Source organism: Fundulus heteroclitus, chromosome 12, assembly GCF_011125445.2.
Source record: "Fundulus heteroclitus isolate FHET01 chromosome 12, MU-UCD_Fhet_4.1, whole genome shotgun sequence".
Classification (NCBI taxonomy): Eukaryota; Metazoa; Chordata; class Actinopteri; order Cyprinodontiformes; family Fundulidae; genus Fundulus; species Fundulus heteroclitus.
Window position 1 is genome coordinate 38,804,285 of NC_046372.1, and position 51,967 is coordinate 38,856,251.

The 51,967-nt window shown below is 44.0% G+C and overlaps 2 protein-coding genes across 4 annotated transcripts; both read left to right on the plus strand.

Annotated features, from left to right (window-relative positions):
* The first annotated feature begins 1,196 nt into the window (after window positions 1-1,196).
* On the plus strand, window positions 1,197-42,175 carry si:ch73-138n13.1 (protein PRRC2C). Of its 3 annotated transcripts, none has more exons than XM_036144585.1 (13): window positions 1,197-1,475; window positions 7,247-7,342; window positions 10,600-11,872; window positions 11,978-12,062; window positions 13,010-15,982; window positions 18,986-19,111; window positions 34,056-34,165; window positions 38,413-38,581; window positions 38,717-38,879; window positions 39,208-39,341; window positions 40,198-40,340; window positions 40,442-40,529; window positions 40,616-42,175. In XM_036144585.1, the coding sequence occupies exons 3-12, from the start codon at window positions 10,602-10,604 to the stop codon at window positions 40,515-40,517; spliced, it is 5,250 nt and encodes a 1,749-aa protein (XP_036000478.1). In that variant the 5' UTR covers window positions 1,197-1,475; window positions 7,247-7,342; window positions 10,600-10,601; the 3' UTR covers window positions 40,518-40,529; window positions 40,616-42,175. The 3 variants fall into 3 exon arrangements, with proteins under 3 accessions (XP_036000478.1, XP_036000479.1, XP_021166017.2); XM_036144586.1 differs by having other exon boundaries at window positions 38,416-38,581; XM_021310342.2 differs by lacking the exon at window positions 7,247-7,342.
* Window positions 42,176-44,649: 2,474 nt separating this feature from the next.
* On the plus strand, window positions 44,650-46,359 carry LOC105917335 (beta-crystallin B3). Its single transcript, XM_012852115.3, has 5 exons — window positions 44,650-44,757; window positions 44,986-45,104; window positions 45,211-45,343; window positions 45,418-45,560; window positions 45,963-46,359. The coding sequence occupies exons 1-5, from the start codon at window positions 44,683-44,685 to the stop codon at window positions 46,210-46,212; spliced, it is 720 nt and encodes a 239-aa protein (XP_012707569.3). The 5' UTR covers window positions 44,650-44,682; the 3' UTR covers window positions 46,213-46,359.
* The last annotated feature ends 5,608 nt before the right edge of the window (window positions 46,360-51,967 follow it).

A 51,967-nucleotide genomic window follows, 5' to 3' on the forward strand; every position in this document is an offset into this window, starting at 1 on the left:
TCACTAAAATTGACATTTAAGGTGTTTAGAATTAAAGAAATGCACAAATGTTTATTATGGTGACGTCATAAAAAGATATATTTCTAAGGGAGTCTGGCTAAGATCATTTTGTGACCCTAATTGTTAAAGTCAGACATAATGCACCAATGAACTAAAAACTACTTGCAAAACTTTTCTGGAAAAACGATAAAACTCACGTGAAACATAGTTTGTCACCTGTAAAAGTTTTAGTTTTTCAAATCTGTGACAACTGATCGGAACTCTTTAGAGTACTTCTGTGTTTTTTCGTGTTTCCTCCTCTATTCACGTTTCTAATGAACTTCTTCCCTCAGAGGTGTTTACTTGTATTCTGCACTCCTTTAGCAAAACCTTTGAGCCCTAGATGTGAACCCTGCATGCATGCATACATTTCAGGAAAATCAAGTAATAAAAATGTGAAAGCAGTTTGTGAAGATAGACTGGAATGGCCAGTTTTTATTAGCAAAGATTCTTGGTGATAATTTCCTGTCAAACTTGTGAAAGCTATGGTCTGGTCATTGTGTTTGATGAAGATGGGTTTTAAAATCCACGTGTTTCTAACAGTACTGCTGCATCTTGCTCTATTTCAGACAGAGTTGCCAGATTTAATCATCTCAATCCTTCCAGTAGCCTCAGATTATCTGGCTTCATAATCTGGGTCACCCCCAACACCAGTGGCTACAAAAAGAATACATTTAAAGCTCATCAAGCCGAAAGAAAAATATTGTTGGAGTAAAAAGGAAATAAGTGGACTGGCAAATCTCATCAGTATTTCTACGAACAGAATATGACGTTTACCTATTTTTACAAGCATAAAAATGCAATGAAGCCAAACTGATCAGATAGAAAACCCCGAACAAGGCAATAAACATGTTTTTGCTGGATAAAGAATCCTTTAGAACCGGCTAGCTTGCACGCGAGTCGTTTTTTTCTGCCTCTTGTGACGTCATCAACCCAGCGGCGTGGGAGGTTTTCCTTTTTCCCCTCCTCGCTTGCGCCTTAAAACCATATGATTTTACAAAAAGTTGAATGAACGCACATTTGCCCAGTGACGTCTTTAGGGTCAAGGCACACTTGCAGGTGAAAACAATATACCGCTGGATAGTCTCTTTAATATCCCCGCGCCGTGATTTATTTTGGAGGTGTCAGCCGGAACACCGGAAGTCCGTGGGCCAGCTTGACGCTGCCTTGTGGCTAACCAGTCAGGCGGCTTGCTGGCTGCTCAGCGCTCGCCTGCTCGCTCGGTCCTGTCAACAACACCGCAACCTGAGACGGGATAGCCACTCTGCTGGCTAGCGGAGGAAAAGCAGCTAAAGTAGCCACGGCGCTAGCCTCCGGATGAACTAACTCCGGAGGTGCCCTAGAAAGTTGGCTGGATATACCGGGGTCCGGAGTCGATTCGACGGTGGCAGAGTGGAGAGGTGGTGGAGGGGAAAAACTCCAGACTTCTCCGTTTGGTAAGTTGTCTCCAGTATGGATGAGACAGAAAGACGGACAGGTTCACTCGGCGAGTTTCCATTTTGTAAGTTCAGGTTGTTGAGTTGTTAGCCGGCGGCTGCTAGCGAGCAGCGCGCTGATGCGCTTTTATCCCTCCTGCGGCTTTAAGTCTCCGGCGGTGGGGTCTGGGTACGCGGTCCGAGCTCCCCGCTGCACGGGGACCGAGTTTTCCTGGCGCCTGGTTCGGCTCAGGGGCCAAACTTTCCCCCCTCCGCGGACCGGACCCGGACACTGTCCGCCGATCCAGGTAGTCGGGACGAGCCTGGGAGGAAACGAGGAAGAGAAAACACTTGTTGAAGGGTGAAGACTACAGCAGCGTTGGCTCACATACACAATGTTGCTGCGGAGGAAAAGAATGAAACGAGCTGAAAAAGTGTAGAGTTTTATAAAGAATAAATCTAAATTAGAATCTAAATTGATTTACTTTTGCTGAGAGATGCACCAATCGGGCATTTTCCCGGCGGCTGCCGATTTCCTTTAGTTTCTTTTAAGAGGTGTTGGTGCTGATCTGCCTTCTCAGGTTATTTACTCATAGTAAATAAGATGATTTCTAAACTACGGTGTGTTGAGAAATGACATTTTTGGAAATGCAATATTTGTGACTGCCCTTTTTATTGTACATGTTTTTAATGTGGACCCCGGAGGAAGACTAGCTGTTTGCTGTGGCAACAGCTAATAGGTATCCTTAATAAAAAAAATAAAAAAATTACAACACCATTCTTATTTAGTTTTCAAAACATATGGTCCCTACCCATCCCTGTGATTTTAATGTTTTTTTATTTTTATTTTTTTTAACGAGGGCATCAAAATGCGTCTTTAGTCTTTTTTTTACTAGCAGTACAATATGTAATGAACAGGAAGAAGCTGAACTAAACAGATAACATTTTCTGAAGTGATCATTTACCACACTGGCATATTCACAAGTGGGGCTGGACGATAATTCAATACCAATAAATATCGATTAATAGACGTTTATCGTTGATAGATAAAAAAGGTCAATAAAAAGTCCAATAGAAAAACAGTTTTCCTTCCTTTTGCATTCTAGCCATGTAGGTTAATATTACATAATTACATCCTCCCAACCAATCACAATGCAGACCCAGGAACCAAGCCCCGCCCCCTTCAAAGAGTCCAGAGAGCACACGTTCTTTTTATTTTATAAAAACTTGCAGTTTTGGTAAAAAGTTGGTTGAATAAAGGGTTGTGTTTGAATTCAGTGTTTGTGTCTGTATCTAAAAAATAGGTCGCTAAGCAACAGCATAAAATGGCCAGGGCTGCAGTTAAAATATATGTTTTGAATTTGTTGATAATTATCAATCAATATGATTTCTATTTTATCAAAATGCTTTTTTTTCCCTATGTCGTCCAGCCTTATTCACAAGTATTTTATTCATTTTTTTTCCCAAGGATGTGATTTATTTTTTTTTCTTAAATATGCTGAAGTGTGGGCCCGATTAGTTGGGTTGCACCAATCAGGGATAGGAATCAACAGAATAGTTTTCACTTGATTGGCTCTTTGATCACCAGGACCAAAATGTAAATAATAATAAAAAAAAACAGGATTGATTTTCCTTCTTGTTCAATACAAACTAAGAGCTCCCACCGTTTTCAGAAGAGATGAGGATTGGCTCTGTGCAGCTAGCTGAATTCTTGCGGTATCTGTGCGTTCACAAACACAACAATCCGTCTTGTCCCGCTCCCGCCTTAACCGTTTAACCTGACTCTCTCTAGATGGATCTCATTCAGCAGATCTCCGCACATCCATCTGGGATTGCTGCACTGGAGATGTATTTCAGAAGGAGGGGCCTTACATAAAAAAACACTTATCTGTCATCTTTACTGACGCGCTACAAGCTCTGGTCAAACCCGGTCGGGAGAAGGGTGAAAACATGGTTTCCACTAACAAAAGCCTTCAAAGTCGTTCTGTGGCATTCTTTTAAATAACTAATATTCAGTAGATTGGACAACACTGATGAAATAGGAGCCTCAATGTTACCGCTTGCTTCCTTGCTGCGAGCCGCCATTGTTGTCTGAATCCAAACAGTCTCTTCTCTGATACGTCACAACTTCAAAAATCCCGCCCGGCGATCCTGATTGGCTCGTCCATTTTATGTGGTATTGAAATCCCTCCCAATGGCAGCGAGTCCAGATGGATGTGTGGAGCTCTGCGGAACTACAGAGTGGTAAGGGTTATTAACCGTTCGGCTCAAACCAAAAGAACTGTTTGGGCCAATCACATTGCAGTACTGTGGTTTAAGGCGGGATGTAAGAGCTGTAACAAAAGCAAGAGCCACAAACATGGCAGCGCAGGAGGACGCGTGGTTAGGGGCTGCTATCGCGTGCGTTTTATCAGAATCCACCACTTCGTCTTTGAAAGTAGAACAGCAAGACGCGCCTTGACCAGCGGAACTTGTTGTGGTTTCTCATGACGCCTGCTGCTTACATTGTTATTTGATACCGTGATTGGCTAATACCAACCGTAGGTAGGCGGGCACTAGGTGTCGCTTCGTCCAATCAGCTCAGAAAGTGCTGCTGAATGTCCTTCCTTTCCCTGAACAGACGTGATGGGAGCAGACCCAGTTTGCTAATGCGCAGAACAAAGAGCGCTACACGTTATCATCTGGCTGGCCAGCTTACAAGTTTGAAACACAGACAAGGGATTTGACTTTGGTTCCACTTTGCTCATAAGTTTAAACATTTATATTCACAAAAATGGAAACAACAAGAACACAGTTGTTGTTGTAAATATGTGTATGTATAGTGATTTTTACAAACGATGAAGACAAGATTAGACTCTTGGGCCAAACCCAGGTTTTGGCTCATTCCTTTAGTTATTTAGTAGAGATCCGATAAAGGTTTTTAAAGAACCTATGCACAGATCAGGCTTCATCTAGGCCGTACCCATTTCTGGTTTTCTTTAAGGACCGAGCCTTCAATTCTACAGCAGGGGTCTGCAAACATTAAGATACATTCTAAGTCTGGCTCATTAAAGCTCGTTTAGAGTCACAAAGGTTGCCTGATCTTTTGAACCACTCTTTTATTTCAGTTTAAAAACATAAAGGTTTTTCAAAAAGAGGACGGTCACACTTTCTTCTATGGGATGTTAATGTTTGTGGAACAGTATGTCTATAAAAAAAAAAACACACACATAGCTTCCAACCTAAAGACAGGGAAAATGGATCTAAAAATACAATACTGGTACCTCTAGTGTCATTCTGTTGCGGAAGTTAAATTATTCCAAGAAAAAAAAAAACTGAAAAATTGCTAAAACCTGCCTTTTTATCACATTTATGTTTAAAAACATTATTTGGTTCTGCATAATTTTTAGCCAAAGTTGTGAAGGGGCCACTTCACAGGCTGAGGACCCCTGCAGTACAGGTTCCTTGGTAGAGTTGGTAGTTTGGACTCCTAAGAAGTACAAGATTATCAGCATTTATGAATCAAAACACGTGCCGAACTTATTATATTTTAGTTCAATTTGAAAAAAAAAAGTGCATCAAACTAAAGGCTGCTAGTTGTTGTTTAACTAAAAATTGCAAACAATCCCAGTTTTAATGAATATGAAAAAAAATCCAGACACCTCCCCCTCCCATCCTCCTCCCCCCCCCCTCCCCCAAATAAGGGAAATTTGGCCGATTTACCGCTATATTGTTTTATGTTATGGGGTGTCTTAACTTTAAATGACACGATTGGCCTGTATCTGCTGGATTATGACCACGTTCGCTGTGATGCAACCACTAAATCACTCACTGATCAGTCGTTCATTGAAGTCATTGAAGGCTGCCCCCAAAAATGCTTATTTTAAAAATAGTTGTCAGGTAATCGACTTGCAGTAGTAATTTAATTCACCCAAAAGGTGACATGTGCTACTGCACAAGTATGTACACATTTAAAAAAAAAAATGGTGCCATAATCAGATGCCGATTAGGGTCATAGGTAGTGATGTTGAAACTGGGGAGGTTTCGAACTTTTTTTTTTAACTTATAAACGTTGTTGCGTTTAATTTGTGAAATAAAACAGTTTTACAGAGTTTAGTTTCTATGCAGGGTGAAAAAGGAGCGATCAGCAGCTCAAACCTCCAAGAAAAGCTGAATCGGTACTGGCCTGTAAAAGCCTGATCAGTGCATTTCCACAGTTTACCGTCGTCCTGATCTCAGTTTGCTCAATATTACCGTTACAAAGAACTGCTCAGATTGCAGTAAATATTAGCTAAAGCTATAGAAATGCCCTGCCTTTAAAACCTCTAACCCTGTAGACTTAAGTATTAGATTTATTATCGTTCCTGAAACACCGGGCAGCTTTAGCGCATGTCACTGGATATTACGCAGGTTTAGGATGCCATCTTTAGTAGCGCTTTATATTTAATTACCAAAGGTAATGCTTTGGCAGCTTTCATTTTTATGCGCTATTTTGGAACTCTTGACTTAAAGCTGGAAGGGAGATTCTCGTGTGTAACTTTCTGAATAACCGGCTGAGCCAGGTTCCTGACTTGATATCCTTTGGTGTCAAAACAAAAACGTCCTCCCTACAGGTTTACCCGGCGGCCCCCTGTCCCACACCAACCGGCTGCTAAACATCAAACTGTGACTTTCCTAAAGCTTTCTGCCAGAAGCAACAGATTAAAGTCGCGCTCTTTGCTCTGGCTTTATGAAAAATCAATGCTTTCAGTCACGAATCGTGTGCGGGACGCTTCCTGGTGTCTCAGCCCGCATCCAGACAGAGAGCGTCCTGATCCCTGCGGAGCTGCCCGACCCACCGTCAGAGTAAATGTTTAGCATTCCATCTCAGCCAAGGCGTTTCCTGCCAACACCAAAAGGTCACTTTTTTTTTGTTTTTTTCCTGACTCGCTGGTGTCTTTCCGGCCCGATTTCTCAGCAACGTTTCTCTTTCCTCGTTTCTTTTGTGCTACAAAGTAAAGAACCAGGAAAGGATCAGTGAACAGCACTGCAAAAACGGATCTAAAAATAAGTAAAATGTTCTTAAAGTTGGTGTATTTGTCCTTGATTTGAGCAGGTAAATAAGATTATCTGCCAATGGAATGAGATTTTTGACCCCTAAAATAAGATAATTAGACATCCTGCACTTGAAATTAAGATGATGGAGATGAATTGTTCCTATTTTAAGTGCAAAAATTTGCACCATTGGCAAATCATCTTATTTACCTGCTCAAATCAAGGACAAATACACTAATTTGAAGAACATTTTACTTATTTTTAGATCAGTTTTTGCAGTGAGGAGTGTTAGTTGCGCCTCTGAAGGCCACAGATTGATTTTTTTTTTTTTTTTTTTTTTTTGCATGGACACACACGGGCGTAGTAAAAGAGCGCGAGGTTTTATGAGCAGCGACCAAGGACCTGATGCAAATACGCAAACTGCGAAAAAAAAAGTCAACAGAGAGAAGTGCAGAGTTCACGTATTTCCTGGAGCGTTTTGCCGTATCTCACATCTGAATAGATGCCAGAGTCGACTCCGACGCGCGGGCGGGGCTCTATTTACTCAAGACTGTGTGAGTGTGCATATTATCGTCTGTTTGCTTTAGTAAGCAAGGCGTGAGAACGCCGCGGTGACGCCACAGCGGGACAACCCTTTTTGTGGCTCTGCAGGGATTTTTGTTTTCACTCACTCACTTATTAATTAATTTATTTATTTCCTGACTTATTCTCAAACTCTGCTGTCTGGACGAACTGAAAGCTTGTGTGCGTCGTTGACACGGAGTGTGTTTCCCTCGCAGGCACCATCATCTGGGTCCCCCCTCCTGTGCTATGACAGCGAGGCTTGGCTCCAACAAAGGCCCAAGCTCCTCGGCAGACGGTTGACATCTGGTCAGGTACGGCGCTTCGCTGGGATTACTCTAAAAGAATTAGTTAAGCCCGCGTTAAAAGTCAGTGAGCACAGGAACATGTGGAAAGCATTATGGGACGCCGGAGAGCTCTCTTAAAGGGCCAGTAGACTGCTGCTTATGTTTGTATTTTGCTTTAAGGTATCACTATGGTGACGGTAGGTGAATTGAGTCGAGTTGCTTCTTCGGCACTTTAAATGTTCAAAGTGCTGCTAAAAGCCGGAGCTGGTTCTTTAGTAGAGGTGTGCTGAAGGTTTGCCGTGGATCCCCCCCATTCAGCGTTGAAGGCAGACATGCCTGAGCTACGAGGAAGGTAAACAGTGACATAATGCTGTTGTCCAGCCCAGTCCTGCCCGTCCCAGCATTCACCTCAGAAGTATGCGGTCGTGATTCATGATCGTTGCTTCGCCAGCAGTTCCTGCTAGTGCTTCATGTCTTTTGGATTGCTTTGATTTTTATGTATTTTTTTTTAATCAAACTACAATAAAACCCTCTTTTTGTAAACAAAATAAGAGATGTGATCCCGGGTGTAGCGGTACCGGTACCAAACAGGTTCAGGTGACACACGTGCCGTCAGACAAAGAAATTCTCCGCTTCCGGGGGATTTTTTTTATTCACCCCACGGTCGGGCAGAGCGTTTTTTAACTTGTAGGGTTTAATTTCAGTTTTAAGGAAATGCCAGAGAGAAAGTCTTTGCTCACAGCCATCACTTCTACGTCCGTCTCTCTTCAACACGGCGTTGAAGCTGTGTGTGAATAAAACTCAGGGACTCGTTTTAGTGCAACAGTTTCAGAGAAGGCAAAAGAACTGCGTTAAAAGCTAAAGTTTTATTCGGCTTTGTAAATCAGGGCGGGCTACGTTTGCAGTGAGGGAACAGAGAGGCTCTCCTCTCTGCTCTCTCTGCTCTGACTACAGGCGGGTTTCAGGACGAAGCAGCAGCTGTCTGTCTGATTGTCTGTGAGACGGCGCTTGGAGGAGTGGGAACGGGCTCACATGTACACTCATCGCTCTCTGAGGACAAACTCCAGAATGATTGTTGCTTTCACGGGAAGTCACCAATAACAGAAAAGTAGTTTTTTTTTTTTTTGTTTTTTGTTTTAAAAAGGTCACAGGATGGGTCTGAACAGTGGCTAAACATGGAGAGAAATTCACTAAATTAGCAGCGGTGACCAGGTGCTTCCTTAGGTCGGAAGTATTCCCGCCGCTGGCTTTGCACCGAGGGTCACAGATATTGCAGCGAGTGTAATCTGCAGCGCGTTTTGGACCGTGGAGCCGTACTCTCCTCCACTTTCTGTCAGCTTGTTGCTTTGTTAGACACGCGGTTACAGACGTTGTCACGCTCTGGTGCGTGCAATGCTGTGTTCATGTCCGGCATGGAAAAATCACTCACTCTTCCACTCCGTCAGTGTCACAATGATGTGTTCAGGTACCGAAACACGGTACCGTTTCATTTTATGTGAATTGGTACCCGGTAGTACCGACTGGATTCAGTCGGTGCCTCGAAAAGTATCAGATTCAGGTACCCATCCCTAACTGTCCAGTCAGCAGGCTTCCCCATGATTGTGTCGCCTAAAGAACTAGACTGAGGCCGTTTAAAGGTCTCTTTAGATGTTTTAAGTTAATTAGCTGATTAGTGGCACCAGGTGTCTTCAGTATTGGACCTTTTCACATTTTCTGAGATACTGAATTTGGGTTTTTATTAATTGTCAGTTATAATCCTCAAAATTAAAAGAAATAAACACTTGAAATATATCAGTCTGTGTGTAATGAATGAATATAATATACAAGTTTCGGTTTTTGAATGGAATTACTGATAAAAAGGTAAACTTTCTTGATATTCTAATTATATGACCTACACCTGTCTTGCTAGTTAGAAAAACAGTGGCGTCGAGTCATGATAAATGAACTATTTATTAATGATTTCATTTAACAAAGCGAAAACAGCAAAAGTCACAACCACACTGTAGTTTTATTTTTCAAGGTTTGAAAACATTTCAGGTTTATCATTGTTGCTCTCTCGCTATCGGCGCTGGTTTATTTTTCTTTCTCCATTACTGAGAGTTAGTTTCTTTAATGCTCTTTATCATCCCTGCACCAAACTGTCACTGAACAACAAAGCCGCATACTGATCAGATTTGTATTTATTCATCTTTTTTTCTCTTCTGAGTTACAGTGTTAGTCGTTCATTTTAATGCTACCAACGATAACAGCCAAGCTGATTAACAACAGAGCCGACGCTTCAACAAGGTCCTTTGAGATATCCCATAAGTCATTGCAGAAAGGGCAGAAATACGACTCCACATCATTCATTCTTTGTATGTAGTTTGTCCAGCTGTTGACTCTTTGTGGGCCTCACGTTCAGTGAAGCTGAGCAAAAGTCATCAGGTCAACCTGCGCATTTAGAGCTTTGATTGGTCTCAGTGGGGAAGTGTGTGTTGTAGACGACATTAATGCCGCCTGCAGAGAGTCATTCCAGGGAGTGTGTGATAGTCACCTTTTTTTTTTTATTAAATAAAAATGCGTTGGTTTAATCAAATTAAGCCGACATCTAAAGCAGACGTGAGCTGCTTAAGGCAAGGCATGTTTGTTTATTTAGCGCTTTTCAGTAACAAGATGGTTCAAAGTGCTGTAGAGGGAAATATTACATAGAAAAACTTTACATTAACAAAGGAATGAGCTAAAGAAATCCTTGATTAGACTTCTTTCATACATTAACAAATGTACAGAAAGCATAAAATCCCAGTACTTAAAAGCATGTGCCTCTGTCTTTCCTGTTTTTAGTGCAGTTTAGAGAAAAGGGAACGCGTAAAGTCACATTTTGATCCCTAGAAAAGTCATAGCGTACTTATTAAAAGTTACTAGATTGTCTTATCTTCAGAAAAACCCGGTATAAATTCTTCAGTTGCATTCCATTTGCTTGATTTGTTAGGGGTGCTTATAAGCGTGACCGCAGGGAGTTAGATAAAAGCGTTTTTTTTCTCTATAATATTCAATTTCAACATGTTACTGCAATAAAAGAGGAACATTTTATTTTCCAGGCTTTTTAAACGTCTTAACCCGACTCTTTGTGGCAGTAACTGTGGACGACGCTGTGGCGTATGTAGCTAAAACTGAAGCTGTTCTAAGGCAGATGATGAGAGGTACTCCTAAGAGAGCCTGATAGCGTTTGAAATGTAAATCTGAGAATGATATTGTGATTTAGAGCTGCTGTTTTTAAAGAAGCTGTTTCTTGTTTTTGTTGACAGGGATGGCTGCTCAGGTGGAGGTTCAGAGCGGTGAGGTTGGGAGGACAGGGGCAGGAGGACTGCTCCACCTGAGCCCCCTGGGCGACTCCAGCAACAAGAGCGTGATTGAGATCCCGTCTATGGGCGAGCCTCACATCCTCGGATCAGAAGCCAACAAGCCCGCCCCGAATCCCAAGCCTCGGCTCACTCCTAAGCCGTTCGCTGTGGAGAAAAACCCCACCATTAAGCCCATTCTCGCCCCCAAGCCCCAAGCCAAACCCCGCCCGGAGTCCACGCGCACTGCTGCGTCCAAACCGGATCTGCCGCACACACCGAAACCAGCGGTGAGGCCGGTGTCCAGCAACCCCAACCGCCCCGCTTCCACTTCCTTTAGGACACCTAGTAAGTTCAAGACTGGCCAGACGAGCAAGCCTGTAGTCCAGCCTTTCAAACCGGCCCCTCCCCTTGATCCCGGGGAGCCCAGTAAATCAAGCCGCCCGGTGCCGACCGGGAGGCATAAACCTGCTGCCTCCAACTTGGCCTATTCCAAGAGTCTTAAAACGTATTCAGCAGCTGAGTGGCCGGGGAGCCCTTCAAACAAGCATGAGAGTGGGCCCATTAAAGAAGGGCCCATTACCAGAGCTAAGTCCATGGACTTTCTCGCTGCAGTAGGGCAGGACGAGGAGGAAAAGAACAAAGCTCAGCCTGCAGAGGCCGTGCAAATGCGAGCTAAGCCCAGAAACCCCAGGCCCAGACCAGTTTCAACCATTTTCCCTGCCGCGCCGGCCAAAACGGAGACGCCGGTTCCTGTTCCTCGCTTGGCAGCGCGGCGACCGCTGTCAGCTGATCTCACTTCAAAGTTCGAGTCCATTGGCCTGTCTCTGCACCGTAAAAGCCCCAAAGCAAACACTCCAACAGAGCAGGCGCCGCCACCGGACAAAGAGCAAGATAAAACCCCTCCCAGCGGCACGCCGGCAGGTGCCGATGGCGCCGCCGATCGGGCCGACTCGGACCAAAACGACGATAAGGCAGAAGAACCTCCGGCGAGGGACGCTCAGGAGGCTAAGCCCGTGACTAGCATCAAGTCTCGGATCAGTCTCCTCCTGGATTCATCGTGCCCTCCGGGTGCAGCGGCCGATCTGCCCTCTCCGGTGCAGCCGGTACCAGAGGCAGAAACCTCCGTGGGCGTGAAACAGCTCATCAAGCAGCTGACCGAGGACACGACGCCGACGCCGCCCCCGGCTGTGAAGCCGGTGCCGAAGCCCCGCCCGCTGCCCCTCGACCTTACCAAAAAGTAAGAGCCGCGCTCGGGTCTCTGCGTGTGTTCTCGTTCAGTGTTTTCTGTGCACGAGCTCCATTGTCATGCGTGCTTCTGTCTTGTGTGATGTACAACCATCAGGTTTTCCTCCGAGCGCTCGCCAGACCCCGTTTCAGTGTCGGAGGCGGCAGACGGACACGACATCAGCAAAGATCCTCAGAGAGGGGTAAGAAAGGGGCCGAGCTCTGCAGCGTCGGGTCGCTGCTCGGCTCCGACAAGAGGAGAGGTGGTTCACCAGCTCAGTGCTGGGAAACACTTCTGAGGCCTGTTGTGTGAAGAATGGAAAGGAATGCAGGAAATGACAGGTTAGAGTTGGAAGGGTCTGCGCTGAGGCCTCTGCTCTTTGTCCCGGGTTAAATTAACTTTAAAGGCTGTAGCTGGAGCATCCTGCCTCAGAGGGGTTTATTGTGAAAAGACGTTCCTTCCACTTTGGCTCTATTCCTTCATTAACACCTATAGGACCGTTCAGAAGTGAAGAACCAGTAACCATTGGCATTAGAATATGTTTCGCAACACCAGAGGTCTTTTGAGTTTTACCAATCAGACCTCTCTGCTCAGCACTTTAAGGATAAGAAACCTTTAAATAGGTCATCAAGTAATATTAAACCGGCTGGTATAGATTTGCACATAGATGCCAGAGAGCTTTCTACCACCTGACGGATTTGAACCGTTTCCTTGGCTTGCTGTGTCCCTGTGCACATCCTGTCCTTCACCTGTTCAGCACTTTTTCTCTGTGTCACCCTGATGTGTACTTCTGATTTAACCTATGGATTAATCAGATTTTTATTCAGGTTATAGTGTTCATAGAAATTAAGACAGAAAACAAAACAAGGTCATAAATGGACCAATTGATCAGAAACTGAAGATATTCTACATTTAATTATTCCCTTTAGCTGTCAGTGGTGGAAGGTTGTTTTAAGGCTTAGTTACCATTTCAGCACCTTTAACCGCTCTTAAAAAAAGTAAAAACGAGCGTCAGAAGCTTGACGTCTTGTGTTGTTGGCGGTTCTGTCACATTTGCTTTATTGTCTTGTTTGATTGTTGTAAAAAGAGCCGCTGCTTCCATTCGTAAGCGTTAACTTTTGCTCTGTGGCTCTGCTCTCATTTCCCCAGACCGAGGAGCCGACAAGCACTCCCAGTGAGCAGAAGATGTTTCTGGATCTAAAAGATTCCCCTGCGGAGTTCAGAAAGGCCTTCACCCCCGACGGGACCGAGGCAGGACAGGAAAGCGGTTCTGGCGCCGAACCGCACACGGTGAAAGCGTCTTTGTTTGACAACATCGTGGAGAGGCAAAGTGTGCTCATGATGGACCAGGACGACTCTGCAAGCGCAGCCCAGGATTCCCCAGGCAGCGCCTTCTCTGTGAGGAGCAGCGACGAGGGAGACGGATCTCTAGTCACCGCCACTTACCTGGAACCCGCATCTCCCTCCAATTCCTCCTGGGTGTCGCATGCCTTTGATACAGTCCAGGCGGCCGAAGAGAACCGGGCCGTGAGCGAGAGCGTCCCCGCGGCCCAGTGGGAAGACAAGGCCATGACGCTGCGCTCCAGACGCTCGGAGCGCACCAGGCCCGGCATACAGACAGCTGACCCAGCGCCGGTGCCGGACCTGCAGCCACGATACCTCAGGATCGGGGCTCTGCAGAAGTGGACCGCTTCCGATTTCGACGACGGTGGAGGTCTGGATAACGGGATGCTGAAGCAGTCAGAAAGGGACGGGCAAGCCGCTCTGGAGAAGGACCAGGACGAAGTGGCCGCTGCCCCTAAACGTTTGAAAATGCTGCAGGCGGAGGAGCAGCAGAAGCCCAGGGCCACCTACTTTGCTTTGACCGGGCAGATGCCGGAGCTGGCTCCTCCTGGCGGGGGAGGGAGCAGCGCTGTGGACGCCAATGTGCTCTTCAGCGACCTGTCTGTGAGGTCCACCCAGGGGCAGCTCTTCTCCGCCAGGAGGAACCCTTCTCTAGAAGAAGCTTTTGGGATAATCTCCCCCACTCAAGAGAAATTTGATGAATTTATCCCAAGGAGCCACATCGCATCCAAGGAGGTCAGGTCGCCGATGGACAAACCAGCCAAAGACGACATGACGGAAGTCAAAAAGAGACACGAGCCAGAAAGACGTGTGGCAAAGACGAGCGAGGCCGAGAGGGAAAAGCAGAAACAGCTGGAGACGGAGAAGCAAGCACACGCCGACTTTGAGCGGATGAAGGAGTGGGAGAGGCAGCGGGAATTCGAAAGGCAGAGGCAGAGAGCGTTCGAGATGGAGAAAAAAGAATTAGAGGAGAAGCAGCAGAGGCAAAAACTGCTGGAAAAACAGAAGCAGCAAGAATCGGAGGAGCGGCGCCAGCGGCAACTCCAGAAAGAGAAACGGGAGCTGGAGAAGCAGAAAGAAACGGAGGCGCAACAGCTGGTGGAGTTGGAGAGGCAGAGACTGAGGGAGAAGGAGGCCGAAAGATTAAGACAGATGGCTTTAGAGCAGGAGATGTTGAAGATAAAAGAGCTGGAGAGAAAAGCGAAACAAAAGGAAATTGAGATGGAGCGTCAGAAGGAGATGGAAAGGAGGAGAGAGCTGGAGAAACAGAGGCAGAGAGACTTAGAGAAGGAGAAGAAGAGAAAACAAGACATGGAGAGACAGCAGGCGGAAAAGGAGAGGCTGAGAAGAGAGCAGGAGCAGGAAAGGAAGAGGAAGGAGGAGCTGGAAAGACTCAAAGAGATGGAGAGACAGCAGCTAGCTGAGCTAGAGAAGCAGAGAGCAAGAGAGCGGGCGGAGAAGGAGGCCGAGAAGTTAAGACAGATGGCCCTGGAGCAGGAGATGCTGAGAATACGAGAGCTGGAAAAAGAGAGGGTGAGGCAGAAGGAGCTGGAGATGGAGCGCCAGTTGGAGATCAGGATGGAAAAGGAGCGAGAGTTGGAGAAACAGAGGCAGAGACAACTGGACACGGAGAGACAGCAGCTAGAAAACGAGAGGCTGAGGAGAGAGCAGGAGCAGGAGAGGAAGAGGAAGGAGGAGCTGGAAAGACTAAGAGAGATGGAGAGGCTGCAGCTCGTTGAGCTGGAGAGGCAGAGGCTGAGAGAGAAGGAGGAGAGGGAGGCCGAAAAACTACGGCAGGTGGCCCTGGAGCAGGAGATGCTGAAGATAAGGGAGCTCGAGAAGGAGAGAGCGAGACAGAAGGAGTTGGAGATGGAGACGAGAGAGCTGGAGAAACGGAGGCAGAGAGAGACGGAAAGGGAGAGACAGAGGCAGCTGGACCTGGAGAGACAGCAGTTCGAAAACGAGAGACTGAGACGAGAGCAGGAGAAGGACAGGCAGAGGAAGGAGCTGGAGAGGCTCAGGGAGGCGGAGAAGGTGGAGAAGGCGGAGGCGGAGAGAATGAGACACATAGCCAAGCAGCAGGAAGCAGAGAGGCAGCGGCTGAAGGAGAAGCAGAAGAAGGAGGAGCAGGAGAGGCTCTGGTTGGAGTCGTGTGCGCTGAGACCCAAAGTTCTCGATCTGGACTCGGTGCACAGAAGCGAGCCGCTGTCTCCGGGATCTCCTCAGCACAGCAATCCCTCGCCCCGATGGAGGGAGCCGTATAAACCCGCCATTCTCGACATCGACTCGTTCACGTCTCACGCTCAGGGCTCGCCCAGTAAAGACCCGTCTCCCTCTCCTGCTGTTCTGGGACCGGACGCCGAGTTCGGTGCTCGCTCGCTTCCTACAGCTGAGAGAGACGTCAGCTGGAAGGTGCCGCCGCAGACGTCGGGGGGTTTCTCAACCCCGGTATGGACAACGTCTCCCCAGGACCCGTGGGAGCTCGTCTCTGTGGAGATGTCTGTGGACAAACCAGTGACAGAACCCAGGAAAGCTGCCGGCAAACTCAGCCCAGAGCAGCTGCTCCTCAAGCAGGAGGAGCGGCTCGCCAGCCCCCAGCGGCACAGGCCCGCTTTCCTGGATGAGCCTCTCTTCTTGTCTCCTCCACAGACGAGGGTCTCTCCTCAGGAACACCCGCACAGTTCTCCCGCAGACCAGGTCTGGGTTCCAAGAGAGCCCCAGCCGCCGAAAGAAAGGCGAGGAGAAGGCCCTGGCTACAGGAGGTCCCATGGAGCTCAGGTGAGAAAGCGCTCCGCTAAAGTGTTCACAATCCGTGAGATTGTGTCGTTGTGTCCTTTTTCCAATGACACTCCTCAGTGTATTTATTCACGATATTATGCGATACACCGACACAAATGAACGCGTTTGTCAAATGAAAGGAAAAGGAGAAAGGGTTGAAAAATAAAAAACTGAACAGTGTGGCACACACGTGTATACGACCCCCTAGAATCAATGCTTTGTAGAACCGCCTTTCGCTACAGCTGACACTTTAGCTCCGTCTGTATGTTTGAGGTGGCTCCTCCTCTGGGTTGTGGGCAGTGTCCGAAATTAACTTCCTGGCTCAACGGCGAAGTTGGCCGGTAGACGTAAAAATCAACCGGCCAAGCATTTTTTTTTTTTTTTTACCGGCCAAAGTAAGTCTGACTTAATATCTCCACGTAATCCCGCAACGCAATTAGCCTGAGCTAACCGCTAGTTGCTAGCAAACGGACGTGTCGTAGCTGCTGTCGTTCTCACGTCACGTGTGCGAATGTTTGTGTGTCTTTGTTGTCTTACGAGCTGAAAGCAGAGGAACATGAAGAAGCGTCCACCCAAATCACTGAAAAACCCGATTTTATTTGGTCCAAAGATTTACTCACCATGTGGCCGCTAGCCTGCTAGCCCGCTAGGCCTCCCTGTGTCAGGACTCCTGCAGGATTGTCTTGTATCCAGCTTCCCATTAGCTGTGACCGCCCTCCATGTCCCTCTTGAGGAAACGTGTCCCACAGCATGATGCTGGCAACGCAGTGTTCTCCTTGCTGACCAATTGGAAACCTTTTTTAAAAAGGAGAATGTCATCTGGTTAATAGGACAGCAACCACCCAGCGGCTTTTCTTTAAGAGCAGTGATGCTGGCACCTGTTCATTAAATGTGACTAAACACAGGAAGCATTTTCAGACAAAGACTGACTCATCCAGTTCTTGTTGCTGAGAGTAAATTGGTTTCAAGACAATAGAAAACAGTCGACCCAAAAGGTCTAGGAAACTGTATAGCTTTCTTTCTACAAGGCAAACGCACTAAAACCTTCTGTGACTGCCCTCTAAGGCCGTCTCACAATAGCTGCATTTATACTGAGACGTAATCTCCCGCAGCTGGACTCTATCAACTGATTAGGTGGCTTCTGGTAGGCAGCCGGCTGCTCTGCCGTTTATTCACGGGTATTATAATATACATAATATAGATGGGCTGAATACAAGCGCACATCACTGTGACATCGCATAACAAAATAGGGCAAAGTTAAAGGGGTGTGAGAACTTTCTCAAGGTTTCAGCCAGAATACACAGAACTGATCCCATTTTCTAGAAGCTTCTCACATCTTCTCTGCTTGCTGACCTCAGGGTTAAAAACTCCACAACCATTAAAAATGGTTGACTTGGAATATTTTTCCTCAAATGTTATTAAGCATGAGTTTGTAACGTTTAAATAAAGCAGGTTAATGACTTATAGGTTTAGATTATTGAGTTTCTCAACGGCCCGTCGTCTGTCAAGGGGTCTCACGAGTTTCCTGTGCGGCTCTGGGGTTTAATGGTTGCTCTCCATCCGTCGCCTTTGACAAGTTGGCTTCATGTTGTGTTTTGGTCAACTTACATCTTCTGATTGGTTAGCGAGACAGAGAGTTTGTTACAGCCGGCACGTTTTTAGTGGCTACGTTGGACTAGAGCGACTCTTAAGTACAACACGAAGCCAGGGGTTGCATTGGTGACGGGAAGCCTGTCTGTGCCTCTATCTTCCATGTTTGCACACACAGCAGGACCAGAGAGTGACCTCTCCCACATGGTCAATGGACACGCACGCATCTTAATGGAAGGAGTCATCAGTGAATGGCCATAGATTCTGTCTGCAGAGAAACCCTTACGATAAACCACGGCTACTTTATGCAGAAAAGCCGCAAAAATTTCTTAAATGCAGGATCCCGTTTTCTTTTGTACGTGCGTTGGACGATAAGGTCTCGACACGCTTGTGTCGGCACGTCTTAGTGTAAAGTGCTACAGATAACATGCATACCTTTTTCCTTTTATCTTAACTAAACTGAAAACTAAAATGACGATGTTGCAGTTTACCTGCAGGCACACAGGCACAGTGTAAGTCCACATTGCGTCATTTTCTTCATGCAGGCTTGCAGTGCTTTGAAAAAAAAAGCAAATAAAGCAAACGTAGCATAATCCTCCACTCGGTATGCCAAGTACAGTACAACATCGTCTGCAAATACTTCATGTTTTTTACTTGGACTTTAGCTCGCTAAAAGGTTGTAAATGTATATAGGGAAGCTCAAGCTGCGATTGTTTTAAAAGTAGTTCAATTTCTGTACTTTTTCATCTTAATGTGTGTAAAGCCTTAGACCATTAAAAAACTACTGGTAGTACTGAGGTGTTAGAGGAATGTTGAACTCCCATTATGTTGATTTTTAGGTTTTAGTAGATCTAAAATGAAGTACATGTGTATCCTCAATCAGAGTATCGCTGATGGTTAGATACTGTGTGAACGGCCAGCTGCAGTGCTGTGGGCCTTAAGTTGACAGTCTAGCATTAAACGACTCTCCGTGTTGGTCGTATAAATGCCGCCTAAGTTGATTTGGGGAGTTTTTATCAGCCGTAATCCATAATCATCAAAAGGAACAGGAACCAATGCTTGAAATATATCACTTTGTGTGTAATAAATCAATGATAATCAAACTTTTTGAGTTTAATTAGTGAAATAAATCAACATTTTTAATAGTATTCTAATTGATATGATTCGAGGTTTAGTTCTTACATTACTGTAGTAAAGGGTTTTCCCATTGTTGGTTTAACAGTGTTACTCGTCTTACCTGCTTATTATTTATGGGGTTTTTAATACTTAGATATGAAAGACCTTGTTAAATGTGATTTTTTTGGAAGTAATCATTTAATTGTGTTTAGATTAAAATATTACACTTGGTAATATATTCAATCTGTCAAGCATAAAAAGATGAGGCCTTAACTACGGTCCTTGCTTCGTCGGCAGGAGTTGAACAGGATGCGGTCTCGCAGCATGTCCAGGAGATCGGCTCCTTCGAGCAGCGCCGTGGAGGGAATCCTCTTCAGGAAGAGGAGTCGCAGCGCCCACAGAGAGCTGGACCTTCACAGTGTGGTGAGTCCGGCTGCAGCTCGCCCAACCTTGTCGCCCTACATTTTCTAAGCTCTACCTAAGTCACTGCATCAGGGCCACATTTGAATGTGAGCTGTGGGTTATGGTTGTCTATTTTTAGACCAACTGGTTCTCACACAGGGCTCATCTCTGTGCTCTCAGGTGCGAGCAATGCTTTTGTTTGTTTGATGCAGTGTATGTGCGTGTTGCGTCTCCTGCACCAAAAGGGCGGGAGCTAAGGGAGGTTAATTGCTGCTGAACTTTGGCCATAAAAGAACCGATGACTAACGTAGGCATCTAATGTGACCCACCGTGCTCTTGGCTAAAGGAGCGGTCAGACACATTTCTTGAAGCCTGTTCGTCCACACGGAAATAGACAAACGATTATTAGGCCCATGTTATCAGTGCTCATTTATCAGGAACCTGCCTGCATACGGTTAGGGAAACCAGCAGGTGAGCAAGCCAGTCACGGTCATGTGTCCTGTAGCCAAATAGATATTTTTGGTGCAATTGTCTTCCTCTTCTGGTTCCACCTGTTTTTCATCACACTCTGTAGCCGCTGCCTCTTTGAAAGAAACTTTTGTTTCTAACTTTCTTCCTCCGGTCTTCGGCTCGGTAGGCATTAGCTGCGCAACCGTAGCTGCACACATTACATCCACACACCTATCAGTTCGATAAAGCCTGCAGAGTGGCAATCAGTTATAGAGGGTTGGATTTAGTTGCTCTTTGATACTGACACTGTAATTGTAGGCTTGGAATGAAGGCCTGTAGTGTGCTGTGTTGCACAATGCAACCAGAACCTCAGACCAGGTCTCTACCACCATCTAGTGGTTCTGGATGTGATTGGCCTTGTAATAGCTGCCGGTGTAGGTACCAGATTGACTCGGGCTGCCAGATTGACTCGGGTCCTGCGTCTTCTGATGACGTCACTATACAGTGTTGGTTTAACGTTTGCTCAATTGCGCAAAATATTGTAATTGGTCTGCACAACTTCCTAAAGTAATTATAGCGGGGTGTAGGTTTTATTCGAGAGCGGGATTGCGGCTTGTAAACGGACAATTTTACGAAGAAAATCGCCATGGTCCCTGCGCCTTCCGATGACGTCACCTTATGGCAACACCACTCAAACAAACTACATAGAGCCCGCGGTCTGCATTTGTAACGAATCAATTTTATTAAGTTAATTTAGCGGTTTCTTTTTTCTCAAATATTCAAGCCATTTTACAAATAAATAAAAAAAAAAAAAACAAATATTTGAAAATTGGCTCAATGTTTGGAAGAATATTGTTAACAAAAATGGAAGGGCTAGCCAGACTAATTTATCCAGCATTAACCTTAAATGTACCAAATACCACAATAAAAAAATAATCAAATTCATCACACTTTCCTCTGGAATAATAAAAAAACATGTGATCAGAAAGAACAACATCAGTACAAAAAGGAGGAATGAACGTTATTGATTTGACAGTGATGAATGCCGTGATAAAATTAAATTTGGCTGCTGACTTTTATTAAAAATTAAATGAGTTTATGGTTTAGTTTCCCTTCACAACTTAAAAAAAATTTGGAGGAATTAAATTTCTCTAAGGTTGTAACGTCTTTGATCCTGCAAAATTACCGATTAAATTGTCAGACTACCACACAAGTATTCCAGAATGATGTTAAAAGTTTTCATGCCTCGACTAATTTACAGGAAAATAACCGTAAATTTACAAAATAAAATTGATTTGTAACAAATGGAGACCGCGGGCGCATAATCTAGTTTGTTTGAGTTGAGTTGCCATATGTAGACGTCATCGAGTATCACCCGAGCCAATCTGGCAGCCCGAGTCAATCTGGTACCTACACCGGCTCTGCTGAAGGATGTGAATGAAGGCGTTTATTGCAATAGTCTGAGATGCAAGAATACACATTGGTAAACGCTACACTTGTTAAGAATAACTTTAGTTTAAAAAAAAAGCTTGCTGTAGTAGGGTAGTAATAATAATTACTTAACAACAGAAAAAAAGTTTGATTGTTTGGATTTAGGCCGTTTTATCTGCATTAAAATGCAAATCTCTAGAAAGGCACTCATCAATCAGACAAAAATCAAAATGGCCAAATTTTCTGTTTCTGCGATTGATGGGTAAAATAGTAAAAATAGAAAAAAAAAATTAAATAAAGGGAATTAAATTCTTTGAGGCTTGTAATAACTATAACATTTTTGTTTTCTGCTGGAAATTCAAAGCTATAACCGCTAGCAACATTCCTTGAGCACAGGGTTGCTCAAGGAACCTTGCAAAAAATGAAGCTCAGCAAAAAACTAAATCTGTATCAGCCATGAAAGATTGATTGGTGTTTTTTTTAGATTTCCTGTTATTGACCTTTTGCTCCTTGTTTAGTGCATTTGTGTACTTGTTAGTGCATATTTGATATCGCCAATGTTACCGTTGCTAGCAGTACCAGTGAATGGGCCATAAGTGTTATTTATAATTAAAGTCTGTTATACTATCAGATGGCAGGCCGTATTATTTTCCTCACAGTGTATGGGGATGGGCTGTGTGGGGTGACATCAGTGCTCTGAGTGTGGCTGCCTGTAGCTGAGAGTGCGGCAGAGCAGAGATGGACACCATGCTGAGAGTTCTCGTGTACATGTGGTCATGGTGTCTGAGTTCGTACTCCCTCTGGGTGAGTAGCAGCTCGTTTATCGTCGTACGGAGGTTGCTCTGAATACATTTATACACAGGAAACTGCTCTAAATATGCTTTAGTAGACTCGTGTTCTTGGTGCGGTTGCTGGTTGAGTTTAGGGCTGAGATTGCACTGGAACTGGTGAAGTGAGAGGACTGAAAGCAATGAGCAGCTGAGTCACGTCCAAGTGGGTGAGATCATCAGGAGGAAAAAGTACACTGAAAATAATAGTAGGTTGTGAGGATGTTGCACCCAAAGAAGCCTAATATTTAAACTAGAAATGTTTGCTTATATATACTCAAGAATAGTAAAACATTGGTGAGCGATGCACTCTAGTGGCTGATTTCCAATTCCAGTTTTGTAGTCCCAGGCAATTTTGAGAAGCACAATTATACTTTTATAGTTTTCTCAGTATGAAAAAGAAAATTGGGAATAGAAAATGTTGCATTTTGCAGACCTTTTTTTAAAATTATATCATCCAAAGATAAAGCTTAAAATCCTGACAGTCTTTTACGTAACTTAAATACTTATACTTAACCGTACACAAAAACCATGGTTGATAGATACTTTGGTATTAAAGTCATTCTGTATTTCTTTCAGTTCAATCAAGAAAACCAACACAAAATGGCCACTGACTGGAAATTATTATTATTATTATTATTATTATAAAGTATTATCGGGTATCGCCAATCAATTGATCATACAACAAAAAATACTTTTTTTAATAAGGCTGCAGACATTTGAAAATTAAAAAAAGATTTAAATCACTTTGGAGTTTTGAAATGTAGACGGTCTACTTTATGAGATGTACTTGAATGCACAATGAAAGCACAGCTGTTGATGTTATTTCAGGTGAGTAATTCGGTTAAATGCAGAGCGAGCTGTGTACCTTATGGCTGTTGGAAAATGTGCATGATGGCAAAGTTTTGGTTCGGTCCACCTTTTCTTTCTCCACTGTGGCTGCATGAGAAAGCTTAAAGAAGCTGTACTTGAATTAATTTTATCTGGTTAATGAAAAATGCTTGTTACACAGTGTATTATGGGTTAAAAGACCAAATTTTTCTTCAGTAACAATTGACTAATTGATTGGACAATGGAGCGAGTCCAGGCTGGTTTTAGTAGGAATAAGCGGTGAACTGGGACGCCTTTCCTCTGTCAATGGCACAACGACGGCCGGGGCCGTAGCTAAGCAGCAGCACGACAGGCTATGCTGTTATTTGCATGTAAGTGTTGACCATTCACGTTAGAAAATTACGTTTACCCGAGACGTACAGTAGCCATTTATGTAAAAGAAAACAAAGAAAAGTCCCTCGATGGAGCTTTGTTTCCTCCGGAGGATTGTGCAAAACGTTTGGGGGCGGGGCTTACAGTTCAGACTAAACTGTTCTGCTCACTCATGGTTTGAATTTGTGCAGGATCAGGTACACCTGTAGGTCCTTTTTTAATGTTTCCAACTTAAATATTCAGCATGTGTTTTTTATAAAAAGCTGTAGCTTTTCGGTACAACATACCGCTGTCAAGGCTGTACCGGATATGTTCAGTGAGAATGTGTTATGTTAACGTAGGATGATACGAGTCCAGCCATGACATGTTTATATTATATAGATTTTGAAACTGAGCTGATCTAAGTTTGTCAATTTACCCCATAAACAATAGTGAAACGGTCCTTTACCTATTAGCTACACTACTGACTCATATGATAACTTCAGTGCTGTGTTGTTTTAAGATTTGTTGAAATAATAGATACTAGTAGGTGTTTTTTTCTTTCTCTCTAAATGTTATAAAAACTGTTGGAAAATCTTGAAATTCATCTTTGGAAAAATGCTAAATTTTAAAAGGAAATATTTGTAGAAGCTCTGGGACCTAATTTTCTCTTTATAAACTATAATAGTTTTGATATTTAATAGATATCTATGCATCCTTTGTGCAGTAAACTAGTCTTATTAGGAGCAGAGGGACCAGCAATATAACTGTAGTGGTAATGGCTGGCGCCGCCAGAAGAGGCAGACTTTGTATGTGTATCATAAAGAATATCTCAGTCCTTTCAAGAGGCTTCCAACGTTTTGAAATCCAGATCAAAAGGATAAAACAGATCTTTGCTGTGAGGCATGGAGTCTGTCTTTTTCCTCCTCGGAGTCTCGCTCTCAGCCTGGATGGATTGCAGCCGTGTCTCAACGTGTCGTAGAATATAGTTTCCTTTAGAAAAAGTCTTCTTACATCTCTGTTCTTCCTCTGACTTTACGCTAAAAACATCACTGATACTAAAGATGGCTACCTTTTTTAAGTCCTCTTCGTTCAGGAACAGCACCCACACCGACGAGTGCTGCTGTCAGCAGGACATGACTGGTCTTACATACAGTGTGACTTGTTTACCGATTGGGAAAAAAAAGATGAGATTTTACCTGTCATGGCTGATCAGGTTGGAAATCATCTGGTTCTGCTCACCAGCTGACATATTTTGATATTTTTTTTCCCCCATTCACTATATATATATATATATATATATATATATATGTATATGTATATGTATATGTATATGTATATATATATATATATATATATATATATATATATATATATATGTGTACTGTATATACCTCATGCACCTTTTCCTCCTTCGTGCACCTTTCTGTTGCTTATAAGAGCCGATGTCACAAGTAAATCTCTCCATTGTGAGATCAATAAAGTTCTATCTTATCTTATGTCAGTGCATTTTTAACGTAGGTATGAAATTTAGATTTTTAGAGCGAGTCATACCCTTGTCAGTTTTATAAACCAAGTACAATAAAAATGGTTTCCTGTAAAAACCCTTGCTATAAGACCAGCTATGCTAATGCTAATCTTTACACGGGACCAGCTGTTTCGTGCTCCTGTAGACTCAGAACCTTTTAATCTTCAGGGAAGTCCAGTTTGCCTGCAGAGGGCAGATGTTGAGAGGGACTGAGCTTTTGTAAGCGGCCCCTGCTTGTTACGTAGGTTAACTGGGTTAGGTGCATCTGGGCTCGCCCACTCGTGCTTCATGCGCAGCAGCGGCGGCAGCTCATTGGCAGATGCTCCCTGTCAGGAAGGTTTGTTCTGATGTTTGCATGAGTTTTGACTCGGAGGGAGAGTTAAACAAACATCACTTGCCCTTGGCCATCTTGCCTTTTGTCTGCGTTGTGCCGTCAAACTGGTTGAGCGTATAATTAAATCTCACTCTTCACTTTTCAATTGTCTTAAAGCATGTCGAGCTTGTATATTTCCCTTTTTAATGAAGAGGTTTTTCCACACGTTCCTGTGTTTTTTTTAAACCTACTTTCTAATTTTGGGATGATGAAATCACACGTAGCCCATTTTGTTTTATCCTACGTCTGCGTCCGCCGTCTGTCTGTTTTACTCGCTAAATCTGAGTAGAGTGGCAGAGCACTGCAGAACATATATCACCCCCTCCTCCCCCTCCTGCTCTGAATCAAGGACCTCCCATTCTCTCTCTCTCACTCACTCTCACTCTGAATCCGATCCACACTCCCTCCCTCCCTCCACCCAGTTTCTCCTTGACGGTGAGTCCTGCAACATTCGGTACAATGGGAAGAAAACACGGATGCATTTTCTCTCACCTGTCCGTGCCCGCAGAGTAAAGCGAGGAGGGGGGGGGGGGGGTGAAAGGAAATCGTTCCTCCCTTTCTTGATCTCACTTCAACTCCGATTGCACTCCTCCCTGCCTCAGCCGCATTGGATGCCCTCCGGTTCTCCCTCGTGGAATACGAATGACTACCGCAGCTTGCCTTTTGCCACCAGCTGTCTTGCACAGTTCCTCTACGCAGCTTCTCCTCCAAAGGACGTAGCCTTGTCAGCTGGACGTGTTTTTCCAACTTTGACTCTTTTTTTTTTTTCAGCTCCAGCTCTGGGTGATCATTAGGTCGGTTACAATCTCGACCTGGGTAAGGATAGAGAAGCCTCACCTGCAGGATTGTCAGAGTTGTTGCAGGGAGTTCATTTAAGGAACAAGAGTGCGTCTGACAGAAAGAAGTGCTTTTCTAAGCATGTCATCCTCAGTGTAACGCTTCAGTGGTTTACTTTGTGTCAAAAGCCAGAAACGCATGTCTGACAAACCTGTTGGAGGACATTGAAGCGTTTTTTTTCAGGGTGATCTCTGAGTGGTGTCCTTCATAACTACTTGGAAGTTTTCGCCCCACACACCGCCCCCCCTTACACGTCTGGGTCCTGAGCCAAGCGCTTCGTAGCCGGCGTATTTTTATGCGAGGAACCGACGTCAGAGCGCTCTGCTCATTCACCAGGAGCCGACACGGCGGAGCCTGGAGAGCGATGAGTTGAAACTGGAGTCCTGATGGCTCCAGTGGGACTACGCTGCAGAGAGGCCTCATAGAAGTCAAAGTGGGGAGTGTCTCAATCCTGCCGCGATCATGCACTGACTTGCTCTATCTTTTTGCCCGAGCCCCACTTCGCGCTAGCCGAGTCCTCCTGCTCTGTCACCTTCCCCTACTGCTGCAGTGTTGACCCTGCGACATGCGCCAGTGAGTCCAGAGGACACCGTTCCCCCGGACCGCCGTCTCCTCAGCGTATCTGGACTCTAATGATTCACAGCTGCTGTGGCAGCAGGAGTCGCACTTCAGCTCTCGGGCTCCGCTCCGACACGACGGGCGCCGCCAGCCGCGGGCCGTGATGGAGTATCTCGGGGACAAGCTGTCAGTGGCTCACTCTCAGGTGTCGGGATGGATGGGGAACGTGCGCCGCTCCTTTCACGGCGCGTTCGGCTTTCTCTCCAGCTCTGCGGAGAGGGGGGACAGGGGAGAGGACGGGGCCGGGGGCTTCAAGAGGACCAACTCGCTGCGCTCCCTGGCCTCCCGCAGCAGGGAGTCCATCCGCAGGTTCTCGCTGCGCAGCCAGCAGCGTCTGTCCCTACGCAGACGCACGGCACCCAACACCCCCACTGCTGTAAGACCCCCCCCTCACACACACACACACACACTCAGCTAAAACACAGAAAACTTCACTGTTGGTTTCTGCTTACCTAAAAAAAACAACAGTAAATATTTATTGAGGGCATCGATATGGTTCATAGCTCTTTGCTGCGTAGGCCGCGTCACTGCCAGAACAGTTTCTCCTTCAGCATGTCGACACCTTTTACATCTGCTGTGCAATGTTTCCTATGCATTTCCTGCTTTCATTGCCCCGGGCTCTAACGACACCTACCAAGACGGTTGTCCTGCCTGGAGATGCAGCGATCCGAGTTTCCATCTCTGTTGTTCAGCTTTGACCTGCTGAACAACAGAGGTCAGTAGTTACTTTTTTTGGGGGGGAAAGAGACAACGTGTGTGTGTGTGTGTGTGTGTGTGTTAGTTTGTGCGAGAGAGCAGTCACTGTGAAGCAGGGTTTTACTCATTGAAAACGTCGATAGAATAGCATGAAGTTCAGATTTTATGGTGTCTTTAGAGCCTTATATTGGTGATAAGTTAACATTATTCTTTGTAACCAGCATTATATTCCTCAGATACATTACATTGAGTTTTCCTCCCTTTAATAATTTCCACAAGGAAAGGTATTGTGGTTCGTTGGATCTAGCAGCTCTTAATGTCTGCCGCGTTTTTTGATAGAAAAATTATCTGATTTTCTGTCCAACTGGTCACCGACTTATTGATTGAAAAATGATTATTGATAATGATTATCTTGCATTTCAAGGAGCCAGATGCATAAACTCTGATATCTTTGGCGTTCCTTCCCTTTGGTTTCATATCAGCTCTATATTTGATGCTACATTTAAGTGAAACTTCTGCTCCGTTAACGCTCACACCTATTTGTTCAGCTCCATATGACTCAGTTCCTAAAGATAAGTGGTGTTTTCATGGCTTAGTGCAGCTCTCAGCTCTGTCTGCCGTGTCTTAGTTGGTTTCAGTCATGAACAGCTGTTATTGTTGTCTCTGGCAGAAACAGAGCTCCCCAGCACTTAGTAGAACATTTGACAGGGCCAGGGATTCAAATAAGCAAAAGTAATTGGTTATTATGTGAGATAAATCAAATTTTAAAGATTTTATAGCCTTAACGGCCTGTTTTAGAGTGGTGTTTTATCTCTATTAATTTAAAGAAACCCCCTTTAGGTACACGACATACACCAGGAAGATGGATTCTGCCGCGCCATCGAAGTGACTTCGGTCGCTTTATTGCGATCTAAACCACCAGCTGTTTGTGTCAGCCGGATTCTGACATGAGATAACCAGCTCGGCTTGTTGTGCTGTAAGGACGCATGTCTGCACAAGAAGTAGCTGGCGGAAAACTCGGGTTTGAGTCACGCAGCGCAGGAAATCAATTTGCTGTCGGGTATAAACGGTGAAAACAGCATTTGACATCAAAGTGCAACTGGAAGTTTGCTATGACTAATCATAGCTGGATTTAAAGGCTGTGGCGACATGTAAGAGGATGATGTGCTGACAAATGAAACCTGACTAAGTCACTTTGTTAAATTTGGGAGGACCATCAGGACTGTTGGGATATTGTGAACCTTTACAAGAAGAGATTAAATGCGTCCTGATAAGTTTATTAGCTACCTCTGCTATTAATGTAGCTTTCCCAACAAAATGGCAGTGGAAGAAAAATGTTTATACTTTTATACCGCTAAATAAAATCTAGTTATTTTATGATCTGAAAATGGAAAACAGTCCGGTACAAATGCAGACCTACCAAGACCCGGCCGTCCACCTAAACTAACAACAGCGAACGTGGAGAGCATAAATCATAGAAGCAGTGGGAAGGCTGGCAAGAAGGAAAAAAAGCCTTTTGTTGACCGTGCGGCATACCGGGCTCACGTTAAATGTCCATCCATGCTAAATGCAATGCGTGGTGCAATATGCGGTTCACTGCTCCACACTGAACACACCGTTTCCACAATGAACCCTAAAGGTGGCAGCATCATGCTGTGGGGGTCCTTTCCTTCAGAGGCAGAGGCTGCCCACAGTGGGTGGGAATATGGATGGAGTTAAATGCAGGGCAATACTGTGATAGAGGTTCACCTGTTGGTTGGACGGCGACTGTGAACATGTAGCCAGAGCTAAAGCATGTTGTTATACATTACATCAAACCATTTTGATGCTGTGTTAAAATGGCCCAATCAAAGCTCAGACCTAAATCCAATTGAGAAGCGTCTTAAAGCTAGTCAAGACTTACCCAGAAAGGTTTTCGTCAAGTTAGGCATCAGCCCAGGTGGGGCTGAATGTAAATGCACGCCTCGCTTTTCAGACAAACATCTGAAAACCACTTGATTTACTTGCACTCCTTATGCACGGCTCCCTGTTGCTCTGTCACATTGTGTCCCAGTAAAACACATTGAAGTTTGTGTTTGTAACTGGACTGTAATTAATCCCGTAGTTCAGCTCACCAAAAAGAGCTTAGGCCAAGTCGGTTTTTACATTCCTGGCCCCTCTGCTTCCTAGATACTTTTGCACAACACCCGGCCTTCGCCTGTACGCACCACTTGTGCTGTTCTTTCCTTATATAACGCCGCTCAGTTTCCCCCAGCAGAATGCGTCTTAATGCAACCCCGCCCGTCATGCGGCTAGAATGCCCATTTGTTGACGTGAGATTAGTGTTCGAGGGAGCGGCGGCTCTGAATATACGCAGAATGTGGATATTGATTACTGCAGCGTGCACCGAGCATATTTGAGATGTAGAGGAACGGGGTAGTGGCATGCTACATATACAGCGGCTTGACTTAATGGGTTTTAATTGCAGCTAATGGGCCTGCAGTAAACGAGGTAATCACCTCAGACCCGATGAACCTGCAGGCTAGTCCTGCACAGCATCTGCGATTTGCTTCACAAGCTACATAAACACCAAAGAGTTTACAGTACGTAGCTCAGATTGCAAGACAACACTCTTATCTATACTTAACAGGTGTACACGCATTCCTCGACAGCGGCGCATACTGGGCGAGGCTCGTGGATCTCCGGTGCCGCGTTCGTGACAACACACGCACCCCTGCGTCCTCCGCTCCCTGATGTAACATCACGGTTAGGAGCCCGCCGGCGGCGCCCTTCCTTTTTAGACCGCCAGCTCCGTGTTCTCTCGCTTTCCGTCGCCCCGCTGTTGCCGGGCCATGTGCAGCAAGTCGGCGCATTATCACACAGAAGTTCCCAAGACCTCGTTCCTGCCCTTTCCTCTGCAGATTGTCTGTGCTCGCCGATCGGCCCTTTCTCTCCCTTCATCCTTCCATTCATCCGCTCTTTGTTGAGTTGTTTTCCTTGACACGCCCTTCCTGTTCGTGGGGGAAGCTGACTATTGCTAATGTTATTAAGGAAAAGCCTCCCTCCTGACATCTGTAAGTCATCGCTGCTGGATCTGTCGGTTCACTCGGCTCCCATAGTGTTTGCAGATGATTGAGCAGAAATCTGTGGTTTTCTTTTTTTTGGGAGGGTGTCTTAAGCCGTGGGCATCTGGATTAATAATGATTGGACAGAAAATACTCAAATTGAAGTTCAGTCCTAAGGCTGTTCAAAGCCCCTTTTTTTTTTTTTTAACAGTGAAAGATTATAAATAAGCTGCTGTATAAAGCAGCTTCTCTCCGACATGTTCTGGCGAAGGCAGAGCTCCAGCGCTAAGCTGATCAGGTGTGGGTGTGCTGGGAGCGTTCAGGTGAAGTATCACGCACAAAGCACTGGAATTTTTTTTTTTTTTTACGAGGCCTTATTTAAAGTTCATGCCAGCACTCATGGCAGGATACAGAAACCTGTCAAGGAGGGGTGGAAGACTCAAATCCTTGGAAAAAAATGTTCTGAAACGGCTTAATCACACCTAGAAACTCCACACCGCAGCAGCTTTCAGAGACAACCTGTTGGGAAATGCTAAAAAAAAACATTTTTATCTGTGTGGAAAACATGCCGGTGTTTTCTGGAGTGTGAAGTGATGTCATGTTGTGTGGCGTGTGTGTGTGCGCTGTAGATCTTTGAGGAGAAGTTCCTAACACCTCTGGTATAGATGTGTAAAAAGCTATTTAGGAAAGTCTTTTCTTTTAGTTTCCTTAATCTCAGTGTAAAGATTTTGGGCCATTTTTTCCTCAGGAGAGAAGGAGCATTGTTGAACGTCACTCTCACTGTTCCCAGTTTTATCCTTTCCTGCCAGGAAAGGTCTCGGTTAATAACATCCTGCTCTGCTGCTCTTCTCCCCCCAACTATCCTTTAGTTGTTTTCACTCCCTAAATTAACACTTCTCTCAGTCACACTTCATCTCACACGCTCCTCCCGCCTTATCGTCTCTCCTGCTCCTTGTTGTCTGCTCAGGCGCAGGCAGAGGAGACAGAGGATGCATTCATGCGGCCTCCAGAGTGAGCTCACTGATCTGCAATCAGTGGCCGTAGCCGTCGTGGCCGAGGAGCCGGCAGAGCCAGGTGTATCACCTTTCTCCGTCCAGCCCTTCAGGCAGCGTCTGAGAACAGAAGGATTAGCTATTGTTTCTCGCGTTTCCCTCTCTTTGGCATCGGCCCCGGGGGGGTTATCGGTTCATGTGTGGGCGTGGCTCTGGGAGCTGTTTGGTGTTTTTTTTTTGAGACAGTATGTCCTCTGTACCAGCTTCATTAAAAGAGGCATGGTTCAGCAGGCAGCAAGCACTCACCCTCCCATCTGTCTTTGTCCTCTCTCTGGCCTGTCTCCACCAACCTGCCCCCTTTATCTTTCATTATGCGCGTCACCGCTGCCGGCCCGCCGACGCTGCTGCAGCATCAACCGTGTAACGTATGGCTCTGCCGGAGCTCCAGCCTCCACCTTTAATCCTCCTAAAGAACATTAATCATCGCCGTGTTCTTGCTTTCTTCGCCTGTTAGATCAACAGGAGCTTGAACTTTGTTTAGCGTTGGAGACGTGAATAGGCCACAGTTATTAACTGGACAAACAAAAGGTAAATTATGAACTGTCGAGCAGGAATTTTGAGCTGTGTGCATACAGACCAGAGGCTCATGTTCACAAAAGGTCAGATAAAAGGAGGATTGTACAGCCCAGGTAAGGGCATGTGGAGAGCTAAACTGAAAGGCTTTTAAAAGTTAGTTTCCAAGTATTTTCTTTTTACTGTTCCAGTTACTTTGCACAGAAGTCTTTTTACTAAACAAAGTGCTGAAAGCGGCCATCGTTTTCTCCAGCTGACTGGACTATAGAGTAATGCAGCGTTGCCCCTCCCCCACGGGTTGCTGCTCACTGCTGCTTAGCTGGCTTAAAGAAGACCTGTAAACATTTCGCTCGCTTGCAACCAGGACAAACTCGGCTATTAGGAAATATGGCTGACTGTGAACAACGGGTCATAGTGTGGAAGCGAGGGCAACACCGACCATCGGCGTTATTAAGGTGATGCCACCGGCCGCGTGTCTGTACGGCAGACTGACAGCCTGAGCAGAAAACCTAACTATGGTATTTAACTAGAGTCAAATTCTGCTGGATCACCAGGATAACGCAAAGATTTAAAACAAAAATGCTAATTAACATGATCTAATTGATTTTTAACCTACTGTTAGTAGTTAAATTAAATTAATATATTGATTATTAAAGCTATAGTAATGTTATTACAGTACATTTACAATAATATGTGTAGTAATAATCAAAATTATATAGTAGCAATGTAGAGCACTCACTAAATCTAGTAGTAGCGTACTATTAAACTCTGGAATAGTGTCTAGCAGTTTTTCTTTTTGTAGAGCTATACATATTTAGCAACAGATATTATGAGGCTGATATCAGGTGGTTAATTAGTTGGGCTATCTGCTGAGGCAGCGAGCCTGCAGGCGGTTGCTTAGAGGACGCTCTGCTCGAACTGATCTGTGCTTTTCAAGATGGACGGATTGTATTTCCTTAGTTTCCACGCCGCGACTGTAAATCGTTTTGGGACTGGAAACCTTTCCAAACAGAAGGTTAAATGTGTAATGATTGCCTGATCAGCCAGCAGATCAGGCAGTGTGCAGCCACAGACGGGAAAGGAGCAGCACAGATTTGCTCTATGCTCTATAAAGCACTTCCTCTGGCATCTCATTAAAAGGACTTTAAATTGCGTCTTGGACATAAAACTGTTCCTTTTTTTTCTTTCTTTTTTTTTAATCTTGGTACCGATAACCAGCCCATCATTTTAATCAACAAGATAATATCAGGTTGTTATATCTGTGTTTCTATATAAGGAGCAGAATGGCACAGAGGGCTTAATAGCTGTATTCCTGAAAACAAATGCGATATTTAGTGTGGGTGTAATTCTAATCCATACCTCACTGTAAGAATCTCAGGTCATACCTGGTGCAATACTTTAAATGTAACAACCATGTGCCCAAGAAATCATACTAATTATTTATTAGGAGGAGCTCATTAATGGCAGCTACTTTAGTCACTGCAGGTGTAATTTTAAGACATGCAGCAGCATGGATAAAATAATCTGACAACTGCAATGGACAGGCTGTGCTTAGTTTACCCCAGGTGCAAACCAGATCTTTGTCCCCTACAACTTTAACCGATCACAGAGCAAAGCTACATGAATTCAGTTTTATTTATATAGCGCCAATTCACAACATATCATCATAATAAGGCACTGTACAAAGTCAAATTCAATCAAATCACACAGATTGGTCACAAAGGAAACCCAGCAGATTGCATTGAGTCTTGACAAGCTGCATTCACTCCTCCAGTAAGAGTATAGAATCACAGTGGACAGTCGTCTGCATTATCGAGGGCTTTGAAGCAATCCCTCATACTGAGCATGCATGAAGCGACAGTGGAAAGGAAAACTCCCCTTTTAACAGGGAGGAAAACCTCCAGCAGAACCAGAACCAGGCTCAGTATGAATGGTCATCTGCCTAGACCCACTGGGGGTTAGAGAAGACAGAGCAGAGACACAAAAAAGCACAGAAGCACACACTGATCCAGGAATCATTTCTACGTTAAATGGTAATAGCAGATGATCTGCCTCCCTGGATGATGTCACAGCTAAAAGAAGGCAGACCAGATGTACCTACAATGAAGAAAGGAATATCAGAACCTAAAGTTGAAATAACAAATAGTGCAAAATTGGAGAACAGTAGGAGAACTCAGCAGAGTGAGATAACTAGATCATGACGATCCAACAACCGTATCCACATCACCAACAGCAACTAGATTATCAACCTGTTCTTGGGTCTGCTCCTAGGTGGCAGTAACATGCCAGGATGTGGGTTTTTGGAACTCCATCACAGAAGAATAGGCTCAGCCTCAGATGAATAAAATTAGTCAAATCCAGGTTTACCTCTCACCCATTCATCTGTCATCTCCTTCTTCTCTCTTCCACTCCAGGTGCAGCAGAAGCAGAGCGGCGAAGCAGACAGTAAAGACTCAGGAACTCCGGTTCGTGACACTGACAGTCAGTACGGGACCTGGGAAACAGGACTGCACACCGATGACAGGTAAACATCTCATCCCAACCTGGTTGGATGCCAGCAATACAAGCCAATGAGCAATTACTTTTAAACCTTTTTAAAGACAGAATTACCACAGAAGTGACAGAATGGAAATCTGTGTTCTCCCAGGCTAACACCACTGCAAAATGAAAGATTCGATGTCGTGCATCTGTCATCCGTTTCTCTTCATCATGGTCCACCTAACGTTTTCAGTGGAAAAAAGATCTGGACCCCTAGGCCAGAGGGAAGAGGCAACACATTTGTTATAACAGTTCTGGCATTGGCCTGTGTAAATAAACACAGAACATCCCATAAAAAGTGCAGACTTGATTTTGCCAAACATCTCTTAAGAACTGCAGTATGCACCTTTGGGTCAGGTGTACCAATCGGCCAAATGGACACTAATTAGGGCTGGGCGATATGGATTAAAAAATAAATCTCAGATTTTATCATACCAAACCCGATTAATAAATTTTTTTCCTCCTTTTTGTTTCATAAAAAGAAATTAAAGAAATCATTTTAAAACCTTGCTTTTTATGTCAAGCATTTTGTCAGGGAGTTGACCTGAATTCAAAGTGCAACTAAAAACAAGCTGTGAAACATGCTTGTAAAACAAGATGGCAGCTGTGCCATTATAAACATTGAAAATATAACAAAACATTTGCTGCTAGTGGTATTACACATTGAGCTAAGAACAGGCTTCACTGCAATTGTGAACTTCAAACTAAGTAAAAATAAAAGTAAATAAGTAAATGAAGTACCTCGTATTATGGTAAAAAAAAAAGTTTCCACTTAACAATATTTTGACAATAATTTTGCCTAAACATATATTCAGCATCACATGCTGTTCTCTTCATGGAAACCCAATGAGTGTATTGGCAAAATAAAATCCAGATTTTCCAAAAATGAAATCTTAAAGAATTGTAAATTCGAATTAATCGATTAAATTGATTTATCGCCCAGCCCTAACACTAATACGTCCCCATATCATCTCTCATGCTGGCTTGTTCTTTTTTTCTGTACATGGCTGTATTTCTGTGCAGAATTAATTAGGGCTGGGCAATATGGCCTAAAATCAATATCCTGAGATATTGATCAATTTGATAAAGATAAATGGGCGATAACACATAAAAATGATAATAATAGCCCCTATGGAGCCTGTGCTCAACGTTATACAAAGATAACGCCGTTAAGATGTGCACACTCACCGAACGCCAGGTGCAGCTTGTGCCCAAAACGCTGCACTCGCATTCATCTTTTGAGCTCGGCAACATTAAAGGTATATGGCCACGTTATATGTCTATGCCAATAACACCAAAAAGCTGTTTATTATGATAAAATAAGGCAATAAAACCCCAGCAACGGCACAATGAGCTGATATATAAACAGATGTGGCGCCATCTAGCTGCAGTACTGCAGAACTATTAGAAAGCCAGATGATCACCAATGACGCAGCTACTAAATAAGTCCCGACAGAGCCCACCGTGCTGTAATGTGGAAAACCGACAGCTCGACCTGGTCGAAGACCAACCCAACCTTATCCTATTTCAAGTTCCACCTTTTGTTTTGTTTTTTGGCAACTACGCTTGGAGTTCCACACTCGCTGGCCTCCATTGCTTCGGCTTGTTGGCCAGTTGTACGCATGCGCAGTGACATAACCCCGGTCACGTGATGTTGTAATTGTAAATACACACAGAAAAGGCTATATTTACTAACAAAGTGAGCAAAAACAAAGCCTAAAAAAACAAAAATAACACTACGCCAGCAGGACATGATAATCTTTCAGAAAAAGTGTCTTAAAGGGGCAGGAGCATAGCCTTACTATACACGGCCAAAACAAGATGGCAACAACTTTTCTTTTCATGTTTTTTCATCCATCCATCCATTTTCTAACAATCTATCCCTTGTGGGGTTGCAAAGGTGCTGGTCCCTATCTCCAGCTGTCAATGGGCGAGAGGCGGGGTTCATGTTTTTTTCAAAACACCGAAAATACCAACATGGGCAAAATGACGTTGGTTAATGTTGTAAATTTCGGTGTTGGTAAATCTTCTGTTGATCACCCAGGCCCAGAATTAATAGAGATGTGCTGAACTTGTGGCAGATTTCCAATCAATAGGTTTTATAAAACTTTGATCTGATGTTACCAGTTTTAGGTTCCAATTTCTCAATGACACCCATAACATAAGAAGATATAAAAACGGGACGCAACATCTTTTCTAGCATCCCTGCCATTGGATGTTATGAGCGGAGAAAAAGTTATGCAGCCTGTGAGAGGAGTTGCTGTAAAACAAAGTATTACTTATATTCTTTAGCAAATAAAAAAAATATGGAGTACTATGTTTATGAATGTATAAAAGGCTGCCAACATTTTGAAATCCAGCATGCTTTGTGATGGACAGAGGCTAAAAGCCTTCTTGTTGTCACCTAAAAATCTCTCTCTCTCTCTCTCGCTTGCAGCCTAAATGAACCACATGCTGTTTCCTTTTAAATAGCTGTGGTCCCCTCATCTTTAAACGGCTGCTGAAAATAGCGGACTTTATGTCATCTTCACTTATTAACAGTGTCCACACAGAGGAGTGTTGTTGTCAGAGCAAAGTGGTACTGTCTAGGAAAGGAGCGTTGGCTAGTATGAAAAATACTTTCTGAAAGTCCTGAAACCAATCAGGATCTGTTGAGCTGAAAACTGTCAGATGTCTTGGAGAATCTTTGTCTGTCATATCAAAACATGGATGCTCCTTTTATACTCAAAACTTTCTTATAATAAACAAGTCAGGTTGTAGAGCTTGTCAGATTGCTGTTTTTTTCCCCTCTCTCTTAAACCATTTTATGTGAAGTGCTGGAATTACATTGGAATTACATCTACGTTGGTTATATTTCTGAATCGAAATATAAAATGATTTGTGCAATGTTTTGATGTCTGTATTGCTGTAAATGAGAGTTTTCTTGGTGGTCCAGGCTCCTAGACAGAAGACTGTGTCTAAAGCAGCAGTTCTCAAACCTTTGTGCTGTAACAGTCACCATATTACAGTTTTACCGACTGCAATGACCAGTCAGTAAAACTGATTAGATAAGTAGCATTATCTGCTGCACACCGTCCCTGCTGTATTTTCTTGAAAAAAAAAGGGCTTGGCTGTTCATGCTGTCAAACCCCGTTAGGGGGCGTGAGAACCACTGGTCTAAACAGGAACATCAGTGTTGATCTGCACAATCGGCAAAACCTTCAGAAAATCTGTTACATTCTCAGCTTTTCAGGCCATTTGTAGCAAGACTAGAAACCACCTGTGTTCAGTTATAAGTGTTGTTTAGATCAGTCGCCTTTTAATTTGTTTGTGTGCTGATTGTCATCAGTCTCCCGCATTATTTCCTTATGACAGTAGAAAAGTAAAGTTGTTTACTTTTTGTGAAAATGTGTCTCAGTACAACCTGTTTGCGTGCAGAGCTCTCTGAGGCTGCTGGTACCTTGAAATCCTGATGAGGAATATAAAGTTCTCTATCAGGGTAACTAAGGATGTGGCTCTGTGGTAGAAGCCTGCCACCGTGAGGCCTGGTCCTGTACTGTCTGCCAGACGTGTTGAGGGGAAAGGACAGTTCCTGTCACATCCAACATTTGTTTATTTCATCCATTTTAGTCAAAATAAATTATTTCATATTATAATGGCAGGGTTACATGACTATCATGAATCTAACAATAAATCAGCCGTAAGTATTAGTTGATTATCTTGAGTATCTTTATGTTGATATTTCCCGTATTTACCTTCATCCGTCTTCCGTCCGCTCAGACCGGCGCTGTAGAAACGCCTACCCACAGCATGATGCTGCCGCCCGCCACGGTTTACTGTGGAGGGGTGTGTTTGGTTTGATCTGCACGGTTCGTTTTCCTCCACGCAGTGTTTTGCATGAAGACCCAAAGCTTTAATATTGTTCTAATCTGACCGCAGCAACATATCAGGTGCGTCCTACTCAGCGTCTGACAGACTGCAAACTGGACGACTAGCTGCTGTTTCAAAATGAAATTACACAGATTAGACTATATTTACTAATTAAGTGACTGGATTTGAATACGTCGAGGGTGGTGGTTGCAGCGTGACAAAATGTTAAAAACAAAAAGCTATCAAGCCTAATGACAATCTTAGCCTCTAATGGTCATACCTGTACTTTACTGTGTAAGCTGTTCTGTGGTCCCTTGCAGAACACGGCTAATTCCAGTATTTCCTGTAACCCAAAGCTGCTTCTTCTGTTTTTAATTTCTATGGTAGCCTCACACCTGCCACCACAAGTCCAGGAAGCAATCTCAGTCCGTCTCCGAGGAAGACCACTCCACTCCCCTCTCCAGGGGATCAGGCCTCGCAGCCAGAGCACAGCGCTCCGAACGGCCCCTCTCCCTCGTCGTCCTCTGAAAGCCAGCCGCTAAACTTCCCCGATGTGAGTGTTGACCTCAGCTCGGCTCTTAGCGTAGCAAGGATCACCACGTTACCTTACAGCTGCTTGTCTGACGTTGGCTAAGACTGCAACAACACTTTTGTTCTCAATTACGCTCTGTTTGATGCTAACCATCAGGCGCCGACAACGCTGCTGGACAACAGCGCCCTGCGCTCGCGAGCCCACTTGGGAAAGAAGCGAGCCCCACGGACACGGCCCTCCAAGGCGGCCCGGCTGAGCGGGGTGCCGGCCCAGGGAGATGGAGAAAACAAAGAAGATTGGCTTTACAAAGACTCAACAGGTAAAAAAAAATCTTGTTGATCCAAACCTTTGACAATCCTTTTGTCCTAAAAGAAAAAAAGCTGTAGAAAAAAACTCCTACACTTGTACATTAAGCCGATATGCTATAATGTTTGCCAATTAAATTGGTCAGTGAAACATTAAAGTTGTCGTCCTGTTGAATACATCTGTTATTTGTAACGATAGTAGTGAGAATACATGGAGGTGGTTTTACAGGCCACACACTGACGGAGAAATGCAGATTCAAGGGGAAGGGGTTTTTCTTGGCCTGTAGCAGTGAGCCTGTTCAGTAGGTAAACGTCTGTTGATTGGTGCTCTCGTTACGGCAGAGGCAAAGGCGGAGAATAAAGACGATGACTCGGAGTCTGAGGAGCCGGCCAAAGGAGCTGACGCTGGGCCTGCGGTTCCCTCGCAGCCGCAGAGGGTCGCCCTGTTCCCGGGAGTAGATGCCTCAGCTTTAAAGGTGAGCGAGCACGTCGCTTTCTGCCGTTTCCACATGCAGGAACCCCTGCAAGGTTCCAGTCTGCCTTGGTGTCTCTTAGTTTCTACTTTTACTGTGGCTGTGAAAAGTATTCATGCCGCTGAACCCTTTTCTAAATGCCGTCATATTACAACTACAAACGTCACTGGCTCTTTTTATTTCTTGTACACGTGTGGTGGTCACATATTCAGCCTCTTGGAGTTTAATCATTTGTTGGATAACCTTCCTCTGCAGTTACAGCTGCATCTGTCTTGTGGTATATCTGTTTGCACACCTAAGGAAGATGTTTTCTTAAATAAAATGCCACAAGCTCCATCAGACTGGATGAGGAATGTCTGTAAACAATTTTTAGTATTTCTCAATTGGATGTAGGTTTATACTTTACTTAATATTCCTGGCTGTGTGGATCACAGTCCTGCTGAAAGGTGAACCTCTGATAAAGTTTGTTGTTGTTTTCTGATGATGTGTTCAGGGTGTTGTACACCGGATGGGTTTTTTTTCACCACAGACAGTGATTTATATGTAGGTTAAAAAGTTACCTTCTGCTCCATGTTTGCTCCTCTTGTGACGAGATGTAATCACGACTTTTTATGGCTTTGTTTTTGTGGGTGTTGAAGTAAAGGGGGGTAGTTAATAAACATGCATATCACACTTTTCAATTTTTTAAGAATTAGTTCAAGTTGATCTATCACATAAACTCCTCAAAGTATAAACTGAAGTTTGTGGTTGTGTATGAATACTTTTTCAAGGTACTTTATTTTTGTGTGTGCTTTGTTTTGTGCTGTAAACTGTTTAAAAAAAACACAATAAATTCAGAATATGTCCCCCTGTTTGCCAGGCCCAGCTCAAGAAGAGGGGCGACTCTGACAATCAACCCGATGGACCTGTCCCCTCTCCGTCCCACCTCTCTCGCTCTCCCAAGTCTCCCTTCCTCCCTCGTGCGGCACGTGTGCTGCCCCCACCTGGTGGGAAAGAAAACGGGTAAGAGACACCGGCATTTCCTCCTGTTGCCCACAACTCTACAGCTCCACAACTTTCCACCTGATTACACAACGGTGATATTTTTTTTTTTCCCCCTGTAGCGAGGAGGACTCACCCCAGTGGTTGAAGGAGCTAAAGTCCAAGAAGCGCTTGAGTCACTTTGAGAATGAAAGCTAAGTAATCAATGAGGTAAAGTGATGCTTTTCTGTCTCACTATTTTCAGCTCAGCTTAGGTTATTTTATTTTAACTGCAATTCTCTTATTCTCTGTTAAAGGTTGCCTTAACGGATGAATCTATGAGAAATAGAAGCCTTAACTATTGATCCAGAGAGAAGAAGCGAGGCTGGATCTACAGCTGCTGATTTACTTTGTTCCAGTAATTTTTGTTGTTTTTGTGTTTTTGTTTTGTTTGTTTTTTTCTCCTCCTTTTTTGGGTCGCTCAATGTGCATGGTGCCTTTTTAAAACAAAAAAAACTGGGAGTCTCGTACTGAGAGAACGAAAACAAGCAAGGACAAGTTTATGCTGGAACCTGTGGAGGTTCTGCTGCACGTTCACGTGAAATCTCTCCGGGACCCGGAGAAACGCGGATAAAAAAAACGCTTCCTGTCAGGAAACGTTACTTCTTACTAGAGGGACCACGGCGTAGCTTCATCCCGGATGGGGCTTCATGGCTTGCTGGAGGCCGATGGCGTTGTTTGCGTGTCGTCTCCCTGATCCGCTGAAATGTCGGCGTGTGTGTGCGGCTGTACGTTTTGCTTCCTGTGGGGAGGGGTGTGGATGATCATCAGTCATTGCCATAAGGTAACATTTCAGACACTAATGACTTTTTGAATATAGAGAACAAATCGGCGACGGGCGGCTGGCTTGTCAGTGCGAGCGTGTTAATAGAAGATGTTATATTTGTATCTACGTACCAGAGAGCTAGTTTTGAAGGAAGTAAACGGTAAGATGCATCACTACAGCAGAGGCTCCCCAGCTTTTTACTCTGATACACTCCACAGCCTCAGAGTCGCTGCATATTGTATATACTGTTCTGTTGTTTTTTTTTTTTGTTTTTTTTTGGTGAGGGATTGGGGGGCTTTTGGACAAGTGAACTTGCTTCTGTCATTCATGCACAAAACAATTCGGCACAAACCCGCTGCGGATCGGCCCGTTTTCCCTCCTTCCTACAGACTGAATGAACAGTTGCGAGCATCCAATCTAAGCCATACCGTCGCCTACTTCCCCTCCGCCTCTGTGTCGACCCCCGTCTCTCCGACGAATGTGCAATCGCCCCGCTGTTTAGTCCCCCGTTCAGTTTGCATGCACAATCTCTGCTGTCTCATCAGGGCGGACGGTGCCTTCCAGTGTCACGGTGACGGCTCACGCTGCTCCACGCCAGTGGGACGGACTCACTACACTACCTTCTTCAAGTTTGCTCCAATCAAATGTGAATGTTTCTAACCTGCTGCGCTGTGTCAGCAGCCTCCCACCTTTACACCTCCCCAAAGCACTTTGTCACTTGATGCACTGCAGCACTCGACGTCTGCACCCCCTCCCCCCCACCCCCCTCATTGGCCACATCCTTCTGTTTGTGTTCGGCCCGATCGTGCGATGCGAGTGAATATGTCGATGGAGGCTCCTGAGTGATTGTCCCTGGTTTGGATGTATATGAACTTCTTTTTTCTTTTTCTTTTTTTTTCTTTTGTCTTGACATTTTAGGGCTTATTTTTTTATGTTCATCTTTTTTCCTTTTTTTTTTTTTATTTGAAAGTAACTGTTTATTACACTGTGTGTTGTACTGGCCAGTGTCCTAAAGCAAATAAATTCTTAATAAAACATTAACTTGACTGGAGTTACAGCCTCAGCATCTGTTTATGTCTGTGGATGTTGGTCTTTTTTTTCCCCCCCAGGTTCTCAAACAACATTAGTTTTTACCCCAAGAAAAGTTGGAAGATTTTGGTGCATTGTGGGACTATGCTGCACGTGTGTTGATTGTATATAAAATGTGTGAGAAAGTGCTGTTTGGTCTGTGGCCTGGAGCGCTGTGTAGAGTGTGCCTTACGCTGCAAAAAGGGAATTAAAAGCAAGTAAAATTTTCTTGAAATAGGTGTATTTTTCCTTAATTTGAGCCGCTAAATAAGACTGTTTGCCAATTGAATTTATATTTTTACCCATAAGATAATTAGGAATTCTGCTCTTGAAATAAGATGATGGCGAAGAATTGTTCCTATTTTAAGTGCAAAAATCTTATTCCATTGGCAAATAGTGTTATTTACCTGCTCAAATCAAGAAAAAATACACTAATTTCAAGAAAAATTGTACTTATTTTTAGTTCCCTTTTTGCAGTGTATAAACCTTTTTATGAGGTAGACGCTTAAACACACATTAGCAACAAGTTTGAAGTGGGAGGGAAATTATGCCTGGTTTTCTGAATTTGCCACAAATAATCTGTATCAAGTATGACATGTTTGGGTTCAGCCCTCCTGAAGTCAGTACTTTGTAGATCTGCCTTTCACTGTAACTTTATCTCTTCTCTCTTCTAGCGTTGCACACCTAGACGGTGAAATGTGTGTCCAGCTTCTTTGCAAACTAGCCCAAGCTCGGTCAGATTGGACGAAGAGTGTCTGTGGACATCAATTTTCACGTCTTGTCACAGATTCTCAATAGCATTTATGTCCGGGCTTTTGCCGGGCTGTTCTAACACGTAGAGCTGCCCACCTCTGATTTAAAGCTGTAGCTCATGCTGGATGTTCAGGTCCGTCGTCTTGCTGTAAGCTGAACCTGCACTGCAGTCTCAAGGCGTTTTCAGGCTGTTAAACAGACCCAGGTTCCCTGTTCCTGCTGAAGCAAACCAACCAGCGTTACGCTGCCACTACCAGTGCCCTACATGGCTTGTGGTCAGGGCCGGATTATCCATAAGGGCCAGTGGGCCAGTGCCCAGGGGCACCAACCATGGGGGGGCACCACATGACACATGCTTTAAAAATATATTTTTCATAAATTGTTATATTATTTACTTGAAATTGTTGAAAGACTATGCATTATTCGTTTTGTGAACACTGATGTCACAATAATAATAAATGATAAATCAAGATTTTTTTGATTTCAACATTTTAAAATGAGATATTTGAATATTGCTCACTGCTCATATGCCTACATGTAGTTGTGTAAGTTAGTAAATTACATTACAGAAATCCCCTTGATTATGTCTGTTTTTGACCGGAGGACAGCACGGGTGGGGGGTGGGGGGGGGGGGGGGGGCTTTGAGGTATAGTGCCCAGGGGCACCACATTGTCTTAATACGGGCCTGCTTGTGGTAAACTAAGTGGGAAATCTTATCACATCTCCACCGTAAAGCTCAGACTTGCAGATTGTGTGAAAACAAGTTGTCCTGTCAAAGATACAATTGCACAGATTCAATCTCTTGCCAGTTAGAAAACTTCTGAAAGCCAGTGTCCACCCTGGGTTGTATCATTCCCATGTCACACATGGGAATGAAACTCATAGCATACCTTTAAGATTCTTTTTCGCGAGGGTGAAAAAAAAATAAAAATCCCGGCGTTTTTTTTATTTTTCATTGTTTTTGTCTTTTATATAATCATGCATCCGGGTGTGTTGGTCTAACATGTACAATTCCCCCTGAAACACACTGAAAGTTTTGGTTGGGACGTGCTAAAATGTAATAAGTAGAGTACTAACTTTCACAAGGCACTGAATGAAATGCTGCTTGTGTTGTTTGTGCTGAGCAGGCCTGTTCGCTGAATCCTTTTGGCTCTGGCTGCGGGTGCCCACACACACCGTGCTCGCTGGCACCCTGGGCGGACGGGCAGGGCAGCCTGTGCCAACACAGCTGCCTATTGAGAGGCAGCGTTACGGACACAATGTGAGCGACAGACTTGCTGTATCAACAGCTCCCCCTTTTCTGCTGTTGTGGCCAGAAATAAACCATAAATACCCCCCCCTCGTCTCTGCCCTCTAAAGGCTCGACCCCACCAAATACCAAGTGGCACCAAAACAGAGGGACGCTACCACTTCCTTGCAGGCATACCCAGGTAAAAAGCATCATTCTGGACGCTAAAAGGATCAATAAGATTGGCTTTTTTTTTTGTTTAACTCCTGTGGTTTTGGGATTAGATGGTGTCGCATCAGTAAGGATCCAGGTTTGGATGCATTTTGTATCATGGAGAGCTCATGAAGGGAAATCTTTAACTAAGGCATGGGGGGAAAAGTTCATAACTGCCTCCCTGGCATTAAACTTCCCTCCTGATGTGTGCGTATCTGTTGTGGTGTGCATAATGGATGTCGCTTCGTCTGTGTGTGCGCTGCTCCCAAACAGTGGAGGAGCAGTGGATCAGGAGGATGTCGGAGCAGCAGAGCACCCCAGAGCAGTTTGGTGCTGGCAAGAGCCAGGCCGGCGCTGGAGCCACATATAAGGTACTGGGACAGCGTTCTGCGCAGAGATGAAAACCTAGCTTTTCCAAAATATACCTACTCGTATCCTCTGTGTTACAAAGGCTTGTCCTGACCTCCCATAGGTAAAATAAATGAAATAAAATGGCTAATAAATCAATCAACTTCCATGCATTGCATTCTCTCCGCCTGACCAGACGGAAAGCTGTACAGCATTCAGCGGATGCTCAAGAGATGCACATTTGTGTCCAGGTGGTGGTCTTTGAGTTTGAAAATTTCCAGGGCTGTAAGGCGGAGTTTTCTGCAGAGTGCAAAGATGTTATGGCGAAGGGACTGGGGAAGGTTGGCTCTTTGATCGTGGACACGGGGCCGTGAGTAAAGCTCCGTGCAGTCCAGCTGAACACTTGTCTGCCGTGTAATACAGTCGAGTCGATGAGGATGAACCACCCCGCCTTCCTCCCCTCTTGTCTGTCTCAGCTGGGTGGGATATGACCGGCAAGGGTTCACAGGGGAGCAGTTTATTCTGGAAAAGGGCGAGTACCCCCGCTGGGACACCTGGACCAACAGTCAGCGAAGCTTCTCCCTCCTGTCTCTGAGGCCACTTAAAGTGGTGAGTGGGTCTATGACAAACGTGCCTGTCCTTGCTGGACTAAAAACCACTGACGGTCTGTTCCTCCTGTTCAGGATAGCGCTGACCACAAGCTACACCTCTATGAGAACCCTGGGTTCACTGGCAGGAAGATGGAGATCGTTGACGATGATGTCCCGAGCCTGTGGGGCCACGGTTTTCAGGATCGTGTAGCGAGTGTCAAGGCCCTCAATGGAACGTGAGTTTCCGTCGACACCTTGGCTCCATTTGTTGTTTTTCTTAAACGCTGATTTCAGCGGGTGTGTTGCCGTCGTCTGTAAATCAGAGCAGTCAGACTAATAAGAAGGATTTTCTTATTGAATAAGTTCAAGTCTTAGCTTATATGTTTGTAGCTCAACCATTTGAAAAAGTATCTCCTAACCCGCAGAAGTCTCTACCAACTATTATAGCAATAGCAATGTTAGACGTAGAAGTTATTAATGTATGATTATGGATAATCTAAAGGCTATTTTAACAGAGCTGTCATGATTCATGGCAATAGGTCACAATTTCAGTTTCTGTTTGGGTCCCAAATTACCGACTCCTGTCTGAGGAGCCTTAAGGAGCAAATCTCTCTGTGATTCTTTCCATCTTCTTCCAGATGGGTTGGCTACATGTTCCCAGGCTACAGGGGCCGCCAGTTCATCTTCGAGCGGGGGGATTTCAAGCACTGGAACGACTGGGAGGCCCCGTCTCCCCAGATCCAGTCTGTCCGACGTGTGCGGGACATGCAGTGGCACAAGAGGGGATGTTTCATCGTTCCCGACCCCGCCCCAGCCCCTGCTCCCGGCCCAGACCCTGACCCGGCTCCGGCTCCTCCCGCCCCTCCTGCGACCGCTGGGGCCAGCTGAGCAGGATCCTCATCCGCCTCTCCAACTCCAACTCTGCCCCAAAGTGCCGGCCCTCTGCCTGAACCCGACCATGGCAAACACCGCTTGTGCCCAGCGACGAGCGCCATGTGTGTTTTTAGTGGCAAATAAAGGTTGTTTCACCTGGAATCTGTTGGTGATGTTATAATTGTGTTTCAGGTTAAAACGTTCTTTCCTAAGATTTGCAACAATCCGAAACAGAAATGTAAAATCTGCCTCGATTTGAAAGTGGGGTCCTTTACATTTGGCAAATATTCTTTCCATGAGGCAAGCCGCAGTTATGTTTCGACTACGTTTGCTTTTCAGCCCCATGTACTCCTTTTGATGACTGTTTTCCTATTTTAGTCTGCTGGATCAGATCTCATCCAGTCTTAAAAGCACATGACTGATTCAGTGAATCTGTGGACATGCATCTGCTCAGCAGCAATGGAAATGATGTCATGCTGTATGTATGCTTGCTATTAAAATAGAGTGCACCCAAATTCCCTGCCTTAGTCGTCGTCGTTCATTTCAAAGTTAATGACACTCGGGGTACAGTCAGTTTGGGACCATAAACTATGTAAAAGGACATTTATTCCTCCCTGTATGATATTTTAAGCAGACTAATCTGTATCTGTTTTAGCTCTTTAAGGAATACTGAAATAATTTCTATTTTGTAAAAGCCAGAGTAATGAGAGCGAGAGACACTGTCTCAAGCAGTTATATGAAAGTACAAACATGATGGGAATGTCCAGCCATTGTATCGCCTAGGAAGGAGACGGGCTCTGTGTACCAGAGAGGAGCGAGTTTTGGTTCAGAACATGGTATCAACTTCAGAAGAAAAGCAGAAAACCTTGTGTAGATGCTGGCTGAGGCTGTCGCTGTTCATAATAATAATCTGAGTATAATCTATACTCACATAGGCTACTGTAAGGTCACTCAGAGAGGACGATCGCTTTACTCCAAAGTGACATAAAAATACCAATTACAGTTTGCAGATTGAATCGGGATGAATGAAATTTAGATTTGTATAGCCAAAATATCTGTTACATTTGATGAAAAAAAGGGCTAGCTAACAAGCCTGAGAACATCATCCTACTGTGAAGTATGGTGGTGGCAGCATCATGTTGGGTCTGTGTTTTGCCACAGGAGAGACTGGTGTACTTTACCAATTAGGGAAAAAACATGATGTGGAAATATTGACGCGACACCTGAACCCAGGAAGTTAAAGATTGGGCACAAACGGGTCTTCCAAATGCAGAATTACCCAAAACATACTGCCAAATGACTTACCTGCTTGGTTGTCGTCTTTAACATTGACTTAAGGACAAAAACGTTCATGTTCTGAATATATACTGATGTGCATGAGCAAGGCAGCATTCAAACCAGACCCATTTACACTAGCTCTGTGAGAAGGAATTGGTCAAAATTCCAGGAAGCTAAACTATTTTGTAAAGCTTGTGGAAGGAAACCCAAAATGTTTGATCCAAGTAAGTTTCTCTCACAGCGGTGAAATTTCTCTTTGCCCACTCCGGTTCACATTACACGACGCAAAAACTGACAAAGGCAGTGAACAAGGGCTACATTTTCTTTTTGCGTTCAGGAGAGTCACAGATAACATATATTGAGGTAGTAGGGTGTAGCGTATGACAGGCTAGTAACAGCGGGGTGATTTAAAGTGATGGACTACAGTCTCCCATCAGGGGGCGATTGCCCTCACAGCTCTTGGGAAGAAGCTGTTTCTGAGTTTATTTGTTTTGGCTTTGATGCTTCTGAAGCATTTACCTGATGGGAGAGAAGCAAACAGCGTATTGCCTGGGTGGGTGGATCAGTGGAGATGCGTCTGGCCCTTCTTTGGACACGTTCTGCATTAATTGAGTCCATATCCTGCAGACGGCATCCCACAATCCCCTGCACTGTTCTCACCACCCATGCTAGGTCCTTCCTCTCCTGAACTGTGCAGCTCCCATACCATACAGTTATTCTGAGACATAAAACACTCTCTATTGTAGCACTATAGAAGTTATTTAGCAGTTTAGTGGAAGTTATTTAACATGTTCAGTCCTCCTTCTACCAAACACTGAGGAAATGTACAGGATGTGAATACGAAGACAGTCTTTTAATATGTCTCATTTCTCATTAGTTTGCCATTTAGCCATTATAAATAATTGTGACCTAAAACAGAATAGGTTGAATTCATTGTCAAACTGTGAGTATTTGAAGACATGCAGTTTGAGAACTTTAATGTCTGATCAAAGCTCTGGCCCGATGCTTATGCCCACTCATTGTGGGCATGAATGCCACTGATTTTTGTCCTTCTATCAATTATGTTTCATGGTGAACTAATCATTTAGCAAAGAACTTCAAATAATTATTATATTGTAGATTTTTTATAACATACACGACTTAATTACACGTCATAATTGTAAATGCAAGCTCAAATATAAACGTCCACCTCCCAAAGGTTTTTTTTTGTTTTGTTTTTCAATTTTCCTTTTTTTGTCACACCAAAATAATTCAGATCTTCAAACTTTCTTTATTTATTTTTACCAGGTAAAGCTAACCTGATTGGATGTAAAATCAATCAACCAATCTTTGGGAGAGTAATTGCCTCTTTTAAAAAAATCATGAATTATCTGGAATTAAATAGTTTTTATATGTTGTCTGTGTTTTATCTATGTTTTATATATATATATATATATATATATATATATATATATATATATATATATATATATATATAAAGCTGAGGTAATTAACTACTCATACTTGGACCTGATTACTAACCTTTACAATAAAGAATCTGTCCAACAACATGAAGAAGGTCAAAGCATCTCAAAAGCCAACACAAAAATGCTCGGATCAAAAGAAAATAATTTCAAATTAGTGTCTCATTTTGGAGGCTGGAAATGAACTCAGAGCCGAATCTAAAGCACTGCAGGCCTGGTTATCCTCCGTTATCTTCAGTCCTGAGCCCAAAGCTGTTGCTGACCAGAAGGATCACCCTTCAAAAAACCTTCTGATGATACCCAAGACTTTGGGGAAAATGTTCTGTAGACTAATGAGACAAGAGTGGAAAACTCTAGAAGGTTTTTGTCCCATTACATGTGGCATAAAGCTAACGCTATTTCAGTCAAACATGGCAGAGGTAGTTTGATGGCCAGGGGCAGATTGAGGCACCCCTGAAGATTTACTGCAACTGAAGGAACCTTGATTCCTGCTTTCTACCAGAATATCCTCAAGGAGAACATCTGGCCAGATCATGACCTAAAGCTTAATCACACTTGGGTTATGCTGCAGGACAAGGATCCCGGGGTCAACCAACAAGTCCACTTTTGAATGGTGCAAAAATCCAAATGTGAATATTTTGATGTGGTTCAATCAAAGCCTGGACTTGGATCTGATAGAGATGTCGCGGCATGACCTCTAACAGGCTTGTCATACCTGTAAACCTTCCAATGTGATCAAATTAGGACAATTCGGTAAAGAAAGGTGGGCTGAAACACCTCTACAGAAAGGTAAAAGACTCATTGCCAGTTATCTTAAATGCTCAATGGAAGTTGTTGACACCAAGGATGGCAAAACCAGTTATGATTCTGGGGCAATATTTTTTTTCTACATAAAACCACGTTGGTTTGTATAAGTTTTTTTCTCATATCATTAAAATATGATAAGCAAAAAAAAAAAAAAAGAAGAAATCTGTAAGGGGACACAACATATTATATTAAATGCCCCTTTGCTCACTGTACTTCAACATCACATTACTGGTAGCCATCAACAAGCTTCTGACGTGATTCTGGCCCAGTATATGATCCGTTCAGCCGCCCCTGGAGTCTTCATCAAGATCAAGTTTCACCAGAAACTAATGTGTAGCATCAACTTGTGCCTTATCGGTCTTTGGACTAGTTTCTTATGTAGCTGCTGATTCGAGGCACCAAGAAGAACACGAGCACAAGTCAGCATTTTAATATGGATTCTGTGATATTGTTATTATTATTGTTACTATTCCTAAGAACAGCTTTTACTGTAAAACAGGTCTTCTTTCAGTTGAGTTTTGCTCAAAGAAAAGACACTAGAAGACAACCTTTTATGAAGGTTAAAACTGTGCTGAGTAAATAGAAGTGTTTGTTTTTTGTGTGCATATTTTGCAAGAAAAATAAAATACATTACAAAAAGTGAACCCCTATTATTTAGTCTTGACTTTAATTTAATTTTATTTTGAATTGATGTCATGCACATTGCTTCATGTAAATTTTCGTTTTCAAGAGATTAGCGTTCCACTTTTAATGTGCGACAATAGTATTTCAGTTTTAATCGTGATACAGACCCCTAGAGATGAAAGACATATAAAATTCCTTCGCTTTAACTAACATTTGTGTATTGATAGCACATTAGGTGAAATCATACATGTTTTATTTTTACAAATTGACTCCAAGTCAAAGTAACTACTTTTCAAAATAAGGTCTGTACCTGACTGATCTCTGCGATATAGTTTACTGCAGTGTATCAGCTTTTCATGTAGCAACACATGTGCTCTATTTCAAATTCTGATGTCTTTCAAATTAATGTTACACAGAAGTCATTTTATGAAGAAGAGGATGAAAACAATCCTCACACGGATATCTGTTTCGTTTTTAGTACCGAAGAATAGGAACCTGACCTTAGCCAGATAAATTTCGCTCCGCCTAGCTGCACTCATCCATCTGGAACAGATCCATAGGAATGGCCTTTCAGAAGGCTGGGCCTTATCAAAAATCCATGCATATGATTGGATAAGCCACTTGTTTGTCATCTTTATCAACGTGCTATTTCAACCACTCACACCGAAGCTAACCTGTGACGCTGATGAGAGCGACACAGGAAAAAACAAAACAGAACAGCCAACAAAAGCCTTCAGAGCCGTTCTCTGATATTCTTTTAATGAAACAATATTAGGTAGATTGGACAACACGGAAGAAATAGCAGCATCAATGTTAACGCTTGCTTCCTCGATGCAAGCTGCCATTATCTGAATCAGTCTCACGGTCACTTCTCCACTACGTCACATCTATAAAACTCCAGCCCTGCGTCCTGATTGGTTGGACAATAAAATTGGTTGAAGAAATCACTCTCTATGGAAGAGGTCCCAGATGGATGTAAGTGAAGCTAGGCGGAACGAAATTTATCTGGCTCGTCAGGTTAGAAGAATAGGTCCGTTTAACGACACTGCCAATTTCTTTAAAGGTACAAGTGAAACCTTTGCGTGACATCATTCAAACTCAATTTAGGTATTGTTTGCCACCTATGTGACAACAGGTAATGGTAATATTTATTTTATTTGCTTTGTTATTTCGTTGCAAGTCCTAAAATTTACCCCACTAACTCTCCTGACTAGTTTTCAAACGCATGTGGCTCTAGTGACATCACCAGAGGCATGGGGAAGCTCATCAGAGGTCTTGTGACTTTGTCCATTTGTAATTTGCTTGTTCTTTCTTCTTGTTTTAATCTTTTTGGTCAGATTTCTCTTTCCAAGGTGTTTACTTTTGTTCTGCCCAGCTATCATTCTTGCTGCTGTAGTGTGAGTTTAGACTGCTCGCTGTGGCTCTGTCCTGGCAAATCATATAACTATTTCAGACCTTACAAGCGGACTACACCTTTAATGTCAAAAATGGTTTGAAACAAATCAAACTGAAACGTTCAGGCAGGAATAAAAACAAATTGTGATGGTTAAAATTATGAATACTTGCTTTGGTTTGCTTCAGCCTCACCAACCAATCCG

Excerpts from the sequence above, each read along its gene's own strand:
- si:ch73-138n13.1 (XM_036144585.1), top strand. The coding sequence starts at position 10,602 with ATGGCTGCTCAGGTGGAGGTTCAGAGCGGTGAGGTTGGGAGGACAGGG. Across the intron at positions 19,112-34,055 it reads AGCTGGACCTTCACAGTGTG|GTGCAGCAGAAGCAGAGCGG; the intron begins GTGAGTCCGGCT and ends CTTCCACTCCAG. Across the intron at positions 39,342-40,197 it reads TAGATGCCTCAGCTTTAAAG|GCCCAGCTCAAGAAGAGGGG; the intron begins GTGAGCGAGCAC and ends CCTGTTTGCCAG.
- LOC105917335 (XM_012852115.3), top strand. The coding sequence starts at position 44,683 with ATGTCGGAGCAGCAGAGCACCCCAGAGCAGTTTGGTGCTGGCAAGAGC. Across the intron at positions 45,105-45,210 it reads TTGATCGTGGACACGGGGCC|CTGGGTGGGATATGACCGGC; the intron begins GTGAGTAAAGCT and ends TGTCTGTCTCAG. Across the intron at positions 45,561-45,962 it reads GTCAAGGCCCTCAATGGAAC|ATGGGTTGGCTACATGTTCC; the intron begins GTGAGTTTCCGT and ends ATCTTCTTCCAG.